The 72,089-nt window shown below is 42.8% G+C and overlaps 1 protein-coding gene across 1 annotated transcript; it reads left to right on the forward strand.

Annotated features, from left to right (window-relative positions):
• Positions 1-202: 202 nt before the first annotated feature.
• Positions 203-18,290, forward strand: LOC140906169 (uncharacterized). Its single transcript, XM_073329668.1, has 5 exons — positions 203-249; positions 3,531-3,560; positions 3,643-3,662; positions 5,858-6,687; positions 18,201-18,290. Exons 1-5 carry the CDS (start codon positions 203-205, stop codon positions 18,288-18,290), a joined length of 1,017 nt encoding a protein of 338 aa, XP_073185769.1.
• The last annotated feature ends 53,799 nt before the right edge of the window (positions 18,291-72,089 follow it).

Genomic DNA, 72,089 nt, shown 5'->3' on the forward strand with positions numbered 1-72,089 from the left:
TTAGAGAGAATCCACCATTTATTCTAGATCAAATGAGCAAGTGACCAGTGTCCCACTCTGCAGAGCAAGGCAACTCTCCCCGCCATCCCCCTAGGGTCTCTGCCAATCTGACCTGGGAAAAAATTCCTTCCTGAGCTCAAATACGGTGATCGGTTAGATCCTGAGCCTTGGTGAGACCCACGATTCAGACACTTGCGAAAGAATGGTCGTGTTTCAGAATAGTTGGAGGATGAGTTTACGGCAGGACTGGTAAGAGAAATCACAGACAAGGTTTCTGTTCCAAAATACTGGCAGTTTTTTGTTTAAGAGAAACGGCAATTTTTTTCCAGGCCTTATCTCTCTATAACCCCTAGATCAAATGACCCCAAATTTGGGTTACTAACCTTACCCTGCCCTCTCTTGAGGCACACCATATTTCAAGGAATCCGACTAAGCATGTCTATTTTCGAGGACTTTAGAAGGTTGACCTTTAAACAGAAGTTGTGATACAACCTTTACTATAATGGTGCTGCCATGCATGCCACCGTAATACTGAAAAATCTGCTTTGATGGAAAGCTACCTTAAGGCACATTAAAAGCTATCTCCCTTCATCTAAAGATTCCAACAATGTAGTGAGGTCACATTTCTGTTAAAAACATAATTAGATTTATGTTGGGCACTTTTTATTAATTCAGATGTCTACTTTGGCTCAAAATATTTCTTGACACAGAAAAAAATGTGCTTATAGGCTGAAGTAACAGGTTTTAATGTGAAATGATGAATTGCTTAGAAGCAGCCAAGAGGTTGTTAGTGGACTGTAGTAGTAAATCTTGCCATTTTCTATTGCATATAATATTGAGTGACACATGCCATACAATACAATATTTTATGGGTATGTTGGTACCTGGCTTCTTCGTGAGCCAGAATGGTGTTAACCCTTCCAAGTTCAGTTTCGAAAGGGTTGAGAATTTTTGCATAAGATCTGTTTCCTGAAGTGATTGTATGCTTTGTAGTTAAAAAGAATGGATCCAACTTCCCCAGTGCCTGTGTGAACTCATAAACTGTGGCAGGGTTCTCTGGTTTACCAGAAGTAGGACTAAGCCTTATCTGAGATGCACAAAGCAGAGCTGTGATCTCAGGGAAACAAATGTCCCTTGCTCATTAAAAAACGTGCTCATTAGGATATGAGCAAAAATATAAAACAATGAGAGAATTCATATTAACAGGAAATTGCAGCAGGCCATAATGGTATAAAGCTTAACTTTGGTACCCAGAAAGTTAATGGAGTAAATAAACAATCAATTTGTAAGCTCCTAGAAGATAAAAAGGTGATAAGTAACAGTCAACATGGATTTGTCAAGAACAAATCAAGTCAAACCAGCCTAACAGCCTTCTTCGACAGGGTAACAAGCCTTGTAGATGTGGGGAAGCAACAGATGTGATATATCTTGACTTTAGTAAGGCTTTTGATGCTATCTCATATGACCTTTTCTTAAGCAAACTTGGGAAATATAGCTAGATGCAGTGGGCTAGAACGGCTTTTTGGAGTGGGGGTGCTGAGCTGCACCCCTCTTACCCCCGTCCGTGCCCTTCACTGCCCCCTACAGCTGGGGCTGGGATCAGAGCCGTGGCTTCAGGAGGAGGGGGGACGCAGACAGGGGTAAGGCGGTGGATGCTGGGGCCACAGCTAGGGGTGGGTGCAGACTGCGGGACTGGGGCAGGTGGGCAGACGTGACCCCGAGCCAGAGGCCAGGACCCTGCATGCGGGCTGGCTAGGACCGGCAGCAGAGCCCCCGGACATGGGCAGCGGAGCATTGGCCTCAGCTCCACTCCACCCTCAGTCCTGGCCTCAGCCCAGCTCTGTCCTCATTCCCACTCCACAACCAGGCCAACTCTGCCTCTAGCCCCAGCTGCTCCCCAATCCCAAGTTCTACCCCCAGATGTTTCACTTTTGTCAATTTTTTTAGTGGAGACCTGGGGAAAGGGCTATCTGCACTAGTTAGGCAGAAGGGCTGGTAGAAGATCCCAGGAGTAAAAAAAGGCCAGGCAGGAAGCCTGGCTTTGAGAGGACTGTGAAACCCAGTTGGAAGATTTGTGGTGAGTAGAGTAGAACGGTTCTGTTTTTTTTTTAAATAGACCAGACTCCAAGAACAGGATGTTATTGAAACAGGTGAGCTTACACGCATTTTTGGGGAGCTGAGGAAGCAGTCATGACCAGATGACCCTGTAATAGTGTCACTTAGAGATTAAAGGTCAAATTGCATTCTCAATTAAACCGGTGAAGGGGAGAGTTATTCTGGGTTGTTACTGCAGCAATTTAGAGCAGAATCAGGCAAACAACCTGAGGTGTCTGAATTAGGCTGTTTTGGCAAAAATTTCCCACTGTTGCTAGCATCTGGGTCCAGGTGGCTGCCAGAATTTTAAGGAGGTCTATGTAATGTGGTTTGTAGGGCTTTGTTCTACACTACTGCTCCCATAGCTGCTATTACTAGTGAAGCTGAAGTGGTGGTTTCTGATGAAAGTGTTTTGCCAGAAAACCCTACTATAGAGATGGTTGATGTGCTAAAATGTCTGCCACACACGGATAATTTAAAATGATACCAATCACCCAGTGAGTTATTTTTTTTGCATCCAAAAAGAAAATGTGGGTAATGATGATATGTGAATATGTGGGGAACATAATCAGAAATATAATGTTCCCATTAAAATAATCACTGCTGTTCCAAAGGTGGATAAAAAGCCTTCATTTCCTTGTTCATTTTAAATGAACAAATACTAAATTTAGAAAAAATGATTAAGATATTATCTTAATGTTAACAAGCTTGATTTTTGCCAATAAATGTAATTACTTTGGTAGTGATTTCTTGCACATAGTCTGTTTAAAAATTCAGACTTTTTTGGCATAGGATTTTTTTGTGTTTAATTAGACTGTTTGCTTCCTGCTAAAAAAGAGAGTCTGATTTTACAAGCCTTACTCACAGTGAGTGGTATTTACACAAGATCCATAAGACCAACTTGAGTGTTTACTCATGCAATTAAATGACTTGCATGCTCCTCTCCCACTGCTGAGCCTCCGCCTAACTGAAGGCCAGAAATCTACTAGTACTTTGACCTATTCTACCTCATCTACATGGAGTATTTCCTCCAACACGCAACATTTTGGCCTGTGAGCCACCAATCAAGCACTGTTTTGTCCACAGCTCTGGCTCTATTGTCCACCATCTCCTATAGGCTAAGACACCACTATTTTGTACCTTGCCTCTAATATACAGGCTAGACTAGAGACTTGTCTTTCCTTCCAATGTAGAGATCTGATATGGATTATTTATGCTTGTCTAAATCATATGTCTTTTGTATTCAGAAGAATTAGGCAGAAGCTAATTTTACAGCTTGTATATTGCAGGTGTCTTCCTATGAATGGTTTCCTCTGGGTAATCTGATCTCAGAAGGATTGAAAGTAACACAGTTTTGATGGCATTCTATGAGATAAACATGTTTTAAGACTGGGATCAGAGCAATTAACTAACATCTGTTAATGTCTTTCATACAGGTCATCTTTCTTTAATCTCTTTAATACAAGGTATAGCACAGAGGTATTTTCTCACACACTGTGGGCTGCATGTTCTTTTGTTATTTACAGGGTGAAAAATCATCGGATGGAGAACAAACAGGAAAAGGCATGGTAAGTGTGAAGCTTAACCCCCTTTGGTAAGTATGAGGGGAAAAGCCAGTGGAATAACAGTGTAGTTGTGCAAATAAGAATTCCCCCCACTAGTCTTTCCAGGGATTTTTTAGAATACAATGGCAGTTCAGTACAGTTGTACTGTGCATATATCTGAGTACTGCATACTGGCTGTCAAGATTCTTTTCAGACAAAGCCTTATTGTTTTGTTAAAATATTTCAAAAGCCCTTACTGTGAGAATAACAAATCTCTCTCTCCTCCAGAGTCCAATACTGTTCAGGGTACGACTGGGAATGCATATCCTTGTCAATGTTAACTACAGAATAATTTCCCTGTAGCCTGTGCTAAAAATCCATTTGAATTGAATGTCTCCTTCTCAAACTTCAAATGACCTGTGTTGTCTTGTGTCAAAATAAAAGCGGACACTGACTCTCTGTTCTGGCCAAGCCATACTCAGTCTGTGAATGGTGGGGAAATGGAGACAAAAGTAACTTTAAGCCACTTTTCCACTTTCACTGAACAGGGTGGAGTAGCCTTAGGGAGGCTCTAATTCACACTCAGTTGTAATGACTCTAGAAGCGGTTGTGGCAGCCCTAAGCATAGGTGCTGGAACTAGGTATGCTGGGGGTGCTACCATAACCCCAGGCTTGAAGGGGTTTCAGGATTTTACAGGCTTTACAGTTTGGTTCAATGGCTCTCAGCAGCCCCACTATACAAATTGTTCCAGCATCCCAGGCCCTGAGTAACTGTAGCAGAGTGACACATACTGTCTTCCAACCATGATCCTGTTTGTCTTCTGTGCTTGGGACTGAGAAGGGTAGCATAAAGCCATTACACCAGGTCTCTGTCATGGGATTCCACCCATTTTATGCTGCCAGAGTGGGAAAAAGGGGCTGCAGCATAACAGAGTTGGGACCAGTAATCTCCAAATTACAATCCTTTTTGTACAGATTTGTCATGTCACCAGTCTACAGTTTAAACCAGTGAGATTATTTACCTGCAGCTTTTCAAAGTTATATTTCTGTATATTAGTTATTACTTATGAGCTGGACAACCACATACAGTATGAATGCACCAGGTAGAGGACTTTAGGCAAATCTGAACTATCGCCATTAATTTTGTGCAAGCAATAATGTGAGAGCATCCATTTGCATATGCAAAACACATATTTGTATGTGCAGATTTGGTAATTAGATGTATAATTTCCTGACTGTCAGGGTTAAAAGCCTGTGTGCATGGGCAAGTGTGGTTTACTCATATGTACATTTAGTTTGCACAGATTTAGAGGCCAGACTGAGAGTGGCAAAAAATGTTGCTTTATATTGATGATTGCTACACAATAACTAGCTGTTGCCCCAATCCAAAGGCATTTGACTCTAATGAGCTTTGGATCTGGCTTTGTGTAACTAACCCAGGGATCTGGACACAGTAAGTAGTTCTCATGTTATTGAGGCATATCAGCAACTTCTTGAAGATAGTCCAGAATATTTTCCAGAAAATAGACGGGCAAGGAGCTCATTCATCTTAGTTTCAGACAGTTTCACTATATTTAAGACAGATTATGTTTTCTTTAAGAAAACAATTTCTATTCATGCTTCAACTATTTTTCAGTGTTTTCTGATCACTTCCAATTCTGTGAATATCTAGAGCCATATCATTCTTTGTTGTACAACAAATAGTTTATTGTGGAACGGAAAAACCATTCTGCTAAAGATAACATAATTTTTACTCTTTATTTTCAAGTAGAAAAAATAAATTAATCAAACTAGATAAAACCTCTTAATAACCCATATTGCATTTTTAGCATAAAGTTTAAACAAAAAGACATAGCACATAATGACAAAGGTCGGAAAACAAAGTGTATCTAGGATAAATATTCAAAACAAAATGAATGGTTTTGCCCTTTCTCCTAAAAAGAACATAAACATAAATCAGGGTTGTTTTTCTGAAAAACCACAAATCTAGTGCAACCACTTTCCAAAACAACCCTTGTGGTGAAGAGCCCAAAATAAACAAAGATTGCCCACAAAAAGAGTTTCTGGACCATCTATGCGTTTTCCATATCTCTTCAAAATGACAGCTCAGGATAACTTTCAAGTGCATGGGTACGTACAACATATCCCAACAGGACTGGGGTGTGTATCCTATCCAAATGTGAATATAATAACCTGAGCTCTCTCGGTTCATTTGACAGGACTACATGGCAAATGTTCATCGAAATATGAACAAGAGGCTGCTCGGCAGCTCTCCAACACGAGTTTCTACAAGCCATTACCCTCTAATCCCACTGAGAGTTACCAAAAGCAACTACAGCATTTGCTCAAGAAACTTCCTGAAAAAGCACAAGATCAAATCCGCACAGACACACCCCTGGAACCCCGACCTGGGATATTCTATCTACTACCCAAGATCCATAAACCTGGAAATCCTGGGCGCCCCATCATCTCAGGCATTGGCACCCTGACAGCAGGATTGTCTGGCTATGTAGACTCCCTCCTCAGGCCCTACGCTACTAGCACTCCCAGCTACCTTCGAGACACCACTGACTTCCTGAGGAAACTTCAATCCATCGGTGATCTTCCTGATAACACCATCCTGGCAACTATGGATGTAGAAGCCCTCTACACCAACATTCCACACAAAGATGGACTACAAGCCGTCAAGAACACTATCCCCGATAATGTCACGGCTAACCTGGTAGCTGAACTTTGTGACTTTGTCCTTACCCATAACTACTTCACATTTGGGGACAATGTATACCTTCAGATCAGCGGCACTGCTATGGGTACCCGCATGGCCCCACAGTATGCCAACATTTTTATGGCTGATTTAGAACAACGCTTCCTCAGCTCTCGTCCCCTAAAGCCCCTACTCTACTTGCGCTATATTGATGACATCTTCATTATCTGGACCCATGGAAAAGAAGCCCTTGAGGAATTCCACCATGATTTCAACAATTTCCATCCCACCACCAACCTCAGCCTGGTCCAGTCCACACAAGAGATCCACTTCCTGGACACTACAGTGCTAATAAACAATGGTCACATAAACACCACCCTATACCGGAAACCTACTGACTGCTATTCCTACCTGCATGCCTCCAGCATTCACCCTGACCACACCACACGATCCATCGTCTACAGCCAAGCTCTGCGATACAACCGCATTTGCTCCAACCCCTCAGACAGAGACAAACACCTACAAGATCTCTGTCAAGCTTTCTTACAACTACAATACCCACCTGCAGAAGTAAAGAAACAGATTGATAGAGCCAGAAGAGTTCCCAGAAGTTACCTACTACAGGACAGGCCTAACAAAGAAAATAACAGAACGCCGCTAGCCGTCACCTTCAGCCCCCAACTAAAACCCCTCCAACGCATTATTAAGGATCTACAACCTATCCTAAAGGATGACCCAACACTCTCACAAATCTTGGGAGACAGGCCAGTCCTTGCCTACAGACAGCCCCGCAACCTGAAGCAAATACTCACCAACAACCACATACCACACAACAGAACCACTAACCCAGGAACTTATCCTTGCAACAAAGCCCGTTGCCAATTGTGCCCACATATCTATTCAGGGGACACCATCACAGGGCCTAATAACATCAGCCACACTATCAGAGGCTCGTTCACCTGCACATCCACCAATGTGATATATGCCATCATGTGCCAGCAATGCCCCTCTGCCATGTACATTGGTCAAACTGGACAGTCTCTACGTAAAAGAATAAATGGACACAAATCAGATGTCAAGAATTATAACATTCATAAACCAGTCGGAGAACACTTCAATCTCTCTGGTCACGCAATCACAGACATGAAGGTCGCTATCTTAAAACAAAAAAACTTCAAATCCAGACTCCAGCGAGAAACTGCTGAATTGGAATTCATTTGCAAATTGGATACTATTAATTTAGGCTTAAATAGAGACTGGGAGTGGCTAAGTCATTATGCAAGGTAGCCTGTTTCCTCTTGGTTTTCCCTACCCCCCCCCCCCCCCCAGATGTTCTGGTTTAACTTGGATTTAAACTTGAAGAGTGGTCAGTTTGGATGAGCTATTACCAGCAGGAGAGTGAGTTTGTGTGTGTATGGGGGTGGGGGGGGATGTGAGAAAACCTGGATTTGTGCAGGAAATAGCCCAACTTGATTGTCATGCACATTGTGTAAAGAGTTGTCACTTTGGATGGGCTATCACCAGCAGGAGAGTGAATTTGTGTGGGGGGGTGGAGGGTGAGAAAACCTGGATTTATGCTGGAAATGGCCCACCTGATGATCACTTTAGATAAGCTATTACCAGCAGGACAGTGGGGTGGGAGGAGGTATTGTTTCATATTCTCTGTGTATATATAAAGCCTGCTGCAGTTTCCACGATATGCATCTGAGGAAGTGAGCTGTAGCTCACGAAAGCTTATGCTCTAATAAATTGGTTAGTCTCTAAGGTGCCACAAGTACTCCTTTTCTTTAATCTAAAGTTTGACACATCTCAATGTGGCTTAGTTACTGCCAATGTAAAACTCTCTGTCCTACCATTTCAGTGAACATGTGAGAGGCTGCTTGCTACAGAGAGAAACACATTGTTCTTAGGTTTCAGAGTAACAGCCGTGTTAGTCTGTATTCGCAAAAAGAAAAGGAGTACTTGTGGCACCTTAGAGACTAACCAATTTATTTGAGCATGAGCTTTCGGGAGCTACAGCTCACTTCATCGGATGCATTGTTCTTAATCTACCTAATTGTTAATTGCCACGGGGCAAAAGTGGATATCAATTCAAAGCTAACATTCTTGGTTTTGTAAATTGTACCCATGTGAACATTAGGTATCTTTCCTTTGTATACCAAGTGTTAGTGCCTATTCATTTAAACTATGTGTCTTTCTCAAAATGCTTTCAGTTACATGTCTTAGCCACAGAGCTCACCCAATTTCCTCTCCTCAAGCCCATGAAGGCAGGAGAGGGGGATGTAGTAATCTTAATAGGGGCCAAGAGTTTTTCTTTTCCCTTCTGGCCCTTCTGGCTGGGCATTGTAGTATCTTGAAGTTGTTTAATAAAACACTGCAGCTTTGTTTTTTGTGTTCTAGTCACACAAACCCCACCACAAGTGAATCCCATTAGTACAGCCTCACAGGAATCTCAGGCTTCTGTACAGTATATCCAGATGGACTTGGGGCCTCTAACATTCAGTTCTTGTATTTTGCTCTCTAAAGGGAAACAAAATTTAAACCATCATTTAAAATTCCCCATAGCCCTAATAGGATAACTGGTGTTGTTTTCAAAAGCAAATAATCTTTAACAAGCAAATGAAACTTCCTCTAGATTAGATCTGTGTAAATGTGGTAAAAAAAAAAATGTTCCCATGGCATTTTTACAAAGACTCACCACGTTTGGAGGTAATTTTGCAACTGTGAAAAATGTAGCAGTAGTCGTAGTTATAAATTGTATCAATTTATTTTGATTTCAGTCTAAAAGAAGCTCCTCTCCAAAGGGTGCCACTGAAACCCTTGACTTGCATTTTGAAATATAGTAACATAGGAATTCCACTCACAACACCAGACAAAAACTCAGCTCTCTTCCCTCCCTCCCTCCCACATATTGTTGCATCCAAATTAAGGGATCCATGTCGTTTAAAACCCCACTGCTCTTCCCCACCAGACAGCAATCTCCCCCTCTCCTCCAATGCCCACTCAAACAGATGGGCTTTGCAGCCTACTTGGAAGGTCAATAAACTGAGATTTGTTGGGGAGAGCCTTCCAAAGGAGAGTGGCCCTTTGGGGAAAAGCTCTGCCAGCAGCCCCTTGCCTTATACCCCTATAATAAATAATCATTGTTTTGGTGTACTGGATTTTTCATAGGGAAGGGGAAGAGAGCCTGGTGTGAGGTACAGATGATCTGTGTTCTTTGACACTATAGAAACGTATTCATAATTTGTCTGTATCCTTCTGCCCACTCAATCCATGCCATCATAGAGCTCAGTCCTGCAAACGTGGACTTCCACTAATGCAATGAGAGTGAGTTTGTTCCCAGCCTAATTTATCAAAATTGGTTAAAGGAGAGGCAGTGTAGTCTAACAGACAGGGCACTGGATTGGTCATCAAGTGACTTCAGTGCCATTCCTGGCTCTCTCGCTGACCAGCCGTATGACTTTGGGCAAGTAACTTACCTCTCTGTTTCCTCTCCCACCCCTTGTCTATTTAGATTGTAAATTTGTTGGGGCAGGGATTGTCTGTGTTGCTGAACTCTGTGCCTGTACCATGCCTAGCACACTAAGGCCTCAATATCATTTGAGACTTCAGTAATCAGTTGTGGATTATCCAGTGGGCCTAAGGGGCCCATGCCCGGGGCTCCCGGAAAATGGGCACCTCAGCAGCCCAGAGTCCTGGCAGAAGCCGTGGGGTGGCCCAGCGCCCCAATGTTGGTTCCCGGCAGCAGCGCCCGGTGGGGGAAACTCCAGCACCCGGACTACGGTCCCTAGCAACAGAGTCAGGGCTAGAGGAGCTCTCACTCCCCACTGCGGGGACGTGGCTGGGGGGACAGAGTTTCTCCGGTCCTGGGGCTGCACTGGGAGGGAGAGGGGACAGAAATAAGGGAACAAGGGGTGGGGGGCAAGGGGCAGGGCTGCGTGGGAAGGGGTGGAATGGGGGCAGGGTTGTGGGTGGAAGGGCCATAGGTTCTGGCACAGGGGGGCCCCCAAACTTGATCTGGCCCAGAAGACCTTAATCTATCTCTGGGCTTAATACAAGTAGATAATAAATGAGAGGGAAATCTCCTGACCACCAGTGCTCGTAGGAAAAAGTGTGAAAAATTCCTACATTTGAAATCACAGAATTACTGTACTCATGTACTCTAGTTATTTGCTGGGCAACACATACAGCCAAATAGGTATCAAATAGGTTTGTAATGGGCCTGATCCTGAGAACTCCCACTGATATCAATGGGAGCTGTGGATGCTCAGCACCTTGTACGATCAAGCCTATTTAGAGAAGCCAGATTTGGGTCTGGTCCTGTGAGATGCTCAGTGGTTTCTGCCAGGTGTGGAGCACTCAGGGCTCCTACTGAAGATGATGAGGTCCCAGGGCCTCAGAATAATGTAATATCTGGCATTTAATGTGTAATTCTGCTTCTCCTTAAGTCAATAGCAAACTCCCAGTGATTTCAATAGTGCAAGATCAGGCTGATAGATTTGCCAGATTTTTATGAGAAGGAATCTGTCTGCCACTACATTTTGTAACAGATTGGTGACCATATATAAAGGACTGGTAATTATAATATTTAATCTGTCTTAAGTAAGAACTGAGCAGCATCTCAGAATCACTTTCTTTGAGCTGAAGTCTGTGCAGTGTAGTCTCACCTACAGAACTATAGGAAGGGGATTAAAGAACACTGTAAATATTTACCACAAGTTTATCAGTGCTTAAACTTTGCAGCACTGTTGTTCCTTTGCTGAGCAGTAGCAGATTTTGTGGCCTAACTCATCAATTTCTCATCAGAAATCAGTGATGCAGAGTATGGATATTGTCTTAATTGTAATTTGTTTTATTTACATGGTATGCACCAGTCCTTGGACAGAGGTGCTCAAACAGCACGGAGGGATTCCTTTCTTTTAGCAATCTCAGCTCAAATACCAATGCCTGGTTCCTAGGGTGCAATTCTGCCTCAAGAATCAGATAGTACTTAGACTAACTCAGAGGAGAAACACTCCTTCTGCTTGTGTCCCCAAAGCTCTGGCATCACAAGACTAGCAACAATGAAGTACCTGAAAGACTGAATGAGGCTCATAAGCTAAGAAACAAAATTTGTAGAACTATGTTTAATTTGGGATTGGTCCTGCTTTTGAGCAGGGGGTTGGACTAGATGACCTCCTGAGGTCCCTTTCAACCCTGATATTCTGTGATTCTATGATTCTATGTTTAACGGCACCATTTGGTGACTATTGCCACACTGGTACTGTATTGCTCCAGTCACAGCAGCTCCCAAAATAATATAATATGGTATTGTGAAAGATAAATAGTTGCTGTCATATTGATGTATAACAAGTTACTTAGGTCAAAGATATACTATGGGGGAAATCCCCTGCTGTAGCTTCCTTGAGTGAACTGGAGTTACTAAGTGGTGTTTCATGAGATGTCACCAGGTCACAGAATCAGGTCTGCTGTGTGGTGGCTGATGTTATGACCGGGGAGCAAATGCCAGAAAGAAATCAGACTGTACCTCGACCTTCTGTGCAAAAGCAGAGGAGGGTAAAGAGCTTCCTCCAACCTTTGCCGACCATTCCATACAGACCAGCATTTCAGTCTGGTCTCTCTCCTAAGCACAGGAACTGATCCCTGCTAGCATCCTCGGAGGCACTAACTACCCCAATAGGATGAGGATGGCTGAGGAGACTGCAGGGCCGTGTCTGCCCTAACCAATGGAGCAGGGTGACTGTGGAGGGGAAAACATGCTGCACCCACCTGATACATGGTGCAGTAGACATGCTCATAGTGCTCCTCTAGGGATCTTAGGGTATGTCTACACTACGGAATAAGGTTGAATTTATAGAAGTCGGTTTTTTAGAAATCGGTTTTATATATTTGAGTGTGTGTGTCCCCACAGAAAATGCTCTAAGTGCATTAACTCGGCAGAGCGCTTCCACAGTACCGAGGCTAGAGTCGACTTCCGGAGCGTTGCACTGTGGGTAGCTATCTCACAGTTCCCGCAGTCTCCGCTGCCCAGTGGAATTCTGGGTTGAGATCCCAATGCCTGATGGGGCTAAAACATTGTTGCGGGTGGTTCTGGGTCCATATTGTCAGGCCCATGTTCCCTCCCTCCCTCTGTGAAAGCAAGGGCAGACAATCGTTTCGCGCCTTTTTTCCTGAGTTACCTGTGCAGACGCCATACCATGGCAAGCATGGAGCCCGCTCAGGTAACCGTCACTGTATGTCTCCTGGGTGCTGGCAGACGCGGTTTGGCATTGCTACACAGTAGCAGCAACCCATTGCCTTCTGGCAGCTGATGGTGCAAAAGGACTGGTAGCCGTCATCGTCGTGTCCGAGGTGTTCCTGGCCACGTCATCTGGGAGCGCCTGGGCAGACATGGGCGCAGGGACTAAATTTGGAGTGACTTGACCAGGTCATTCTCTTTAGTCCTGCACTCAGTCCTATTGAACCGTCTTATGGTGAACAGGCAGACGATACGGATTGCTAGCAATCCTATTGCACCATCTTCTGCCGAGCAGCCATGAGATGTGGATGGCATGCAGTCGTTCTGCACCGTCTGCTGCCAGCCAAAGATGTAAAAGATAGATGGAGTGGATCAAAACAAGAAATAGACCATATTTGTTTTGTACTCATTTGCCTCCTACCCCGTCTAGGGGACTCATTCCTCTAGGTCACACTGCAGTCACTCACAGGGAAGGTGCAGTGAGGTAAATCTAGCCATGTATCAATCAGAGGCCAGACTAACCTCCTTGTTCCAATAAGAACAATAACTTAGGTGCACCATTTCTTATTGGAACCCTCCGTGAAGTCCTGCCTGGAATACTCCTTGATGTGAAGCCACCCCCTTTGTTGATTTTAGCTCCCTGAAGCCAACCCTGTAAGCCATGTCGTCAGTCGCCCCTCCCTCCGTCAGAGCAATGGCAGACAATCGTTCCGCGCCTTTTTTCTGTGCGGACACCATACCAAGGCAAGCATGGAGGCCGCTCAGCTCACTTTGGCAATTAGGAGCACATTAAACACCACACGCATTATCCAGCAGTATATGCAGCACCAGAACCTGGCAAAGCGATACCGGGCGAGGAGGCGACGTCAGCGCGGTCACATGAGTGATTAGGACATGGACACAGATTTCTCTGAAAGCATGGGCCCTGCCAATGCATGCATCATGGTGCTAATGGGGCAGGTTCATGCTGTGGAATGCAGATTCTGGGCTCAGGAAACAAGCACAGACTGGTGGGAACGCATAGTGTTGCAGGTCTGGGACGATTCCCAGCAGCTGCGAAACTTTCGGATGCGTAAGGGCACTTTCATGGAACTTTGTGACTTGCTTTCCCCTGCCCTGAAGCACATGAATACCAAGATGAGAGCAGCCCTCACAGTTGAGAAGCGAGTGGTGATAGCCCTATGGAAGCTTGCAACGCCAGACAGCTACCGGTCAGTTGGGAATCAATTTGGAGTGGGCAAATCTACTGTGGGGGCTGCTGTGATGCAAGTAGCCCACGCAATCAAAGATCTGCTGATATCAAGGGTAGTGACCCTGGGAAATGTGCAGGTCATAGTGCACAGCTTTGCTGCAATGGGATTCCCTAACTGCGGTGGGGCCATAGACGGAACCCATAGTCCTATCTTGGCACCGGAGCACCAAGCCGCCGAGTACATAAACCGCAAGGGGTACTTTTCAATAGTGCTGCAAGCTCTGGTGGATCACAAGGGACGTTTCACCAACATCAATGTGGGATGGCTGGGAAAGGTACATGACGCTTGCATCTTCATGAACTCTGGTCTGTTTCAAAAGCTGCAGGAAGGGACTTTATTCCCGGACCAGAAAATAACAGTTGGGGATGTTGAAATGCCTATATGTATCCTTGGGGACCCAGCCTACCCCTGAATGCCATGGCTCATGAAGTCGTACATAGGTAGCCTGGACAGTAGTCAGGAGCTGTTCAACTACAGGCTGAGCAAGTGCAGAATGGTGGTAGAATGTGCATTTGGACGTTTAAAGGCACGCTGGCGCAGTTTACTGACTCGCTTAGACCTCAGCGAAACCAATATTCCCACTGTTATTACTGCTTGCTGTGTGCTCCACAATATCTGTGAGAGTAAGGGGGAGATGTTGATGGTGGGGTGGGAGGTTGAGGCAAATTGCCTGGCTGCTGGTTACGCGCAGCCCGACACCAGGGCGGTTAGAAGAGCACAGGAGGGTGCGGTACGCATCAGAGAAGCTTTAAAAACCAGTTTCATGACTGGCCAGGCTACGGTGTGAAAGTTCTGTTTGTTTCTCCTTGATGAAACCCCCCCGCCCCTTGGTTCACTCTACTTCCCTGTAAGCTAACCACCCTCCCCTCCTCCCTTCGATCACCTCTTGCAGAGGCAATAAAGTCATTGTTGCTTCACATTCATGCATTCTTTATTCATTCATCACACAAATAGGGGGATGACTACCAAGGTAGCCCAGGAGGGGTGGTGGAGGAGGGAAGGAAAATGCCACACAGCACTTTAAAAGTTTACAACTTTAAAATTTATTGAATGACAGTCTTCTTTTTTTGGGGCAATCCTCTGTGGCGGAGTGGCTGGTTGGCTGGTGGCCCCCCCACCGTGTTCTTGGGCTTCTGGGTGTGGAGGCTATGGAACTTGGGGAGGAGAGCAGTTGGTTACACAGGGGCTGTAGTGGCAGTCTGTGCTCCAGCTGCCTTTGCTGCTGCTCAACCATACACTGGAGCATACTGGTTTGGTCCTCCAGCAGCCTCAGCATTGAATCCTGCCTCCTCTCATCACGCTGCCACCACATTTGAGCTTCAGCCCTCTCTTCAGCCCGCCACTTACTCTCTTCAGCCCGCCACCTCTCCTCCCAGTCATTCTGTGCTTTCCTGCACTCTGACATTATTTGTCTCCATGCATTCGTCTGTGCTCTGTCAGTGCGGGAGGACAGCATGAGCTCGGAGAACATTTCATCTCGATTGCGTTTTTTTTTCTTTCTAATCTTCACTAGCTTCTGGGAAGGAGAAGATCCTGTGATCATTGAAACACATGCAGCTGGTGGAGAAAAAAAAGGGACAGCGGTATTTAAAAAGACACATTTTATAAAACAGTGGCTACACTCTTTCAGGTGTACTCTTTCTAACACACTTGCTGTTAACATTACATACATAGCACATGTGCTTTTGTTACAAGGTCGCATTTTGCCTCCCCCCACCACGTGGCTACCCCCTCAACCCTTCCCCCCCTCCCTGTGGCTAACAGTGGGGAACATTTCTGTTTAGCCACAGGCAAACAGCCCAGCAGGAACGGGCTCCTCTGAGTGTACCCTGAAGAAAAGCACTCTATTTCAACCAGGTGACCATGAATTTTATCTCACTCTCCTGAGGATAACACAGAGAGATAAAGAACGGATGTTGTTTGAACGCCAGCAAACATACACTGCAATGCTTTGTTGTACAATGATTCCCGAGTACGTGTTACTGGCCTGGAGTGGTAAAGTGTCCTACCATGAAGGACGCAATAAGGCTGCCCTCCCCAGAAACCTTTTGCAAAGGCTTTGGGAGTACATCCAGGAGAGCCGCGAATGCCAGGGCAAAGTAATCCTTTCACATGCTTGCTTTTAAACTATGTATGGTATTTTAAAAGGTACACTCACCGGAGGTCCCTTCTCCGCCTGCTAGGTCCAGGAAGCAGCCTTGGGTGGGTTCAGGGGGTACTGGCTCCAGGTCCAGGGTGAGAAACAGTTCCTGGCTGTTGGGAAAATCGGTTTCTCCGCTTGCTTGCTGTGAGCTATCTACAACCTCCTCCTCCTCATCATCATCTTCTTCGTCCCCAAAACCTGCTTCCGTGTTGCCTCCATCTCCATTGAAGGAGTCAAACAACATGGCTGGGGTAGTGGTGGCTGAACCCCCTAAAATGGCATGCAGCTCATCATAGAAGCGGCATGTTTGGGGCTCTGACCCGGAGCGGCCGTTCGCCTCTCTGGTTTTCTGGTAGGCTTGCCTCAGCTCCTTAAGTTTCACGCGGCACTGCTTCGGGTCCCTGTTATGGCCTCTGTCCTTCATGCCCTGGGAGATTTTGACAAAGGTTTTGGCATTTCAAAAACTGGAACGGAGTTCTAAGAGCACGGATTCCTCTCCCCAAACAGCGATCAGATCCCGTACCTCCTGTTTGGTCCATGCTGGAGCTCTTTTGCGATTCTGGGACTCTATCATGGTCACCTCTGCTGATGAACTCTGCATGGTCACCTGCAGCTTGCCACGCTGGCCAAACAGGAAATGAGATTCAAAAGTTTGCGGTTCTTTTCCTGTCTACCTGGCCAGTGCATCTGAGTTGAGAGTGCTGTCCAGAGCGGTCACAATGGAGCACTCTGGGATAGCTCTCGGAGGCCAATACCGTCGAATTGTGTCCACAGTACCCCAAATTTGAGCCGGCAAGGCCGATTTAAGCGCTAATCCACTTGTCAGGGGTGGAGTAAGGAAATCGATTTTAAGAGCCCTTTAAGTCGAAATAAAGGGCTTCATCGTGTGGACGGGTGCAGGTTTACATCGATTTAATGCTGCTAAATTCGACCTAAAGTCCTAGTATAGACCAGGGCTTAGTGAGTTGTTATGCTTCCCTTTGGCACAATTCTTCCCAGAACTTCTCCTTGGGTGGTGTGCTTTCCCACTCACCCAAACACAGGTCAGTAGCCATCTGCACAATCTGGGGTAAAATGTACATGTGTTTAGCTTGCAGACTGATGCTTGTTTCAAAAATAATGCAGTTAACGTCCTACCCATTCCTCACATTTGTTTCAACAATTTATCTGAAAGTATCTGAAATGCTTCATCCATGATCCCTTTTGTCTGAACACATTTGGGCCCAAACCCACAGACCTTTACTCATGTGAATATTCCTTGTCCATGCAAGTATTCCCACTGAACACAAGGTGTTTCCGCAGGCGTAAATCTTCGATAGTTAAAACTTTGCAGGATGGATGATTTTTTATTAATGCCTCCTGACCAGAATGATGATAAAAAGTTTATCTTTTGTTTGCTGGCTAAATCCCACCTCCTCTGTCAAATGTACTGTTTTTCATCCTTTACACAATTGATCCCAGTAGCCACTGCTAGTACTCATGTCCTCAAGTCTTTTTTGGCTCGTGATATTAAAGATCAACAGCACTGGGTCAACACTTAAAGGAAGAGTCATTATTTATTATCCTGTTTAGTCAAAGGTTCCAAATTGCAATGCAATGACAGCTGTGAGGATATCCAAATGCTATTTTCTCTCCTTTTGTTTAGTTGAGGACATTTATTTAGGTTGTCTTGAAACTACAGGTTTAGTGTTGCAACACTTTGCTACAAAACTGGTTGTTTAATAAAAAGAAAATTATTTAAGATTTTCCCTGGAGATTCTTTTCTTAGCATCTGACTTGAGAAAGTCTGGTTATAAAATGCTTATATGAAAGGAGAAGTTAGCCTGTTTGAAAAGAGAACTGGAGAGCAGGTTACATGTTATAACGATCACTTCTGCCTGAAAAGTGCCGGTCCACTTTCACTAGTTTTAGCCTTCAGCGGCTGAAGCAGCAACCATAAGTTCATGATTCACTTGCTTTTTAGGGAGTTGCACAATGTAGATAATCAAAGAAATGAGCGTATGTCTTGTATTAGCTGGTAAAAAGAGAAGGACTTGCATCTACCCCTCCCCCTACCTCCCTCATGTTGCAGTGCTAATGCTGACTGTGGACAGAGCAAATATTTCCTTGTAAAATGAGACAATACAGGAAGTGTTCAAAAGAATAAATTCATTGGCTTACTGTAATGTCCATCACTGGAAATGTTTAAATCATAATTGGATGTTTTTCTGAAATTTTCAAACAGGAATTAATTCAGCAAACTCCTATGGCCTGCGTTATACAGGAGGTCAGACAAGATGATCACGTTGGTCCTTTCTGTCCTTATAATGCATAGCTATGTAGAATAGTGTGAGAGAGGGGGAGAAATCCTGTTAAAGCTGGCATCATAGTTTTTACTGTAGGTCTCCAGTAGCAAATCAATGACATTATTGTATTCTGTTTTGTGTACTGGTGTGGAAAATTGAAAGGAAGAAAAGAAGAAATGTTAATTATTTCATGGACAAGAACATGCACATTTTTTGAAAGAGGAGGATGGGCTGCATAGTATCTTACCCATGCATGACAAAAATGTTCTAGAATACAACACTGCAATTTAAAGTATCCTAGGTTAACCCTACTTACACGGGATGGCTTTTTTGTCCTCCTTTAGTGGTTGCACCACAGATGTTTGAGTTGCTGGCTTTGAGCTAACAGCTGAATCTTTTAGCTCAATCAGCAGAGGTTCATGCTTTCATATCTGGAAATCCCAGGTCCAAATCCTCCTGCCAATGGCCCATCCAGGGGTGTTGCATTAAACTAGCCTGTTTACATCCTAGCAGGGGTTTGGTGACAGCCTACAGACAGGTTTATCCAGCACAGGTTAGCAGTAACCAAAAATCTTTATTGTGACTGTTTTGGTGGCTTATATAACATGAGTTAATGATCTCTATTTAATTCTTGATCAGCAGGTGTCAGCACATATTGACCATCAGCACTTTTGCTGGTAGTCTCAGGAGAAAGGCTAAGGACCGAATGGCTGGGGAGTCACAGAGAATCTGTAATAGTGTTCCTGATTAAAAAATGCGATACAGGCTAGGGAACATGCACTTCCTGTGCTTATTATACCTCTTCTGTGAAAGGAGGGGATTTGGTGCTGTCAATATAGCTTCTTTCACGTTGATTTAGATTAGAAGAGTGTGTGGCACCCTCTAAAAATAAAAAACCCAGGTGAGCAGTCTACAGTGTCACCGCTCAAACTTTTCATGTGGATTATTGGAACGTGAAATTAATTTTCCAGGCACCTGTATTTATTTTACAGCAAATCAGCATCATTAGGAAGCTGCTTCTAGACGGTACAGGAAAGAACAACGGAACAATCTATTGACAATATCTGAGGAACTGACAGCAGCATCTGGGGACTGCATGTTTGGAAAGCCGCTTTGCACATGGCCAGTAAAGTTTCCAAGGTGTGAGGTTTTATTTCAGGAATCAGAGACTATCTGATTAAAATCAAGTGTAACCCTTGAGGAGGAGTGGTGTTTTTGTGGCCTTGGCTGCCAGAGTGGGCTCCTTTACAGCATAGCTGCTACTGCTGGGTCCTGCAGCTATACATCTCGAAGCAGCTTTTTTCGGTGAGCCTGATGACTTCCTACAATTAATTCACCCTTTAAAAAAAAATTCCCCTCAGTCTTTTTTTTCCCTTTTCTTCTGCCCCCTCCCCCCCCCTTTTGAAAAACCTGAGCAACAATACCATCTTCAAAAGAGTGGCTTCATTTGCACCACAGTTGAATTACAGGCAGAACTCTGATTACTTGGCATCTGAAAGAACATGATTGTGGCAAATTAGGTTGCTAACATAATTTAGGACTAGGTCAGCAATTCATTTTTAAGATATAAATTGTTCCTGTATAATGACCCCAGTTGTGTTAGCAATTTTACAACCCAGAACCTTCAGTGCTAAAAGCATGACCCTTTACTGCTAGCGCTAAAGGAGTAATTCCTTTACCTGGTACCTGTAGTCGACTCTTACAATCCCCCACACCCCACCAACCCAATGTGGACTATTCACTTGAAAGGTATAAAGATCCAAGTTTCCTACTGTGGGTTACATCTGTGTAAAGAGAGGCTGGGCCTTAATCCTTTGGAATGTTTCCCATTATATAATGCTCTCTTTCACACTTGTGCTGATTTTAAAAAACATAGTGGAAGCAAGATGTATGTTACTGATCTAACACTCAGAAGGTGGTTGGCTGAATAAATGAAGCTGTCAAAGATAGTTTATGAAAGCTAATTAAAGATTATTCAGTGCAGAGTGAAGTAGGATGAATCAAAAACACTACTGCAATAGGGTTTGCTTCTGCTACTATTAAAATTCAGTGTCAAAACTCACGCTGTTTTTCAATGGGACTAGGATGAACTTTCTTGGGCCTGATTTGGCTCACATTGAAGATCATGGAAGTGGAGGTGGTTGAAATGTTTTAATCAAAAATAGCTTTTTTGGTTAAAAATATTTTGTTTTGCTGGTGGGAAAAACCTCTACTCTCTTGAACTAAAAAAAGGGGGGGATTTTTTTTCCCACTGAAACAAAATTGTTTATTGAAAAATAATTTTAAAAAATCATGAAACATTTCAAATGAAATAAAGAATACATTTCTTTCAACATTTTTCACAAAATATACTTACCGTTTTTTCACCAGTCAGCTCTACATGGGAATTTTGCCATTGACTTAATAGGAAAAAAATAAGTCCCCTTCTCTGGTCTTGCACAGAAAGGCAAGATTCTCTCCTCCTCCACAGTTCTGCTCAACCCAGGGTGCAGAATGTCAGGGAACTGATCCTAACTCCCTATTTCTGAGGGTCAGTCCCAGCTACAACAGCAGTAGGCCTTGTCTATATTAACAGGGTTTTGCTGATATAGGTAAATTAATGTAGTTAAACTGGTAAAACCTTCCTAATGTGGATGCAGTTATAGTATAAAAGTGCTTACTTATGCCAGTATATTTTATGCTGGTTCAGGGAACTGGCATCAGATATGGTGGTATAATTACAGTTGTACTGACATAACTACATCTACACTAGAGCTTTTACCGGCTTAGCTATGTCAGTTATCCTTAAGTAACTGCACCACTGACATATGGCCCTTAATGAACCCCATGCCAATGGAGGATTTGTGGAGTGGAACTCCATCACATTTCCTTCTCACTCCTACCGTTTCCCCACCCTACTCCCAACAAGCCTACTATGCCGAGAGTGGGATGGGAATGAAGAGCCACAGAGTGGGATATAGCTCAGCATTGCCCAGCAGAGTGTTCCCTACACCAGTGAATTTTCTGCTGGTCATTTGCAGCCATATTATGTCCCCATGTTGCCACATGAATAATGTAAAGGGATTATAAATTCACCAGAGAATATGACCCAAAATGTTTTACTATTGGATAGATTCCATGAGGTGAACTTTCTGTTCTACCACTAATTAATACACACAATTTTGTGTTCTTCAAACTTTTCTGCTCTCTTTTCTCCTCCACCTCCCCAGCCCTGTGCTTCTCTTCAGGAAATCTGGTCTTGTTTATTTTTACATTATTATCTAACAGGCATTAATTATAGCTCCGCATCACTTGGTATATCTTTAGGGAGCGCCTGCAAGTTGTAGAAGCCAGCAGCAAGATGAAAAACACAAGTTCTCTTCAAAGAAAGCAGCCATTTCATTTTATGACCTCTACATATCTGATGGGGGGCTATATTATTTAATTAGTTATTTATTTAATTTGTTTTTACAGCTTGGCATTAGAAGGACCCGTTCAAAGAACAAACATTTAAATGTCCCCACAGTCATTCTGGAGTTAGTTTAAAGGACAGTTAGAACACTAACATTCAGTAGAAAAGCTGAAAGTATTTAACAGTAAAGGCTTCTTTGCCAAAATGAATTTTCAATCAAATAAATATCTACTTATCTTACCTGTAGTTGCTGATGAAAAACTGGTATTGTAAGACTAAATGAGAAGATCACTGAATAAGTGTTTGGACTTGGAGAGTCAACATGACAGCACTTAAAAAAGAGATTGGAAACAGGAAAAGAAAACAATCAATACATCCAAGTAATCTTCCTGAAATTTGTGGAAAGTGGTGAACAAAAAGAAAACCCTGTCTATATTCAGTATTTTATTCAGATGTGTACAGCTTCAGCTCCTGTACTGGAGAATCTAGGCTCACCTGAGTGTGATGCTCAATCACAGATACTAAGATGTCCCTCAGTATCAGAGATCCATATCTGGCCTGATTTCTAAGGGCTTGTCTATACAGCGACAATCAGGGGAAAATTCGTCCAAATTAATTGTTAAAGTGGATTAGTTAAACTGCATTAAATCTCTGCATGGATGCACTCATTCAGAATTAAAGTGGCCTTACCTTGGTTTAGATAAACTGAAGTAAGGCCACTTTACTTCTGAATAAGAGCATCCACACAGGGGTTTAATACAGTTTAATGAGCCGCTGATGGTATGGTTGGTGTGGGGATGAGAGCTGAGGATGCGTTGTTCTAAGTCAGCCATAAAAATGTTGGCATACTGTGGGGCCATATGGGTACCCATATCCCGAACCTGAAGCAAATACTAACCAGCAACTACACACCACAGAAACACTAACCCAGGAACCAATCCCTGTAACAAACCCCACTGACTTCTCTGTCCCCATATCTACTCTAGCGACATCATCAAAGGACCAAACCACACCAACTGCACCATCAGAGTCTCATTCACCTGCACATCTACTAATGTGATATGTGCCAGCATTACCCCTCTGCCATGTACAGTTTCTATGTGAAAGGCTAAATGGTCATAAATCAGACATCAGGAATAGTAACATACAAAAGCCAGTTGGAGAACACTTCAATCTTCCTGGGCACTCAATAACAGATTTAAAAATAGCCATTCTTCAACAATAACAACTTCAAAAACAGACTTCAAAGAGAAACTGCTGAGCTACAATTCATTTGCAAACTTAACACCATCAATTTGGTCTTGAATAGGGACTGGGAGTGGTTGGCTCAAAGCAATTTCCCCTCTCTTGATATTGACACCACCTCATCAATTATCGGGAGTGGACCACATCCACCATGACTAAATTGGCCTTCAGCATTGGTTCTCCACTTGTAAGGTAACTCCCTTCTCTTCATGTGCCAATATATATTTATGCCTGTATCTGTAATTTGCACTCCATGCATCTGAAGAAGTCAGTTTTTTATCCACAAAAGCTTTTGCTCAAATAAATCTGTTAGTCTTTAAGGTGCCACCGGACTCCTTGTTGCTTTTGTGTCTATTCAGAATCATGTCTGCTCTACAGTGATAATCAGTTACACCTGACAACATTTGAATTGTACAGTTGTCACTGAAGGCATAATCTGAAGCCAGTGGGTTTGCACAGATATACATGAGGGCATACACTGGCCTGCAGAATCTTTATTACTAGTGATGATACATGAGAAATAACCTTTTTATTCTCATATCTTATCTGATTGGCTTTGCAGAGCTCCTAGCTAAACCCCCAAACTCCCCACCGCTTCCACCCTTTTTATATTGCTTGTAACGTGAGCATAGTTGATCTGGAGTCACTGAATGACAATAAACATGGAACCCACTGTGATGCCAATTTTACAATCACTTCTCAGGGTAGAACTGCACTTTAAGGAATAATGATTTATGGAGAGGGTATTGCCTCTCAATTCATGACCAGTAGAAGGAGTTGAGGGCCCCATGTGAACCTCATTGCTCTTAATCCAGATTTTCATTAATGACTAGGAAATACCCAGTCCAGAGGTAATTATTGCTATTATAAAAAATATAATTAGTGAAGAAAAAATTATAAATGTTTACTATTACAGTGCTGGAAAACTAGAGGTTAAATCACACAGTTTCTATGCTTTGGTTTATTGAAAACTATTCAAATTATAAACTTGTCACTTTACATTTCAGAGTTTCCTGGTTCAGCTTGTAGGTCAGGGGGCTCTATAGGGAAGTGGAAGATCTGGGCCTACCAGCAGACAGACAGACACATCACCTAGCATAAGGTGTGGGTGAGTTGTGTCTTTCTGTTTGAGGAAGCAGCCTGCTTGTCTCTCTCTATTTTGGGATTCTTGTGTGTTATCGACCTGAACCCTAACAAATAAAAGCAATGTTATGTTGCAACCTTCTGGCAAAAGTATTTGTTTTTATCTAATGATTCTGTGTGTATGCTATGGACACAACACATACCGATCTTTTCCTTGAAGCTAAAGAATGATACAATAACCAATGGAAAAGTAGAACAGCCTGATGGCTCCAGTTCAGAAAAGAATTCAAGCATATGCGTAACTTTCAGCGTGTACTTCAGTCCCATTGACACCAACACAGGCCGATGAGCTTTGGTGAGTAGGGAAGGACTGCTAAATCAGAGCCTATAAATGTGCCATTAAACTGATAATCTAGACCAAGACTAATAAACATAGAAGATTCATGTTAAAATATCATTGTTCTCTCAGTAAGCCAGAAGCACAAGAGTTCATCCTTAGTTTCTTCTTAGTGGTACTTATAAATCTTGGAAAAATTTACAAGACTCACTTTCCAACATTAACAGACATAGTTCCCCTTTGTCTCAGGTTATGAGTGTCTCATATAAACTTTTAAGCCTTGTGGGTGGGATGCTGGTAACTGCTGCTTCATGGAAAAACATTTTACAATATGTGGTACTATTGTTGCTTTGTGTTATGTATTAAACCATTTTATCCACTCAGCCATAGAAATACAGATTTTTCAAGTCTATGTTCTACTGCTTCAGACCTTTCCCCCTGCTCCTTTGAGCCCTCTTGAATCATTCAGAAGTTGGAAAAGCAGCTTAATGAACAAAATACCATTTTGAACTTGCTTTCATTTCACAGGATTAGAACTGAACATTTTTTACTTTGTTCTCAAAATATTTTTTCTAAAAAATTTGAACCCTCAAAATTTTAATTTCCCCTTCTTTTTGCTCACTCTTGCTTTTCTTTTTTTTTTTAAAGGAAATGTTTTTCTGCCTAAAAATTGCAACCATCGTTATTCAGAATTTTTCTTCAGTGTTTCTCTCTATGCTGCCCCGGCCCTCCACTATTTGGGGGATTCCATTTCCCTCCACCCACAGCTGTTTGGAACATTCCATATCCTTCTTTCCATAGCTAATCATCATCTAAAGAGTCTCCTCTTCAACTGTTCTGGACCTCTCTGATCAACTCTGGCTACTCTGCACTTTTTTCATTCCTCCTTCCCAGACACTGTGGGCTTTTGTAATGTGAAAACTGCACCCACTACAGGCCCATTCAGATGTTCTTTTCAAGTGTTTAGGGCTTTTCTGATCTTCATCTCTCAAAAACTATAATGTAAGGTGAAATCTCAGTTTCTTCAGGCTTCCTCTGCCCTCCTGCAGTAAAATCCTCTTCCAGGGAGGAAGAGGCTGGCTGCCTCTGACTGCCCTTGAACTCTTTAATCTTCTTCCATAACTGTAACATTTCCCTATTCCTGGATCTATTCCTGGATGTATACAATCTCCCCTTAACTGCTATGGGCCATTCCAATTTTAAGCACCTCAGTCTACCTCCTTCCCCTCTAGCCACTCCTGGCAGCCAAACCAAGTTTACTGAGCCTCACTAGGTATATTTAATTGTTAAACAGCTATACAGTCCAGCAATAAATGGGATATCCATGCCAGAAGATCTACAAACAGGATTTACTTGGCTCTTGCAGCAATGAGGTAAGAGGATTAAATGAGTTTGTGGTCACACATAATCAGACCACCATCAGAGACATAAAAGAATGCTTGGCCCATTGTACTAAGGAAAATATTTAGATAGCTCACATTAAGAGAAACATCTCTGGACATTTATAAAAACTGCAGTTTCTGAGTTTTGTTCCTGGAGGTTAACATCTCACTGCCTGTGAGATGATAAATTAAATGTCATTGCAAACCAGCGGGAGAAATCTGTGGGTTGTGTTCTATAGGAGGTTAGACTAGATGATCCTAATATTCTCTTTTGGCCTTAAAATGTATGAATCTATGAATTTCCATACAGCTTTAAAAACTGATTTACCAATAAGCAGAACTTTACTACTTAAGGGCTTCTTATTGAAGTCAGTGTGAGAGGTGAGTTCTCAGCACCTCTCCCAACCAGGCAAAATGATCAATATAATTTCATTTTTGATTTTGAAAGCTTCCTTAAATCAAGATGGAAAGTGCTTTGCATTATTTGACACTGATCTGATAATGGCACTGTCATATGTCATTTTTCAGCAAGAAGCTATAGTCATAATATCAGTGAAGGGCTCTAACTACAACTTTAAGAACTTGAATCAAAGTCAATGAATTCAGTGGAAAGACTCCCCTTACCTTCACCTATTTAACTTTGACTTTAACTGCTTTCTTCACGCAAGAATCTTTGTTGCGGAATGTTATTAACATAATTTAGATAAACCCATGACATCCTGTCTGGAAGCAATGGCTCTTTCTCAATTTTCAAGTGGAGAAATGTATATCAAGGTTTCAGTTTCCATCTTGTAAACAAAGCAGTCTCAAAACTTTTTTTTTTAGCAAAAGTCATTATCACCTTCAGCTCTACTGCCTGCTGATCAAACATTATGAAAGATGCATCACATGCTGAGCTGAAGGCAACTGTGTTTATTGGATGTCCAGGTCAATTATAGCACAGTGATCAGCTGAATCTATAACGAAAGGCAGCTATTGTTAGACCAACTTAACCAAAGTAAATATCTATTTTTAATATGTAAAATTACTGATTTATCACCCCCTAAAACCATGTATAAATAACTGCCTTTGCAAAATAGTTCATTTTAGCATTTGACAGCAATCCACAATGGGGAGAAAGAGTCCTGGAAAAAGTTGCAGAGGATTTCATTCTGCTATAATGTTGAGGGATTGATTGCTTTCTATGGAGTATTCCAATATAGTCCATTTGTGTGTATTGTTTCAATGCTTTTTTCATTCTTTGGAGTATACTGCAGGAAAGGGAATTTCTCAGCAATACGTGCTGTTCCAACTTCACAATCTCTTCCCGCTCCCTGACCCCCGGCCCCCAGCATTCTTTGTTTGCTCTGGTGGGCCTGGATGCCATCAGGAAGAACTCCATAGTCTGGTTTCATGGTCCACATGTAATTTGGTGTAATTTGGGAATGACTCTTTAAACTCAAAATAAATATTGAAATTCCAAAATATTAATTTAATTTGGCAGCATGGTTCTCTTCACCCCTGGCAATACCCATTTGACAGGCATTTAAAAATTGCAGTAATTTTAAAAGTACAGTTATTTGAAAAAACTGCTGGAATTGCAGTTCCTTCAAAAATCAAGGCTAGGCTGTTAAATTGGTCTTAAATTTGAGAATATCCTAGTCCAGGTTTGATTTTGAATGACTAGTAGAAGGGGTCAAAAGGTAGGTCACAAATAATTTCACATAAATGTGAGTTCCCTATATGTGATCCCCTGTTGTTTGTAGTCAACTGCTGGTCTGTTCATAAAAAGTCAGCAAAACCTGAAAGTTGTGAGTTTTATCACAAATGACTACCCAGCTAAACCACATGCTATAGTTCATTGCTTGTTAGTCACTTGTCATTGTTTGTTAATTAGTCATTCTCCTGTTTAAAACAGTTGGCCAGTCAGGAAACAGAACCAACACCATGTGATGTAGGTGACCACTGTGAATAGGGACACAAGAACACAAAAGTCAATCGCAGCCTTATCATTAACTTCCAAGGGAGGAGAATCAAGGTCACTAAACTGTTTGCAAACAACCCGCAGGTTGAAGTTTGATACAGTTGCAAAATACTTAAATAGAGCAACCACGTTCATAGAAATCCAGATCAGTTTTTGAACAATTCACAATCTAAAGAAACCACAAAGTTTGCTGAGTAAGTTGTTCATAATAAATAACGTGCCCAACTCTGCTCAGGAACATAAAATGGAAAATCCTAGCCTGTGGCTACATAACTGTAATCAGATGCCTCATTTTGGCAATAATGCCTATAATCTGTCTTTCCATATCACAGATTTCTTGAAGAAAAAATGGGGCTACACAAGCCAGGCAATCTGAAGTTACTTAGAGGCCAAAAATATGAGATTAGAGTAGACTTCACACATATGGGGAAAAGAGCTCATTGTTAGCAGCAGTCATATTTAGTTTAAGGAAGGGCAAAGGCCACTGCAGTTGGCTTGTGTCTTGTCCTGCCTTGGGGAAAACTCATCTAGCTCTTTGCATTGTAAATTTTGATCTTATCAGTTTGAAAAGTACAACTCTAGGAAAAGTGCTTATGCCTGCTGAAATATTTCCAAATAAATTAACTTGTCCTAGGTGATGGACACAGAGTCAAACCCACCAAATCTAGGCACTCCTTTCACCTTAGGTGCAGGTCACAAAACGGGTGCTTGCTCACATCTCTGGGAAACAGAAAACAAAAAGTTTCCCTTTAGAAGATTAGAAACTAAACTGCCTTGCTCTGTTCAGAGTAAATTTAAACTGTACTAGGAGCAAGGAGGAAAAAAAATACGTACCAGTTAGTTCTAGTCTTGGAATGCTTTCATTGTATGCTCAGGGAGGAAGCCAAACCAAATATTTACATTAATCCTTTTGGGAGCAGCAGAAGAAAGTAAAAGATTGATCCTGCAAACTCTTACTAACATAAGTAGTCTTGGTGCATGTGACCAGCTCCACTGACTTAATAGAACTGCTTGTGTAAGAGGTTGCAAGATCTTGCCCTTAATAGTCAATGAAAGCAGATCATTAAAGGTTAGAATGAATGATGCAGGAGCTCAAACTATGAGGTGTTGAGTATCTCTGGTAACTTGCTGAGCAATGGTGAACTTTGGTGAATCCCCCACGATTTCAAGTGTAAGCGCTTTGGAACAGAGACTCTCTCTTACACTATATCTAAACTACACACCACCTGAGACTGGGAGTAGGACTCTCTCGTCCTGACTGAGCCCTCAGAAGCCTTTATTATGCCCAGGTGTTCCTTAACTAATTAATGGCTCCCTAGCCACTGAGGTAATTAACTACTCTCAGTGGATCTGAATTTGCTCATTTTCCTTAGCGGAGTCTGGTCGCTGAGCCCCCACAAATGGTCAGCCCGCATAACAAGAGTCACACCCAACTGATCCTTTTCTAACTCCTTCCTCACTTAAATGAATTGTCCATAAATGTTAAAATATCAAATGATAGGGACCAGCCCCCGCCCCAGATATAGGAATCTGTGTGACATCTTACATAACATGTCATATTTCTACTGATTTCTCCTCCCAGATATTGGGTTTTTTCCTAGGGTGTCCGTTGCCATCGTATCTAAGCACTAAGATGCATATTGTGCCAGACCAGCCACTGCACATCTTTATTTTGTACTTTCTTTTCTCCATCCATCTTGCCCCAGTCTTGTACTCCAGGTAGTGTCTTGTCCTTGAAACCCTAACACGGGCACATAGCTTTACTGAATGTGCGCTTAGTGGGACTACTCCCATGAGCAGAGTTCCTCATATGCATGTGTTACAGACCTGGCTGAGTCCCCCTACCTGATGATCACCAGTCTGTTGTAAATGGACCCAACCTTTGGATCCCACGTGCTTCCAAGCCAGCTTGGTCTGGGCAGATTCTAGTCACTGTTTCTAGCTCTGGGCAGCTAAGGGTACGTCTACACAGCAATTGAACATCCGCAGCTGGCCCGACTCAGCTGACTCGGGCTTGCAGTACACGGGCTGCCAGCCTGTAAAATTGCTGCATAGACATTTGGGCTTGGGCTGGAGCCTAAAGGCTGGGACCTCATAATGGGGCTGGTCCAGCCTAAGGCCAAATGTCTACACAGCAATTTTTAGCCCTGCCGCCTGAGCCCAAGTCAGCTGATCTGGGTCAGTTGCAGCTGTGCTATGGATCTTTTATTCCTGCATAGAGGTACCCATAATACACTCCTGGGTGCAAACTCCTTGTCTAGCACCTTTCCTAGGGATGTGGGACTCTGCAATCCAACTGCCCTTTGCTCTGAAACCCGTGCCGAGACCCCACAACCTCCCCACTTGCCTATGTGCACTGGTTTATAGTTTAACTCTTTGCTGACCACATGGCAGATAAAAAGGAGGAACACAGGATTTGCACAGGAGTTTCTTAACCACAATAAATGTTACCCTGAAAACATACCAGAATCACAGATCTTTGGGCAAAACAACAAAAGTCTTATGCTGTCTCCCCAAGTCTATGCTCATCCTTGAGAATCCTAGGCCAGTTGGTGTGTCAGGTAGCTAGGCCCCTCCTTCAGTTCTTCTGTATCAGGCCATGGTTACCTAGCAAGAGCGAGGGAGAGTTCTGGTCAAGTGACTAGCTGGGTAGTCCCAGGCTTCTTGGAGTCCAGACTGGGAAAACTAGTTCTCTTCAGCCTGGCTCTTCTCTTTAGAAAAACTGTTCTAGGAGTGGGCCCCCTTGACTGAAAGATAAGCACAGTGATGGCTCTTCTGTCAGTCCTTCAGGTTGTTACTAGGCATTACGATAAACTGGTCTTGGTCTGTCCTTTACATCTCTAAGCAGTTACAGCTACATTCTCAATGTGTAGGTCAAATTCTTCAAAACAGTGGTTACAATGTCAATTGAAGATCACAGTTTGGTACAGACATGTACATACACATACCAGTCCATCACAGCATGTATCCAGGATTGGGTCGTTCATTTGTAAGCTTCTTGGGGTAGCGAGCATGTCTCAGTTACTCTGTGTAAAGCCCATGTTAGTAGATTTGCAATGCCTATAGTCCCCCCTGGTAGATTCTGGCCCTCAAGAAGGCTTTGCATTTGTGTCCCAGCATATTATTTTGCCTCTGTTTTGGGCTTCATTTAATATTTGCTATCTGAAATGATGACAAGCAGCAAGAACAAACTCAACAAAAACAATAGTCTCACTTACTGGGTTGTTCAAGGGATCTTATAGTGTTATGTCACTTTTCACAAGATGGGGGTAAAAATACAGGTGCTAATGTCATCTTGATCTTTCAAAAAACAGGGAGAAGTGAAGGAAATAAATTACCCCCCTGCAACTGTTTATTTTTAAAGTACTTTACAGTTTGTGTAAGGTTTGCTTTCTTATGTGTATGCTCCATGGCTAGCTGGTTCCTATCACTTCATGCAGGGGATGCACAATTCAGTCTTTTGTGTTGTGAAAGTAGAATGAATTATATTGAAATTATAATTCATTAAAGAAATGCTACTTGAAGGGTTTGTTGAAATTTAGTTGTCAGGAAGAGAAACATTAAGGAGTGTGAGACAATGGGTCCTCAAACTAATTAACTTAGAGCTCCTACTGAGCAAGGAGATTGGTAAACATTAGTATGCAAATAAGATATGTATGTGTATTTGTCAGTTTCTGCTTCCTTTTGTCTCTTATGTTAAATTGGCTTTGGCTTACCTGTATAAATAAGTTATCTTGAGCCTCAGAAAGGGGCTCACATCTGGGTGCATTGGCAAAGCGCTTTGCTAATAAACAGAGTGGTCTGACAAATTAAGTGAGTCCTGAATCTGACTTTGACCATTTGGAGGTTCCACCAAGATGGCAACCGTCTTCACTGGGGCCGTGTGACTCCTGACCATCCTTAGGACTGCCGTGGCAAGCCGGCACCTGGGTATTTGGCCCAAGTGGTCCTCCGCCAGAACGGAAGGGTGCATGACCACAGTGAAGTCTACGCCATCGAACCTGTTGGTTCCCACTCTGTTCTGGTCTGACATCAGGAATCTGGTCAGGTAATTATTTCTGTGTTTTGTCCGGACTGAGGACTTTCTTGTCTCTGTGTCTATCCATCCTCCCTGTGATGTGTTTGAGTCTGGGCGCCGTCTCTGTCTGGGGATCGGCTGACCAAAGGGTTCCTGTCCCCATGGTCTGAGTGAGTGAAATCTGCACAATCGCAGCCGCACCGTGCCTTGGGTGAAACCCTTTGTGTGAAAACAAGGGCGATTGAGGCAGTAGCCTGTGGGCTCCTTTTGTGTGTTGCACCGGGCATCGCTCTGATGAACCCGACCTTCCTTCTGGTGTGATTGGTGTGTAAAGCCCTCCTGTATGGGTAACTAGACGTCTAAGTCGGGACAGTTCCCTAAAGGAACGCCGGCTCAGTTTATGTATTTTAGGAAGGGTCCAGACTCCTGTAAATTTCTGAAAAAATGGTCTAGGCTAAGGGGGTCAGGTAGAGTGGCTACTACCACCATTACACTTCTGTCCCCAGAAGCCTTTACAGCTATTCTGAGGGAAAATGGGCCCTTTTCCCACAGAAATGGTCTATACAGGACTGCTGCAGGCAGAGAGAGAATTTGATCAAAATTATTTGACTATTGGGTTATGTCATCAAAATCACTAAAGGATGTAAGGGGTTTCTATTGGAACTTAACTTGGCTGCTCCTGGTTGTGTCTAGTTATATAAGATGGAAGTGTAATCGGGGTACAGTTGTGTAAAAGAGTAATCACAGTGCAAGGAATGTTAGGCAAAAGAGAATTTTGTGTGTGTGTATAGTGCTAAAATCTGAAGCTGTGTCTCAGCTATTACCTGAGAATAAACTTAAAGGTTGGTACAGCAGAGAAACTATTGCAAACATGGTCTGTTGCACAAGAGGGGAAACTGAGGTACACCACCTCATGAATTTCATAAATGACCAGTGAGTGGGGTAATTCACCAGCCTAACTATAGAACAAAATAGGTACAGCCTGGAGGTAATTCTTCTGTTTTTCCTGCAATTAGCAAGGAAATTTGTAAAAGAAAGTGGTATTATTATTAAGCAATAATCTGTCCCCACCAGGGGGTGGAAATTGTTTTTTGTTTTTAGACTCTACAAGCAAGCTGGCGCCAGCAGAAGAATAACTCAGAATACCATGGATCTATGTTTTGTGGTGTTTGTCTTGTTGCTAGCATTGTTGTGTTTTAATGAACAGAAAACCTCATGACATGGGTGGGGGATGGCTTCAAAAGGCTGACCTGGGGAGAGGGGGGGAGATGTGTATGGGAATGCAAAAGTCTAACTCAGGAGAATCCCAAAATTCAGTGGCCGCTGTTAGGATCTTGGGACAAAGACTGAGAAGATGTCTTAAAAGACAAACTCGGCCAACCTAAAACTAAATTGGCAAAAGCAGAGGTTGATTGTTTCATGCAGTGGTGGGAAGAGGCAAATCATAGGTGGACAGAATCAAAACTTGCCTCTCTCAAAGATTCTGGCTTCTATCCCACCAGATGCAACTCATTTTACTGTTGTTGATTTCTGCTCTGCTTTCTTTTCTGTCCCAGTTCACCCTGACTCCCAGTTCCTGTTTACCTTTTCTTACAAGGGGCAACAGAACACATGGACCACACTGCCCCAAGGGTATACTGAAAGCCCATCATATTTTTCCCAAGCATTAGCCCGAGACCTTGCTGACCTTGTTTTCCCGTCCAGGTCCACATTAGTCCAATATGTAGATGATCTACTCCTCTGTTCTCCTTCATTGTCTGCCTCTGAAACTGACTCTTTAGTGCTCCTTACTGCCCTAGCAAATAAGGGTCACAAAGCTTCTTGCTCTAAACTACAACTCTGTCAAGCTTCTGTCACATACCTTGGCTTTCCCCTCTCCCAGGGTTCCCGTGCACTTTTTCCCACCCGCGTCCAAGCTATCCTTAGCTTTCCCCGACCCTGCTCCCCACGCCAGGTCCGGAAGTTTTTAGGCATGGCTGGATTTTGCAGACAGTGGATTCCCCAGTATGCCTCCCTTGCAAAACCTTTCCAGGAACTCACTTGATTCTCTGTGCCTGACCCCATGCCGTGGCCCCCTGAGGCCAATTCTGCCTTTGTTTCCCTCAAACAGGGTTTGGCTTCTGCCCCTGCCTTAGGGCTGCCTGACTATTCTAAGCCTTTTACCCTTTTCTGCCACAAACAACCTGGGTGTGCACTTGGAGTTCTCACTCAGATGCACGGAGAAAAGAACCGCCCAGTGGCTTATTTCTCTGCCACTTTAGACCCTGTTGCCCAAGGCTTACCCCCCTGCCTACGTGCTATGGCTGCTGCAGCGCGCCTAGTCGAAATGTCTGATTCCCTTGTTCTCCGCTGTCCTCTTACCCTCCTGGTCCCTCACTGACCTCACCCTGCTCCAAGACTCTGCCCTAGAAACCGAGAAAGAATCTTTGGTTGCCCAAGGTTGCTCTCTACATCCCGATTCTCTTTGGCGCTCGCCTACTGGCGCCTTTGTAGCCCCCTTTTCATTCTACTAGTCTCTGGCCGCCCTGCTACACGGTGTTTCACATGTCGGAAAGGAGGGGATGGTCTCTGCTGTAACTAAGACAGGATGGTGGGCCCCCCATTTTAGCTCTTTTGCAGCCCGCCACTGTGCAGCCTGTACCATTTGCCAAAGCCATAATATTGGTAAACCTGTAAAAGCGGCCCAGGGGTTCCGGGGCCTGCCTCAAGCACCGGTCTTGCACAAATGCCTAAGTGTCAACAATATGAATTTATATTGGTTATGGTATGTTTATTCTCTGGTTGGATTGAAGCCTTTCCTTGTCGCAAGGCTGACTCACTGTCTGTTGCCAAATGTTTGTTAAATCATATTATGCCTGCCAAGGGAATTCCTGTTGCTCTGTCCAGTGATCGGGGTACACATTTTACTGGACAACTTGTTCAACAGCTGGACCGTATATTGCAACATATATCAAACACCTGTTGCACTGTCCCTACCACCCACAGAGTGCAGGTGCAGTTGAAAGACGAAATGGTGTACTTAAAAATAAGCTTGCTAAAATTTGTGACTGTACAGGATTAAGCTGGCCAGTAGCCTTACCATTAGCCCTTATGGACATGAGATCCACTCCATCCCAAAGGCATAAATTAAGTCCCTTTGAAATTGTTATGGGACGCCCTATGCGAGCTATGACTACCATTACTCCCGTTCCAGATTTGAACCTGACTCACAGTGCGCTCCTTCAGTATTACAAGGGACTAATGCAAGCTGTAAGTCACTTCCATTCACAGGTTCGAGTTGCCTGGCCCATGGAACCCACCTCCGACGCTTGCCACAGCCTCGAGCCAGGTGATTGGGTCTACGTACGGCGCCATCATCGAAAGCACGCCTTGGAGCCCCAGTGGAAGGGTCCTCATCAGGTACTGCTTACTACACAGATGGCTGTTAAACTATCTGGCATCGCAGCGTGGATACATGCTTCACAGTGTAAGAAGGCACCATCCCCAGAGAACCAATCATCACCTCAGGACAACGCAGAGTCAATTTTGACTCCAGAAGAAGACGTAGAGGAAAAGTCTGCAATACCTTACAGTCTACGCTCTCGTAAGGGTTGCCAGAAGCAGACGCTGTTCCTTGGCTGCTGGTATCTTACGGTCTGGGGAGACCACGATGACAATTCTTTTATCCAGCAGCAGGTGTGGATAGCTCAGACCCTTAATATTTCTAATTGCTGGGTCTGCAGCCACATCCCAGCCCACTCTAAAACTGGTGTTCCTGTCCTGGCTATCCCACTCAAGTCCCCAGACCTCACTGGAGGGCCTCGTCCGTTTAACAAAATATGGAACAGCAATGACACTTGGGAAGCGGTGGGAATAAATGCATCTAAATGGATAAGTGTGTTGGAGGGAAAAGGTCATTGGTGTTGGGTGTGTAATGGGACAGGGCTGGATCTGGGGAAAAGCCGTTGCCTTCAGCATATTGTGGCTAATGGTGTATGGGATTATTCAAACAAAACTAAGAAGTGGCGGGCTGGGTATGGAGATATGAATTTTTTTCTCAACCTGGGATCAAACAGAGAAATCAATCTCATGTTCCCCCTACAGTAACCTTAGTGAAAACAATACAATCTTTCAATGTCATGCAAATAACACCACTCCTCGTAAGGAGAATTACCCTGTACCCTTTGGGGGATACTACTCCTTTGCAAACACCTATATGACAAATGGGTACAACCTACCCTTCCCGGCCTTAATAGGCCATCACTGGGTGTGTGGGACCAGAGCTTATACCGCACTGCCAGCTAATTGGTCAGGAATCTGTGATCCCGCCCGACTCTTCCCACAATTCCAAGTGCTGGGAACCTTCCCTCGAGAATGCCTCTGCAATTTCAGGCGAAAAAGAAGGGACTTAACAGATGCCCAATGGTATGTAAATAACATAAGCCTCTTAACCTGGGAAGAGGCCATTGGCGGTTCCTTCATACCATTAGGGGGAGTAATACACCATGCAAAAAGGCTCCTAAGGTTACAAGCAGTAGTTGAAATAATGGCAAATGAAACCGGAGAAAGTTTAAGAGCCCTGGCCAAAGAAATAGGGGCAATCTGACAGATGGCCCTCCAAAACCGTCAGGCATTGGATATAGTGCTGGCGGCAAAAGGAGGGACTTGTGCTCTCATTGGAAAAGACTGCTGTGTGTATATAACAGACAACACCAATGAGGTAATAGCATGTGCTAGCCACTTAGAACAAATCGCATATCTTCTCCATGAAGAGCCAAGTTCTTTATGGAAGTGGCTAAGTAACCTTTTCAATTTCTCTGGCATAGGAAACTGGTTGTTTCAGGGAGCCCTAACTCTTCTGTTTGGAATCCTAATAATTTTTGTATGTTTTCAGTTACTTTTATGTTTTATCCAAAATTGTGTCAGGCATGCTACACAGATAGCTGCCCCAAACCAGAGTGCTAATTTGGTGATTTTAAATATCACTGATGAACAAAGAGATAAAGAACGATTGATATGTGGAACCCAGTCATTGTTGGTCATTGCGTAGCTTGACCAAAAGGAGGGATTGTGAAAGTAGAATGAATTATATTGAAATTATAATTCATTAAAGAAATGCTACTTGAAGGGTTTGTTGAAATCTAATTAACTTAGAGCTCCTACTGAGTTAGGAGATTGGTAAACATTAGTATGCAAATAAGATATGTATGTGTATTTGTCAGTTTCTGTTTCCTTTTGTCTCTTATGTTAAATTAGCTTTGGCTTACCTGTATAAATAAGTTATCTTGAGCCTCAGAGAGGGGCTCACATCTGGGTGCATTGGCAAAGCGTTTTGCAAATAAACAGAGTGGTCTGACAAATTATGTGAGTCCTGAATCTGACTTTGACAGTGTCAACGACAAGCTGTGTGGACAGTCATGACAATTTTTCTACACTACGGGGTGCCTCTGTTCTTTGTCTGCCTTAATTGATGTTAGGTAATTTGCCCAAGTCCTCTCATGTAATAGAGTAAACATGATCCCATTGCATAGCCTTTGATTGATATTACATATAGCAATTGACCACTTTTGCATTCCTATAGTATATAGCTGTCTCACGTGCAAGAGATGTAGAATAGATGTACGCAAAAGTAAGACCAGCATCCCTCTGGTCTGTGCCATTTAGTTCTCAGATTTTGAGGCTGGCCTTCCTTTTCCAGGGGAGAGCAAATTAAAACAGCTTTATGGAAAAAGAAAAGAGGAATATTTTTCCTTCTTTGTTGGATTATTTTCCCGTGGGGCTCAGCAGAAGGAACAGTGTACTGCATACTGCACACGCAGTAGATGGTTCTGCTATTGCTAAACCACAGCAAGTTGTTGATAGGCTGCCATGTGTTTAAAACAATCTTCGAAAAAGCATATTAAAAAAACCCAAATATATTCCAGCAGATGGCTGAGGGAAAGATTCTTTTTATGGTCCAGTTCAAACACCATTGAAACCAGTGGGAATCTTTCCACTGAAGTCAATGGGCGTTGGATCAGACCTTTAAAGAGTTATTCTTGAGTACTGCACTGGGGCTACCCAAACCATGGCAGAGCGGGATTTGTGGCAAATCCAAATATAACTAGGGCATCTGGTTTTTGGTGAGTATAACAGAACCCAATAAATACCCACTGGATTCTGTTTGAAGACATTCATATATAAGAACTGTAAAAAAGCTAAGGTTGCTTTGTTTTTCTGCCTCAGAGGTTTGCTAGCCCTTTTGCTGACCGTCCTACTCAAATTATGTCTGTGGCATCTTTGCTCCAGCTTCTCTTTAGGCAGTCTCTTCAATGCCAGCCACTTCATAGCCCCTGTACTCCTACTTTCTCTGTTGTGTTAACTTCTTTGCTGCTTTTTGAACTCCTTCAGGCATAGTGGTGCCAGCCCCACAGACCTCTGTTCCTTCTTCCTGTGATCTCTGAGGTGCCAAACCCTCCTCTGAGTCCTCTTCCTCAATTATCTCTGTCGTCAGCCCTCCCTGCTCTCCTCAGTTTCTTCCTGTGATCCCTGTAGTGCCAGTCTGTTCACATCTCTGGTTCCAAAGGTGCCAGCTTCTTCGCTATTCCTATATTCTCTCTTACTCCCGTAGTCATGTTTCTGATCCTTTACCTTAAAAAAAATTCCTTTACCTTCCTGCTGATATTTGCAGACAACAAAAGTGCTAGATATAATTAACTAAATATAATCCAACCAGACATGGAGCTTAAAAGTTGTTTGGTTCAATATTATATTATTTTCTTCCTCTATTATTAAAATGAAAGGCTCATACATAAATGATACCAGAGCTATCCCTAGGGTACGGTGAATTGGAGCAACTGCCCTGGGCCCCGCGCTTTGGGGGGCCCCCACAGGAGACGGGCAGGGAGGTGGGCAGGCGGAGTGAGGTGGTGAATGGGGAGGGGAGCGGCAGGCGGGCGGGACAGAGCAAGGTTCCTCCCTACCAGAACCTCTCACTCCCCCAGTGCCTCCTGCCCGCAGGTGGGCCCCGCTGATCAGCGCCTCCCTCTCAGTGCCTACCGCGGAACAGATGTTTCATCCACGGTGTCAGGAGGCGCTGGGGAGGATGGGAGAGGAGCGAGGACGCAGCACGCTTGGGGGAGGGGGCGGAATTGGGTGCGGAAGAGGCGGGGCAGGGGTAGGAAAAAGCAGGGTGGGGGTGGGGCCTTGGAGGAAGGGGTGGAGCTCAGGTGGGGCCTGGGCGGAGCCAGGGGAGCACCCCGGCAGATTAGAAACTTGGCACCTATGTCCCAGCCTAAGGATGGCCCTGGATGATACAATAATTTAGTATTCAAGGTTTAATAAAAGGAACATTCAAGGAACATCCCTACGTAAGGACATTTTTGCATCCTGCACACACCATGCATGTGTGATTCTGACACTTGTGCTGGCATGGGTATGTTTGTTCTCTATATTATCATATCAGTGTAATCAGTTATCAGGGGCGGTATGGATCAGCGTTCATGTCACACTCCCCATCGGTACCCTGCCCGGGCTGGGGAAGATAATGATCCAACCAGCAGACCAAATTCAGTGATGCATCCTGGTCATGTGCCACCTGACGCATACTGCGCATATGCTCAGAAGAAGTGTGGTGGAACTGATGCTTAATTATGAACATATAAACATACCATATTCTAATATATCAGAGAATAACACTGTTTGATAAAAACATACTCTAAGGCCTGGTGTACACTAAGAATTTACATCACCATAGCTACGTCTCTTGGGGGTGTGAAAAATCCATACCCCTGAGAGACGTAGCTGTACCAACCTAACCTCTGGTGTAGACAGTGCTAGATTCTTCCAAGACTTCTTCCATCGACCTAACTACCGCCTCTCCTGAGGGAGTGGGAGCGGGTGGATTACCTATGCCGACAGGAGAATCCCTCCTGTCGGCATAGGTAATGTCTATACTGAAGTGCTACCGCTGTACCACTGTCGCGTATTAAGGGTCTATCAGTGAAAGTGGAGCCCAAGGTAGCAGGTGAGAAGACTGAACACCTCCATCCACCTTCTTGCTACATGATAGGGCCATATTTCAAAGGGCCTAAGTCTGAGATGGTTCTCGACAGGGGGATCTTAGGAGACCAGGTCACTCAGAAAAATATATTAAAGTAAAACACAGTTCACCTGGAATCTGTGTGTCATGTAGAGCACTTAATTTAACAGTGTAAGTGTTGTCTGAATTCCACATAAAAATTGCACTTTGGGACATCTGTTACTGTACACCATCTTATGCTAAGTGCGCATTTCAGCCGTGCCAGTCCTAGCCACAGCAAAACATCAAGCACTGAACTGAACAGCCTGTCAGACACAGCAGAAGGCTGAAAAGCACTTTCAAAGATGCGTTTGCTAACTAAGAAACAGCAAAGTAGTTTTGACACAGTCACCAATGATCTCCATTTTGTGCATGTAAACTTCACTCACTCATTCTGAAAACTGGACTCTCTATTTCTTTTAATTGGCTCCCTAACAACTGCAATGGATGATCTTTGCATATTGTGTGCAGAAGAAAAGGAACAAAACTGGAAAGGCAGATTTGATGTAGAGCCACCAGCAGCATGCCACATTTTTACCACTGACTTCAATGGGGCCAGGATTTCACTCCTGGCATTGCACTCATGGTGACGTTTGGGTGCTTTTAGAATGCCCAGAAAATTGGAAGGCTTTTAATAGTGGGCACATTTGAAATATGTCACTATATGTTTTTGTAGGTCTATTCTATAGATTGTTCTGCCATGTGAAAGCTGATCACAGGAATAGGTTATTTAGTATCTTTCCCCATAGACAAATAAAACTGATTTATTCTTAACTATTCTAACTTGTTTTAGAGAATAATTTTTAATCTTTGATGTACACTTCCAGCATGCTAGCAAAAAGAAAATTCTTGTGGTACAAAAATAAAATGCAGTGAGGTTTTTTTTTTTTTTCATATGGATGCAATAAAGAATATTTCTGGTGGCCCAGCCATTACACACATGAATAGTTTTTGACAGGGAAAATAATCACAGATTAGGCTGGGTTTTGGCAATAATCCAGTAACTGAAACCTTTTTACAAGGAAGTTGCTTTAATGCATATTTTTCCACAGAAATTGCCATTTAAATTATGTTAATTTTTTTGTTTGAATATACTGATTGCTTTCTCATTTCTGCATTATTTATTGGATTGATTATGCTGGCATTTTCTCATGATATTTTTTGGTGGGAATGGGAAGAATGCATTTGTCATAATGAAATAACAATAGTCATAGAATTGTGGAACAATAATGAAAATTCAAAACTTTTAATGAAATCAGATGTACTTTAAAAAGTCATTTAATCTGTTTTTTTAAATTTACTTTATTTTTTTTCCCATTCCAATGTTATTTGAAATAAGTGTTAAATATTATGTAAGAGTATGCGGAAGCTACTGTAGCTCTGCATGTCTAGTCTAAGGGATTTATATAGCCTCTATTGCCATAGCATATGAATGCCTTGCTATTGTTAATGTATTAGCCTGTTAATGCCCTTGTCTGGTAAGGAAGTATCATCCGCAATCCACAGATGGGAAACTGAGGCACAGAGTGAGTAAATGACTTGCCCAAAGTCAAACAGGAAGTTTGTGTTGAAGTAGGGCACTGAACCCAGGGCTAGCCTTATGCTCGTGCCCTAACGGCAGGTCCTTACTTCCTCTCCTGATCCAAATCGCATTGATTGGATTTTGGATCAGGCCCCACACAGAGGCTTGCTTCTGCAACTTTTACCTATGTGAAATGTTCTTTCACAGGTGAGCACTCCCACTAGCTTCCATGCAAGAGCTGTAGGGTGATATCTTAACATGCCATAACAACTGACTCAGACAGAATCCTTTATTGGATAAAGCATAAAGAATAGACTGCAAGGTGAAAACCAACATCTCTGGTATCCCAGATCATTTGAGAAACCAAGGAGGCATTCAGATGATGCTATGTTCAAGGAGGAGTCTGTCTACAGAGAGCTTTATTTGACAAAGAACTGCTAATAATAGTAACCCCAAGATTAAGAATGGGATCACCAAAAAATGATGTGACAGCTCCAAAGGATTTTTGATAAAAGATTATATTCTGCAAAGTTTTCTCCAAGTTGGGAGCACTTCCTGAAAGCAAGATATTGAAAGATTACATCTTTCTCAAACACAGTAGGAAAAATTCACCTTGACTGCAGCTCTGCTTATTTCATTGGAGTCATTGCCAGGATGAATTGATCTGAATGAACCTATCAGTGGAAAACAATTATGCTTTATTCCTCTCATGGAATAATGCAATTTTAAAGTTACATTTTAAAACAGAGCATGGGGAGCATGCAGAATGGTTGATTTAGAGTTCTAGCTATATCAGATGAAAAGCAGGACACCAAATATAGGTCAATGGAATAGTGCTATCCTCTATATGATTCTGCTTCAAGACACACATTGAGTCCCATCTTCTAATGTGAGACTGAAGATCAAGGGTAGACTGAAGCCAGGACAAAAGAATTTTGAGCCTTGGGGACAGTGTTTTGGTTCTTATTAACTGTAACCTAATTAAAATGCATTAGCCATTCACAAATTTTCTTCTCAACTGTAACACAAATGACTCTGGCTTCAGCAGTATTTAGGCTCCTCATTTCCATTGAAATCAATGAAAGTTAGGGAGCCTAAATACCTTTGAGTATCTGGGCCTCTGTGTTTTGGACAATTATAGGGTACTTGGAAGGCCAAAAGAGGAAACATCTGCTCACTGATACAGTACTTCTGCTTAAGTAACCTGCCATTTCTGAAGCTGTAGATCTGCCATTATGCTGAATAGTCTTCCCCTGTAATACAGCCTTTGCCTTCACCACACTGTATCTGTTTTACTTTATCTTATCCTATTAACATTGTCTCCAAAGTCAAAAATGGAAACATTTTGAAATAATCTGTTGTGTATGCAATGAAATCAACAAATCCAAAATTCTGACTAGTAAATAGTTGGAATAGAGCTTTCAAGGTTTCCTATAATGCAATTCTGTATCTTAATTACAAAGTAATGGATCAGTCATCTGTAATCTCAACAGTCAGTTTTGATAGCAGGTTTGTTTCCTGACATATATTAAAATTAAGTCATTACCATTGTTGACGTAATAAATGTCAGAGTCAGGTAAATATGAACGAAGTGTCGGGAGAATTTAGGGAATGACTTAGAAAATGCTATATATATTCTGTTGCTTTTTTAAAAAAAATCTCTGTAATAGCTAGACAATTGAAAGGTCTCTACTTTTCATGGTTTTATACTATAAAAATAAGAATGGTTTTGATAAAACCAGACAGTGTAAAATAAGAACCCACCTGAAATCCTGGTTTTGTAATTTGAATAAGTTTGTTAGACTTTTAAATGATTTCAGATGTTATATATCATGCCCATACCACAAAAAACAAACAAACAAACAGTAATTGTTTTTTATCTTGAAATGGTGGAGAAGCTACATTTCCTGAGCAGAGATACGAGGTTTCTGACTCATTTGTAAAATTCTTTTGTACAGTGGAGTGGAAAATGAGAGGCAGAAATTTCACTAATATGTATCTCCATTTTAAGATGAATTTTTGTTTCTGTCAGTATTTTTGAACGAGCAAATGGGAGCTGCTCAGGCCGTGCCTGTGTGTGGAGGCAGCCTGCGGCCCCACCTAGGAGCAGCAGGGACATGTCACTGTTTGTGGGGAGCTGCCTGAGGTGAGCACCACCCAGGTCCAGCATCCCACACCCGAACCACCTCCTGCACCCAACACCCCTCCCTCTTAGTTAACCAGAATTTTTGATTTACCGGCAAACCCCCCCTCCCCCCATTCACCCAACCTGCCAGATAACAAAGCTTTTACTGTACAAGGCTTATCCTTTGCTCTAGGGGCTGTTTGGTTCATTTAAGAAAATACAGTTATAAAAACAGTAACCTGCCTTTGCCCAACAATTAACACATGTTGCAATGTAGCAGCTAAGATATTTGAAATCTTTACAATCTCCCACCAGAGTTCTCTTAATACTCCAAGCTAGGGAAAACAAATGGGACTTGCTGTGTGCCCTGCAGATCACCAGTTTAAGACAATTTTAGACCTGGAGGCAGGAGGGAGAAATTAACCCATACCAAAGAACAGGTATTATTCCATCTAGGCAAAATTCACTGTCGAAGGCAGGACACTTGTTGCAGCAGTGGGCAGTTGTAGAGTGGGCATGCAATGGGACTCTTTATCATGGATCATGGAGATGTTCTCTGTCACTTCTTCACAGGAAAGAGAACATGGAGGAAGGGCAGTGATGAATTTCTGGCCCTATTGTAGTCAATGGCAAAGCCACCACTGACTTCGGCAGGGCCAACATTTCACCCTGGATTTACAATTACAAGGATCTGTGGCCACAAAACTCCCTAATTTGGCTGTGCCCCCATTTGAGTTAATGCAAAAATAGCCACAACCCATTAACATGGATTGCAAGCACTTTAAGATGAGGGTTGTCATTTTCTACATGTTTGCATAGTGAAATAGTTTTTCCTATCCAACCTAGACCTCCCCCACTGCAACTTGATGTAATAAACTGTAAAACCAACATCCCTGTTAAGTCCATGGTATTTTTGTGTTTAGCGGAATTATGAATTTAAGTTCACAGGCTTGCCTTTTTGAAGGTTTTTTGCAGGTTTCCTTTAAGGATGTGTATTGAAAGATCAGACGTGGAGTGATCAGACAATTATTCAGGAGAGAATTGGTTTTATCACAACAACGTTGTGGTACAATTATATGAAGAATTGTAATTTGTTAGCGAGAGCAATTTGTTTAGGTTTTCATGGAGGAAACTGTGTTCTCAGGCTGAAACAGCACTTGTCTAAATTCATACATTCTCAGGGACAGACAAAAATATGCACTTCCTGGCTTATGCATAGGAAAAGTTGCAAAATAAAGTGATTTTTCACAAATGTAATAGTAATGTCCCTTAGGGTATTCAAATTGCTGTTTCTGAGGCAAATAGCATTTGAGAAGTATGTAGCTAAGGCCAATTTACACATCCAGGTATGGTCTGTATGCTAGCAAATTTTATGAGGGTTAAAGGGATGAAATACTCCCTCACTATCTCCCTGCTCCTCTTCTGAAGCATCAACTGAGGTACCATAGCTTCTATACAATAACCACCTCCATCTGCTTTATTCCCTTCTGTATCTAACCCCACATTCCATAGAAGAAGCCCCTGTGGAACAGTGTTGCAACACATATGGGATGAAATCCTAGGCCCACTGAAGTCAGTGGTAAAATATGCATTGTCTTTACTGGATCCCAAGGTTCAGACACGCTCTGGATGCTGTGTAGCTTCCACTGCATTCAGTGCACAGGGAGGGTGAGGTGCAGCATATAACTTCTCCCCCCACAGCATGTAACCCAAACATGTAAGAATGGCCATGATGTTTCTTTGATTTTGCATTCAGGGCTTCAGCTTTTGCTCTCCATGTTTTCCAACAATTAGATTTCCAGCAGCCACTTTTTTTCCGTGAAGCCAAGTCAGAACTTTTCCAAAAGGTGAACGAAACAGTCCATTGAAAATGCATCCGTCAGAAGCCAGAGTGTAATTTTATTTTTTTGATCCTGGCTCAGAATTTACTTGATTGACATATGGCAAACTGTTAAATGAACTGGAACAAAAGTGCTTGAAATAAATTTTCCTTTGACCTGATTTCCACTTGACTGAATTTGTTGTAGTAAACTGGTGACACATAGTGGATAAACAGTAACACATGTCTGCATTTGAAAACAGAGAACAGATGGTAACCATACTGATATAAGAACTGTTATACAAGAGCATTCTGTATTATTCAGAAAGGTCAAATCCCCTGAAAGCTGAAACAAGTTTGATAAGGGAAAGGGACTCGAGTTGATATGTCTACCTGCAATTTAAAGAGCTGTAGACAACCCAGGCATCCTGCCCATCTTCTTCTCTTTTAAACCAGCCCTATGAGTGTGATCATTTTCAGTGGTGCTGGTTCTGAAAGGGCTGTTGCCAGAAAGGACATCCTCACCTCCCTGGTTGGCTGATTCTGTGTCGTCATTCCAAAAAGTGCTGCTGGTGGCATAACGACGAGTTGTATCTGGTGCAGCACACTTCTGGGCTTTACTGAAATGCCCCTTAGTCCTACTGGGCCATGGATTCCCCCGTTTGACCTATCCGCTCTCACTGGTTAAACAGCATCCTACTGGCTTGCTGTTAGCACTGCATACAGTGCCTTAGAGAGGAAGGATCGGAAAGGTGTCCATCTATTGAGAAAGCATATTCTGCCTTTGATTAGTAAAAGGAAAGGAGGAGAGCTCACTGTGGCTGATGGAAAGGGAGGGCTCATTAACCAAGGAACCAATCAACCAAAATATAACAAGTATGTTGAAAGGAAATGCTGTGTGTATTATGAATAATTTTCTCAGGTAAAGCCTGTGATTTATCTCGTAGTAGAGTTCAAAAAGTCTTAACTGAGCTGGCTCAGAAATGTACCAAAATACATCTGAAAAGTGAGACAAAATAAGAAGTAATCTAGCAGAAAATGTGCATTTGCTCAGAGTATAAAGAGTTTAGTTTTCAATGATTCCGTTATTAAAATGTAAACCATGATATAACAGTAATTTTCTTTTAAAGCTGAGTTCTACAGTTAAAACATACACCTGGAAAAAGTATTGTTCATGCACCATGTTTTTTCAATCAGTTCTTGGCAGCAGGCTTCAAATTTTAAATTGAAGTTGCTCCGTTAAAGGACCCCCAGAAAACAGAAATGGAGTGAACAATGAGGTGCTGAAGCCAAGCATGTTGAATGCTCAGTGCGCTATCTGTGCCACAGTCATTTCACTTGTGACTTATTTAACAGCTGTCTGCAACTGGAGATCTGAATTTAGTCTCTTATCAGAACTTTTCTCTGGGGGCCACTCATTCCCTTAAAACAAAAATGGATCCAGGCCAAAAGCTTTTTCAGACCACATGGGATTGTTTCTCTATGATGGGGATTTCGATGCAGTGGAGAACACTTCTCCCTGCACTAGGGACAATGAGCCAAATTCTGCTTAGTTACCATCCTAAGTTACTTAGTTACTGCTTAGATATAACCAATGTGGAAAACTCTTCTAAAGAAAACAGAGTCCCAGACCCTCCCCTCAGATGGGGTAGGTAGGAGAGAGGTGGCCTGGGGAGGGGTCTCGGAGAAAATGCCATTCTTGTTCTAGTGTTCCTTCCAGTCAGTCTATAACAGCCATGGATCCTGCACACAGGTGGATCTCTCTGCCTCCGCATTGGCACTGGCATCCAGTGGGCCCTCCCCTACTATGTCCTTAGCTGTGGTTGTTCTTGGAACCCCTGGAGGAAGCTGCAGAGTCTCCATGAAAACTATAATAGCTCCAGACTCTATTATCTTTCCAGGGATAGATAGACACAGGGTGGGGGGGGGAGAAGAGGGTGAAAGGGGTGATGTTTAACCCATCCAGGTCCTCCCTTGACATGCTCACTCCTCCTCCTCACCTGCCTACTTTCTACTCCCTCTCCTGTGCAGATTCTGTCATGCAGGATCCTGTAGAGAAAGGGCAGTGGAGAAGGGAGATTCACTTGTAGAAGATTCTCCTAGCATGTGGATATAAGGGGTAGGATTACCAGGGCCATGCCTACAATATGGCCCTTTGTCCCCAGATTCACCTTTCAGTCACTTGTGGATGGCTACTTCCTTGTATTTTTATTGCTCCATACTCTTATTTATATTTTGCCTGAAATGTTGAACTATGTTCTCCCTCACTTGTCTTCATTCAATATTCCAGTCTGCTATTTTTTTGCAACTATAAGAAAGTTAGTTCCTGTGTCCTGGCCAAAATCTGGGTTGAGTAATTATATACAATCTGAGTTCAGTTTCAGTGGGAGATAGAGTATATGGTAGTATGTTTTTGCTGTTGTAAATGACTGGGTAGTGTTGCTGTGGTTTGTTACAAGGCTGCAACATTCTACTCCAGGAGTGGCTGCGTTTCAGTGATGGATGAGGTGATTTATTTTGTATCAAGATGATAGAATGATATTTCTCAAATAATGTATTCAGTTAATATTTTCCCCCTTATTCACCAGGTTTTAGTCAGTCAAAAACTCATTTTTCATGATTTCCCTCGTTCTGCTTTTATAGGGCTCAGTCCAACTCCCACAAAAGTCAACAGAAAGACTCCTATGATGTCAATGAGATTCCCCTGCTGAACGAACAAGGTGCGAGTACTAACCTTAGGGTGAGTGAGTTTGTCTGGCTGTTTTTTCTTTCAGGTTATTTCAGTTACTGGGTCAGTTGGGATTGTGTGTGTGGGGACAGTTTGAGCCTTTGTTACCTTGATCATCCTTGTGATCACCCTCCCCGCCCCATGCGATTAATGAGGGGGTAGGGCTGACCTAGGAGGGAAGGCCTTAAAAGCCAGAGGCTAAGCGACCAAGGGACCACAGAGAGGGAGTCATAATATAATCGTTATGGTTAGGAAGAGCCGCAATGCCAATGCCAACACTGCTCCTGTCTCCTCCACCTGCATCCAGACAGAGAACCTAACCATGGATGCTTCTACCCAGATTCTGGTGTGGATTTGCAGAGACTGTGGCATTTCCCGCTCACAGAAAGCCAGGCTGGGGGGACTATCCAGTGTGAGAGGTGCCTGCTGGTGGAAGCTCTCAGGAAGCAGGTGGGTGAGCTACAGGAGGAGGTGGCTAGGCTGAGGAACATCTGTGCACATGAGGAATTAATTGACAGTATTCATATGGAGACTTCCAAGGCTGAGAACACTATCCAGCTACAGACGCCTGCTGTCATGCCACCGGGGAAAGAGGATATGGCTCTATCACAGGGAGGACACTTGTAGCTGGTTACTTCTGGCAGCAGATAGTGCTCCACCCCTACTCCCAACCCACCCACCATGGTGATGGAGAACTGTTATGCTGCCGTGGCAACAAGTGATGAGGAATCACCCCCAAAGGTTGAAGAGGAGAAACCATGTACCCCCAAGGCTGGGAGGATTGCAGCCACCACTCCCAGGAGGAAACATAGGATAGTGGTGGTTGGAGAGACTCTTCTAAAGCTTATCAAGCTTTTCTTTTCATATAGTTGTAAACAGTGGTGAGCCAGAGCCGGTTCGCTAGAACCGGTTGTTAAATTTAGAAGCCCTTTTAGAACTGGTTGTTGCGTGAGGGACAACCAGTTCTAAAAGGGCTTCTAAATTTAACCGGCCAAAGTGGCGCCTTAGGCGCCGACTCCATGGGTGCTTCAGCCCTGGAGCACCCAAGGGGAAAATTTGGTGGGTGCAGAGCACCCCACCAGCAGCTCCCCGCCCCGGCCCCAACTTACCTCCGCTCTGCCTCCTCCCCTGAACATGGCGCCCCGCTTTGCTTCTCCGACCCCCAGGCTTCCTGCAAATCAGCTGTTTGCGCGGGAAGCCGGGGCACACTGAGAAGCAAGCGGCGGCTTCCCGCTCAGGCCTAGGGAGGCTGGGAGGGGGCACGTGAGGAGGGCCGCCCGCGCTGCAGCAGGTACCCCGGGGGAGGGTGACGGTGCAGGGGAACTGCTCCCTGCCCCAGCTCACCTCCGCCACCCTTGGTCTGAGCGCGAAGCTGCGGCCTGCTTCTCAGTCCTCCCTGGCTTCCTGCCGAACAGCTGATTCGTGGTAAGCGAGGCGGGGGGGGGGCGCGGAGTAGCAGAGCGGGGCAATGGGTTCAGGGGAGGAGGCAGAGGCGAGCTGGGGCTGGGAGCGGTTCTGCACCCACCAATTTTCCCCATGGGTGCTCCAGCCCCAGAGCACCCAGGGAGTCGGCGCCTAAGGTGCCACTTTTGGTGTGATCAGTGGGGGAGTGGCCACTCCCCCCGAGCTATGCTCTCCCGCCCCTAGGAGCCAGAGGGACCTGCCGGATGCTTCCTGGGAGCTGCCCCGGTAAGCACCGCCGGGACTCCCCACCTTGCCCCCTGGCAGGTGCCTCTGGCTCTTAGGGGTGGGATGGGCACCCACTACGGTGGCCTACAAGACCCTCCTGCCCGGTTCTGGGCGCAGTCAGGGGAGGGCAACGACCCCCTTGTGGGGTGAGGAGGGAACCCATTAAGATTTTGACAGCTCATCACTGGTTGTAAAGCTCTCATCTTGCCAGATTTCTAAAGCTGGATGAGTGGCTACTTTGGGCTTTGATTCAGGATTATTAATGACAGAATTTAAGCATGAGCTTAAAGTACTGTACCAAAAAGTCCATGGCATATAAACATGTGCTAAAACTTTGGTACATGCTTAATGGCTTTCCTGAACTGGGGGACCTTAAAGATTAGGAAAGTAGTTTCTGCAGCCACATATAATGTGGTTAGTGTTTATTACAATTGTATAAACAATTATAATATAACATAATAGTATTAATATAGTAATTTGTGAAAGTTTGGAATTTGGGATCTCTACATGAAATGACATTCTAAAGAAAGGATCACAGATGATATCCTGAGAGTTGCTCTTTCAGAACTATTTATTCATTCTCTCTAAAGGTCCCCGAACCTCAGTAAAGTTTTTGAGTTTGCTCTCTGCTTGTAACAAAAACTATGCACCTTGTTTCTTATTAAAAGGAGGATATTTTTAGGCTTCTAACTTTTAAAACATGGCCAGGCAAGATATGGGGTTTCAAGACTGGCATGTGTTTAACAGAGGTTTAGCTATTCCATGAGATCAATAAGGGATATACTATTGTAGGACTATACATCTTCCATTAAGCTCTGCTGTCCTCCACCAGAAATGCCATTCTCTATGGCTAGATTGAATTAATCATTTTAAGTTTACAAAAGGAAGCATTACAGAATTCATGCTCAGTCTCAATGAATTTTTTCCTTCTGCCACTATCTCAATCCAACGTGCGTTGATTAGTAGTAAAGCCAATCCAACAGGGGCACAAAGAGGAGGGAGATCTGTGAAATGCAGCGTTGGGAGGACATGTAGTAATAACTGGCATACCAGAACAATGGTATGCTATCTATCTCAGTGTCACAAATGAAACAATGCAGGAGGCTTCAGATGAAAATTAAAAAAGAAAAGAAAAAAAAATAATCAGGCTCCAAGTTCTGAGCTGTGGCCAAAGAACATCTGGGGTACCTCTGAAGTCAAGGTGCATAAGGGGCCTTAAATAGTCTTTGTATTCCTCTGATCCAGGATTTATCTGCACTGAGCAATTTAGAGCAGCCAAAACTGCTCTACATAACACCAGCTGCCTATGGTTGCAAGTGACTGTTTTAGTACTTGGAAACTGCTTGGGTGAAAGATTCATAGATACTAAGGTCAGAAGGGACCATTATGATCATCTAGTCTGACCTCCTGCACAACGCAGGCCACAGAATCTCACTCACCCACTCCTGTAACAAACCCCTGACCTATGTCTGAGCTACTGAAGATCCTCAGATAACTCAGATCCTACCCCATCTAACATCCCATCTCAGGCCATTGGGCCTATTTACCATGAATATTTAAAGTTCAATTAATTACCAAAATCATGTTATCCCATCATACCATCAAGATTAATCTTAAAGCCAGATAGATCTTTTACCCCCACTGCTTCCCTTGGAAGGCTATTCCAAAACTTCACTCCTCTGATGGTTAGAAACTTTCGTCTAATTTCAAGTCTAAACTTCCTGGTGGCCAGTTTATATCCATTGGTTCTTGTGTCCACATTGGTACTGAGCTTAAATAATTCCTCTCTCTCTCTCCAGTATTTATCCCTCTGATATATTTATAGAGAGCAATCATATCTCCCCTCAACCTTCTTTTAGTTAGGAGAAACAAGCCAAGCTCCTTGAGTCTCCTTTCATAAGACAAGTTTTCCATTCCTCGTATCATCCTAGTAGCCCTTCTCTGGACCTGTTCCAATTTGAATTCATCCTTCTGAAACATGGGAGGCCAGAACTGATATAGCCTGCTTGGGCCGTGTTGTGTGAGGCTGGTGTGGGAACAGTGATGATGGCTGCACATCACCACAAGGGCCTCCTACACATAGGAGGCCCTCTGGAGCCAGGTAAGGCAAACTTGGACTAGTGAAGCAGCTAGCACAGTTGAGAAGGTGGTAAATTTATGCCTTAAAGCATATGAATTGCTATTCCCTGTAATGTTATGTTACTCCTGGTAGCTGTAAATACTGCATTTAATAATGCAAAAGAATGAAAATGTTGTACACAAGCTATTCTCCTTATGCATTAATCTATTACCGAGGGATGTATCTGCAGCACGAGTTTACAGCAGCTGAGGATCTGGTCCAGGTGTCTACAGTACAGAGCTGCCACTACAGTATGTGCTCCCAGGGAGCCTCAGAAAGAGCTCTGGATGGTAACTCAGCCCCTCTGCACCTCTTACCCTAAAGCAGGACATAGCTGTGCAAAATTTACTAAGGTTCAACTACTGTATGACACGTGTATGTCAGGAAAGGGCTGAGTACAGGTAACACCTTCAATAATGCCTCTAGCCTCCCACCCAGCACCTCCTCAAGGTCCTTGATACATAATATCAGTGTATGCCTAGCCTGAAAGGCCTAATCCTAAAAGCATTAGATACCCACCCCCCGCAGTGAACATCAACAGTTGAGTATTTGCCTCAGTTAAATCCCTTTGAAAATCTCAGTCACCAATCTCATCTGCCCTTACTTGATAAGTATTAGAGACAAATGCATTCTGAGACAGAAGGGAACACACTTCTATCCAGGTTTTTCATCTCTCTCTCTCTCTCTCACACACACAACCATTGCCCTAGTGTCGGAGCACCTTCCTGAAGTGCATTAAGCTGTGTGACTAGCATTTATTACCCCGCTTTTTATCTTCTTTCTCCCCAAGGGAAAATTGTGTGAGGGATTTTAAGTCTGCTGTGCCCTGTGTGTTTGTTATGGAAAAACAGGTCAAAGAAAAGCACCTTGAACTTGGAACGGAAAGTGGTGAGATTGGAGGCAGTTCATAGATCCTGTAGGAACTAATTTCACAGCCCCTGACTGCCCTGATAAAACTTTGTCTCCTTCACAGACAAACTTAACATTTGCATAATCACCAGTGTGCTACATGTAAGCTGGTGTAGAACACCACATATAAATACCTGATATTTAAACAAACCAAAAACAAGTGCTAAAGTCACCAGACTGTCATCCTCTGACTTGACCCATGGAAAGTTGTTACTGCATTATATTCTCTTTTCAAGTAAGACTTTAAAATCTATTGGGGCTGAACTGCTCTTTGTTCCATATTCTACAGAGATCCCACTCTAGAACATCTATGGCTTTCAAGAACTGAAGCAGATCAGGTCATGTACACAAAAGCAGTTTATGGCATATCTGATACTACTACATGCAGAACATATACTGCCAGCAAACACATTATAGTCAGTATATTTCAGGAGCTTTTCTGCAGCGATTGCTGTATGGCCTGCCTGAGTTTATCATCTCTGGAACTATAGCCTCAGACCATGGTGCTATTATAATTCAACCTATAAAAGTGATGGCCATAAACATATACTATGCCTGTATCACAAAAGTGTATCAGAATGCATCAGTAACTTCATGCATTAAACCCAAACCATTGCATGCACTATGAGGTCAGTGTTTATGATGGGTATGTCACAAAAGCATGTAGAGTTTTGCATGACATCTACTGCAGGTCTCCAATAATCAGAAAACATCATTTCTCCCATTCATAGATTTTAAGGCTAAAAGGGCCCATTGTGATTGTCTAGTCTGACCTCCTACATAATACAGGCCATATGACTTCCTTGTATTAATTCCTGCTTCAAGTCCAGTAGTTGTAATTGATGAACTAAAGCAATATATTTTAGAAGAACATCCAATCTTGATGTAAAAGTTTCCAGAGGTGTAGAAACCACCACAACTCTTGGTACATTGTTCTCATTGTTAATTACCCTCCTGGTTAAATGTACACCTTATTTCCAGTCTGAATTGGTCTAGCTTCAATTTCCAGTTATTAGTTCTTCTACCTTTGTCTGCTAGACTGAAGAGCTCTCTGTTATCATGTTTCTGTTCCCTGTGTATACTTATTCATTGTGATCAAATAACCTTCTTTGTTAAGCTAAATAGATTGTGCTCCTTAAATCTTTCACTGTAAGGCATGTTTTCCAATCCTTTAATCATTGTTCCCATTGGAAGTAAAGGCATCCTTTGAGCGGTTTTCTGCATTTTCACCCAGTATAATACTATGAGATGGAATGGCTCCTGAGGTATAGGCTGAGGGCTATGAGACTTTTAGCAGAATGTTTTCTTGTTAAAGGCAATCATTTGGTGACAGACTTTGGAGAGGATTTTGCTGTGAAATGGGGAGAGATGTCAGGGATTCAGCCCCTCCAAGTGCAAGTGTCAAATGAGCATTGGTGGTAAGTAACATAGGCAATGGCAGATATAGCAATACAGACAAGTCCAAGCTCAGTAAAGTATATGTGGCTTTGATCTCTACTCCTACGCTCATCCATCCAGGGTAGTTATTTGTTTCTGTAAAATGAACTTGTGTATAAAGTAATTTTTTAAGTCAGCCTCTGCTGTTTATCAGTGCACTGGAGTAATAGGACATCAATCTCCAGGGCAGTAACAGAACTGGAGAGCATGTCCCAGGCATTGCACACTATGGCTTTTAAAAGACCATTAGCCATTTGTATTGCATAGGAATACAATGCTAGGAAGTGTGAGAAGAGGTCTTTCACTAGCATTTATGTCAAACTTCGAAGGGGTATCCCCTAACTTAAGTTGACAGAAAGCTAGTGTCTGAGAATTCAGGGTCCCATTTTATCTAGCTGCAAAAATTATATAGTTGGCTTCAGAGAGAATGGACTGCAGTGAATTTACTACCATTCTAAATGAGCTCTCTTTTTGGAGATTTAAAAGATGCCCTGGATATTTAATTTACCTGCTTTGAAAAATGTCTAAATTCCACAGCTTTCACAAATATATTCTCATCATGAGGAGAGGTAATCTTGAACAGTGCTTTTCCATGGTATCCATGATCCTATATATTAAGAGTCATAGGGATCTGATCTTGCATATCAAAAAACCCCCACTGAACCATGAGGGCCTTGATTCTCTGCAACAACTATGCTCCATTTATGCAGTGCAAAGTGACTTCAGTGGGTTGGAGACTCCAGCCCAGGGAATTCTGTATCTAGACCTGTAATTGTAAAGTGGTAGTGTTCTGACTGGTTCACAAGGTTTCTCTACAGTGCTTCCAATAAACTCTGGTTATTTGGGGCTCACTGCTATAGCCCATTGCCAAGTATGCCATCTTTGTCATCTCCTCTGACAAACTCAGTACCCTGAATACTATTGAGTTTTTCCACTTCGTGGACTGTATTTTATCTTGTGTAGCATTTGGAAAATAAAAAATTTAAACAGAGTGAGACCAAAGCTTGACTGTCCTTGATGTCCTTACTCAGTGGGGGGAGCCTAGTACAGCAGGAAAAGGAGAAAAACATTAACTAGGTTTGAAAGTTATTTGGACAGATTTGGGAAAGATTTATTGCAACACTACATAAAAAGCCTAAAAATCATGTCTGCAGGAAATTAGCTATGCATTCCAAGAGACTTTTATTGTGGAAATCTGGGACTTGCTCTTTGGTCTATTCCATGACAATACAATTGTAGAGAAACTTCCCGTCCTGTCTCCAATTCTTTTAAAAAACCTGGAATCTTGACAGAGATGATCTTACCTTTAATCTTCACCTGCAATGAAAGTGTGGTAAACGACAATGTGAAATAATTAGCATGGTGCGATTGCCAAGTTTAGAAGAAAACAGGTAAAGTGATATGTACGTGTCTGAAGAGATGAGGAGGAGTTTGGCATAACTCACCATGGTTTCTTCCTGTACCTTATGATACTTGCACTGGACTGTGGGTGGGTCTTGCATGTTTATGCAAGACAGACATTGCTTGGCCCCAGTTGATTCCTTAGAGCATAAGGACTGCTTCTAGAAAGGGAAGGATAAAGGTGCTCAGGATTATAGTTTTGAGCGTGAAAATTTGTTACTGTTTAGTAAAAGATCAGGGATTTTAGAGAAGGAACAAAATAGAATTGGGGGAAGAAAAAGGCTGGTGGGAAGGAAAGGGGGCACTGTGGAGAAGAACGCGATAGAGAAGGGGACTTTACAGTTCTTCAAACCTGTAAACACCTGATTTTTTGTGGACTACACAAGCCTACAGTATTCAGGTTTCCCCATGCTAATGGAAGGCAGTTGTGAATAATTGCCTTGGTTGGGCTGTTTGACTACAAGTGAAACAAGACCTTCAAGTCAGTGTTACTGTAATTATGGTGTCCAATTGAGTAACAACAAATGGCAATGGATTAAGTCTGTTTATTGGAATGCAGCTACTTTCTACTACATTCATGCTAACTAGTTCCCCCAGCTTAACATTCCTCTACGGCTCAAGCCCCTACTAGTGCATCCTGCAGTAGTGTAACAGAGATCAGAATCTGGCAAGCAGCGTGCAAAGATAAAGCAAAAGCACTCTGTTGGATTCTTCACTTCCCTCAACAAAAATCTCTGGAAAACATCTTTGCCGAGCAAATGGTTTCTAGTTTTATTTCCATTCTCCTCATGCATGTCCAACATTTTTTCCAGGTTCTCTAGGTGATACTTAAAATTGCAGCACAGAAAGGACCCACTTACCTTCCCTTTTCAGAATTTCTTTATCAGTTCCTTGTATAATATCAATTATGACATACAACCATCAGCAGTTACCTAAAAATCAGCTATTGGAGCAGAAGTGAACCAGTAGTGAATCCTGATTGTTAAGATACAATAAGATCAACAGTTATGTGAGCAGTGTTCCTTCCCCACCCTCCCCACCAATTCAGAGTCCACTTCCCTGGGTCATACTGCTTAGAAGTACCACATTATAGCCTTCAAGAAAGAATTGCAATGATCTTACATTTCTACATAGCATCTTTCATAGGCACCGACTCTGTGCCTATGAAAAAAAAAAAGTGGTGCTCAGCACCCACTGACAACTCCATGGATCAGCACCTCCCCATCCCTCTTGGGTCTCCCACCTGCTGGTGGCCCTGCCAATCAGCTTTTCCCCTTCCTGCCCAGCACCTCCCGTCTGCTGTCGCTTAGCTGCTTAGCAGCATGCAGGAGTGAGGGTGGCGAATGCTCGGGGGAGGGGGTGGAGTGGAACAGAGGTCGAGGAACCCCCCCCCAGCAACTCATACGATGCACCCTATGTCACCTTTAGGGAAATACATAAACTGTAGGCAGCTACTCCCTTCACCATAGCAACACAAGAGAAAACATCAATTGTTTAACAGCACACTGTAAACACAGTGCAGTTTAAGACAGTCACATCCACTTGAAACAAGGGAAATTTTAGACTGGCAAAATGGGGTAAATTTCGATTCCCAGTACAATATCCCCAGCATCATGCTGGGGAACGGATACAAAGCTGACTCATTAGTAGGTGTCACTTTGCTCAAATCCTCAGCACCAATGCCACTTCCTTCCAACCATCTATCTATCTTTGTTACAGTTGCACACAGATGCCCTAGTTTTGATTGGGCTTTCTTTGCCATATGCTGACTGTTTGATCCAATCCTCCCCCTCCCTCACAGCCCCTTCATCTCAGCGTCACTCTACACTTGCCCCCCTCACTCTACACTCACCCTGCTTCCCTTCCATATCCCTTTCCCTTGGAGTAGGGGGAAAATAATCATGGAACTACCAAGAAGTTTGCTGCCACCACCACATTGTTCATTCTGCTTCTGTGATATACCTCTTCCCCACCCTGTGTCTGTCCTTCTGTTTAGATTATAAACCCTTTGGGGGGGGCAGATCCTCTTTTTGGTCTGAGTTTGTACAGCACCTTGCACAATTGGGTCCTGGCCCCTCCTAGGCGCTATGATAATACAAATAATAAGTAACAGTATAGGCCTTGCCAAAGACTGCTTAATACATGTGAGCTGACAAGATCACAAGACAAGGTAGTTTAGATAATCTCTAATACCATTCTTAAATGGTCTTTGAACAAGGGTGTAGTGGATTTAGCATAGAATCTTTGGAATTTTAGGAGACAGGATACAGTATAACTAATAAAAAAAATTGCCATGTATTAATGCATTAAGTGTTAAACTTCCATGCCTAGAAATGGACTTTAGTGTTTGGGTTTGTAATGCCATAGAATCCTAAACAAATTTCAGGTTTTAACATCTAAAAGGATGATGGTGGTTGCTGCAGTTTGACTCACATGCATTTGTTTATGATCTATTGAGAAACTCATCCAGTAAAGGTATGTTGAAGGCAGGCAGACTTTTGGGGCATCTGTTCATCTGGCAGAATGCAACATTTGTTTCTTCTTCAAAGATGAAAAGTAGGTAACCAGGTTGCAGCCTGCCTTTTCTGGCATTAGCGAGTTACTTTGATTCTGTGGCATGGCAGGTTGATTAACAGCACTGTCACTGTCAAAGTATTTGTCTCTGTTAACTTACCCCCACATAAAAGTTAAGCTTTGTTAGAATTATTTGCTAAACAGGGAGCATAGAGGTGGTCATCATAGGACTTTGATATTGTCCAAATGGATATGGAAAAGAGAAATACCTAGCTTTTCTGCTCACCTGGCAGACAGACTACCTCAACAAAACAGACAACGTCTACAGTAATGAGCAGATGCAATGAAGCAAGCTCCTAAATCAATCGTGAGAACTAAGAGAGCTCTGCTAATTGGTTGTCAACTTAGTTTCATACATCAGTTGGCAGACCCAGTGCTTGCGTTACATATCACAGGAGCTCAAACAGAAGTTATGTGGTTGATGCTGGAATTACTGGGTGAGGTTCCGGGACCTTTGTTATGCAAGAGGTCAGACTAAATAATCATAATAGGCCCTGTTGGCCTTAAAATGTCTGAAAAAGATATCCTAGTTTTCCATAAACTTTGATGTTTTGAGCACAGCTACTCCATAGCATGCCATTTTTAGCTTACAATGAAAAGGCAGAGACCTATGGAGAGAAATAAAAGTGTTCAATACTGTCTTTGGAAAATGATAGAGGAATAATCTTGACAGATTCCATGCATAAAATTCTCTGTGAGCCCATATATTGAAAATAGTTTTCTTAATTAAACGGATTAAAATTAAACTGTACTCCTCACAGTCCCACTTTAAAACAAAAGTCAAAACCCGCACAAATACAGGGCTATATTAACTCAGAGTAAACTGTACTCTTGTGCACAGACTAGTCTAGTAGTAGCAATATGATAGTTATTCCTGGAGTGCAACACAGGTCAGGGCCCCATTGGTCTCAGCATTGTACAGACACACTATTTGTAAGTGTAAGAGAGACTGTGCACTCGAGCACTTAGATGCTCTAAATACATAAAGATAAAGAAATGGCAGGTGGGGAAAGACAGGCACAAAGACATGAATGAGGGGACTTGATTTGTCCAAGGTCACATAGCCACTTGCAGAACCAGGAACAGAACCCAGGTTTCCAGACAGTGCTCTGACATCCCATACTCTTCAAATAAATCCTAGCATTGCAAGGAACAGCAGCCTGATGTGGTCTCATATAGGACAATTTTAGACCAAGGACGAAAATGTGATAACAATGAAAGATCTTTGTCAGAGTGGACAATCCATTTCCAAGGATGGTAAATGGCTCTATAAAATATGAAATTCCTGAGGTTCCTTAAAAAAAAAGCCAATGGCCATACTAGGTTGACTAGAGGTCCATCCAGCTCAGTATCCTGTCTTCCAACAATGGCAATGCCAGATACCCCAGAGGGAATGAAAAGAACAGGTAATTACCAAGTGATCTGTCCCCTGTTACCCATTCCCAGCTTCAAGGACATCATTTTTCAGGGTAAAAAAAGCCATACTACTCTGTTTGGTTTCTATACTCAAATTTCTGACCCTTGCTCTTTTCACCCCTCTATTAGGATTTTGTTCATAGCCTAATGAAAGCTAATAAAATGCCAATGAACACAATTACATTAGGAGTTGGCTTGGAGGACTGCCACCCGACCACCCCTTCATGGACAGGAGTGCCTCCACAGGGCCTTGCCTCTGTTTCCCCCTTCTTTGGGGCTCCTTAAACAAAAAACTCTATACAATCTTGCTCACCCACTCACAGCCCTTCCTGGGGGTCTGGCTTCTTTATTAATATGAAGTTTCAAAAACAAATATTCCACCCCACCTTGATCTGGGCCCAGCCCTTCCTCCTGAGGTGCTATCCCTTTCTGCTGTCTGAACAGCTGGAGAAGATGCAAGGCCTGACTTGCCTTCTCCCAAAGGGGAACAAAAATTTCAGCTGGATCTTCTTATCCAGCCACAACTCCCCTCTTCAGGAACCATTGCCTTTCTCCCTGCAGCTTTAGTCTGCAGTACCTCTTGCTCTACCCTCACTGAACTCCTGCTGAGGGTTTATAGCCCAGGTGCAGCCCCACCCCTTTAATTGGCTCAACTGGGAGCTGCTCCTCAGGCACTGATCCTATTTCAATCACTGGGCCAGCCACCCTGTGACAAGGACTCTATAATAAACTTGATGCAACTGCCTTTGCATACTAGTAGCTGGGGGGAAAAATGTGTCTATAGCTACAATAAAATGTAAAGAAACAGCATAAAACTCCATACAGATTACTCTCAGGGGTGCCTCAGTACTGTGCCTCGTCACCACTGGTCAGTGTGCCTTAGCCCAGCTTTCTTCAGACACCAAAGTTGTATGTGTCTGGTACTGTGTCCCTAGTCTTTCTCCATAATTTCAGAGTATTAGGCCAGAGGGGACCATCATTATCTAGTCTGACTTCCTGTCTAGCATGGGCCATTACATTTCACCCATATATTCCTATATTAAGCTCAAAGTCTTTAGTTAGACCAAAACATTTCTGTCCTCAGGAAACTAAACTGTGCACTACAGGCGGACAACAAGTGCTATAAGACAGGTTGGCTCTAGGGTCAATGTTCTACTTACTACAGGACATTATTTAGATAGTGGCAGTTGCGTGTGAGATGCTTGGCAGGCAAACTGTTCATTTTATTATTCGTGGTCTGTTTTGTGCAGCTCTTGCATGCTCTCTGCCATGTAGCTAGTTCCTACCATAGAATTCTTGTGGGGCTCACAATCTCCCCTTATTTTTTAATTTTGAAGTTTGTGTTTGCTATGAGGCCCTGACGATTGATTAAAGATTCTAAACACTAACAATACAAATTAATAATAAAGAGATTCCCTGCCCCTATGAACTTATAATGTAACCAGACATACATACAGTCAGACCGACACTTATGGAAAAAGTATCCACACTGTATCCCAGGACACAGCCAAAGTCATAAAGCTGCAATGCTAAGGCAGTAATTCTTCTGCCAGCTCACAGAGAGGCAGCCAAGCCGGTCTGTGGTTACTTCTACACCCTCAGGACCCTATTGTACTCAGTCAAAATCCAAGGCCCCAGGTATTTATCCATGGTAGTTCTGTTCTTGCTTCCTTGTGCTAATTAAAATAGAATTTAAAGCTACAGTTCTAAGGATAGTTTTTTCCGCTTCTTTTGGCACTCCTGGTCCCTGACATTTGTGTTTGCACGTAACCCTAGCCTGACTAGCGATATATGTAAAGAAAGGGGTAAGAACTGGGTGAATTACTAGCAAATAATTGACTCAGCAAATTTAACCCCAGGTTCTGTCTGTGAATTATCCACTGTTCCTTGATTGGATGGCTCCCAAATCTACAAAGCCACTATCTACCTCTGGCATGAACGATTCTGTGAATACATAATCAGGACACCTTCTCTTTCCACAAATATTCTTGCAAACAAGAATTCACACAGATGAACCGTCACAGGAAAGGAACACACTTATTATGACTAAATATTACAATGCATGTTTTGAAACCATTGTTCAGTGTGGTTCTTTGAATTTTAAAATACAAAGGCTAGTGTCAAAACCAGTTGCCTTTACTTTGTAAAGTGGTATTTGATAGTGTGGGGAATAATTTAAAGAAACCACCAGGCTCATCACAGCAGAAGCTTTTGCTGCTAGGTTCAGCTGAGTTCCCCAGTTTTATTTCTCACCTCATATAGTACAATATGTTAACTGTGCTTTCAGGATATTGGGCTAGCTTGGAGCTGAGACCAGGACATCTGGCATCCAGAACTGCTGCAATGTGATTGTTCCCTTCTCCTCCTCTCTCTCTGTGCCTACCCCCACTCCCCATTCTCCACAAAAATTGGCAATGAAGGAGAAGGGGAGGTGGGGTAGGCAAGCAATAATAAATGGCAACAGCTGAGCTTAACTACCAGCGGTTGATCTGAAATGTTTTGTTCTCAGAAAACAATGGAGAAGTAGGAAACTCCAGTGTATCTGTTGTTACTAGCTGCCTCCATTTATTAGATTTTGTTTGGGAAAGAACAAAGGCTGCTAGAAACCCAAATGTATGGTACCTTACAATAATAGGAAATCCAACATAAAATGAAATATGTAATTCAAGTCAACCATTAATATTTCACATTCTTCCTGAATATTTTCAGCTAGTAGATCTTTGCAAATATATTACATTTAGCCACTCTGGAATCTGAGGACTGGCTGTTATCAGGCACACAAGCCATATCCCACATAAACATATCATTCAACTTTCATAGAATCATAGATGAGGGCAGACCCTTTGTTTGTGTTTGAATTGGTTTAAATGATTTAATCTTGAGACACTTATGTAGATTACTTAGTTGCTGTTGCCAATGAATACCCATTTCAGCTCTCAAGTGGAGGCTGGTGTAAACTTTGTATTTCTCCAGTCCTTAGTTGACTCTGCACTGGTCTGATGACCAGTGGAAGTTAGAGCAGCCAAAAGGTTTCTCTTACTTAACCAGCAGTCAGTGTGAACTCTGTTAGGGTTAGAATTTTAATCTCCTTCCCATGAGTCATGCAAAAACTCTGCTGCAGTGTTAGGGTAGCTTTAGGTGGGCAGGGTTTGGACACACAGCTGCATAGACTGTGAATCAAAGTTCATATTGACAAATGAGTTTTAATTTTGCCAGCCATCCCCTTCATGTTGTGGGGTATTCCATAGGCTCAGGACCACTGCACAGAAGTATCACTCTGATAGGCAATTATCCTAAAAATGTGTTGGTTTATGTGCATGTCTAGCATGCCTGTGTAAGAAGATCCTGAATGCACCTCTCTATATGGCACTGCTGAGACCATACGTAGGTAAAAACCATGTGATCACAGTGATGGCTCAAGGTGCAGGAAGGCTAACACTACTCAGAAAATTCAATGAGTTTACATTATAGAGTGATACATTCAGGGACATGAGATTTGCCTCCTAGTGGAGTTTACATGACCTGACAAACCCATGATCCACAAGGAAATATCACAAAGAAGCTGGGCTCATCTAAACAACATACATTTTCATACAGCCACATACAGGGGCATCTAGGAGCTGGAACAAAGAATGTAGGTCACACTTACAGAATGGGGAACTATATGCTGGAAAGCCATGACTTTGAGAAGGACTTGCAGATCATGGTCAATAAATAGCTGAATATGAGCTCCAGCTGTAATGCTGTGGGTAAGAGAGCAAATGCAGCCCTGTAACAGGGTCACACTCATCTCTTGCAAGCACCCCCTGGCAGGGTGCACATGCCTACACTCTCTGTTTGTGGTGGTCTTTGGTCAGCCCTCCGGTCAAGCCAGACACAGTCTGTCTGTGAGACAGAGGCATTAGAGGGCACCATGAGAGGCCCCTCACAGTCTGTCCCTACTCCAGAATAGAGTATTGCCCCAGGGCTCCTTCCCTGGAGGCAGTGTCTTCACCCTCTCAGTGCCTTTCTGGCCTCACCTCTTCAGCTGGGCCAATACAGTTCAGTTCCCCTTCTGGGGTGCCTCAAAGTCCAGGCCACTTCCCAGTGGCTGGTGATGGAAGCCCCAGGCCCACCATCTACTCCAGCTCCCAGCCAGGGACCCTATAGATAGGAGCCAGCTGCAATGTCCCTTTAAATAAATTGTGTTGCTGCTATAATTCCCTGGGCCACTTCCCTGTGGCTCCTGAACATTCTTCACCCTTACCTCAGGGCCTTGGCCTCATGGAGTCCCAGCAACCAGCCTGGATCACTATCCATTCTCCTCTAGCAAGAAACTGAACTTGCTCAGGCCCTGCAGCTCTTCTTATACTGACCTGCTGGGCCCAGATTGGCTGCTTTCCACACAGCCACTCCAGGCAGCTTGGAGGACCTCTCTACTTCCCTAGTCTGGGGTGGGGAGTGGTAGAGCCAAAACGCTTCAGGGCCTAGTCCACCCCGTCACGAGTCCGTAGATATATACATCAGGAAATGTTGAGTGGAAGGTATACTATGTCCATTTCTGGTGTCCACATATTAAAAAGGATGTGAAAAATTGCAGAGTTCAGAAAAGAGCTACAGAATTCATCTGATGTCTGGAAAATCCAGTCTTATAGACTCTAACTGATCAATCTATTTAGTTCATCCAAGAAAACTTTAAGTGACTTGGTCTATAAGATCTACAGGTGGAGAAGTTTTCTGACAGTAAAGTACTCTTTGATTTAACACACAAAAGATTAACAAATCAATGGCTGGAAGTTAAAGCTAGACCATTTCCGACTAGAAACGCGGTGTAAATTTTTAACAGTGCAGGTATTAGCACAACCATTGACCTCTGGCATATTTCATCTACAGATATGGCAAAATCTCCATCCCTTGCAGTCTTTAAATCAAGTCTGGATTTCATTCGGGGGGCTTTTCTACATGGGGGTGTGATGTTATTGACAGGAACTGTGACAGTATAGATCATTGTTGCACCTGGTCTTGTACAGCAGAAGCCAAGTGGGGTGTTTATGGAAAAGTTGTAGTTTGCCGGTTATAATTATGCTGTCTGTAGGTCCGTATCATTTTTGTATTCAAAGTTATGAATATTGGCTATCTACTTGTTTGACTTTAAGTAGCCTCAGTGAAGCATTTGGTCAGCTTCTTGAGAAAAGACTATTCTCAGTAAGTGCCCAATCAAGAAAAACTTAAGCTGACAATGGACTTTGAGAGACACTGATCCACATCTGAGCTTTCCTGGGAATGTTCAAACTAACGTGTAAGTCATGGCATCGACCTCTAAAGGACTGAGTCATGCATGGACATGTGACTTGCCCATGTGACTCAGAACTCCATCTTGTAGCTGTGATGCTGCATAGGAAAACACAAGGGGATTCTACCCACAATATAAGGCCTGGGGAAACCCCTCCATTTGGTCTTCAGCTGTCTTAAGAGATAGCCTCTCCATCCTAAAGACATGCCTGAAAGAAACTGGAACAAAGGACAGTAACTACAGGGGTGTGAGTGATTGCTGGACCCAGACTAGGAGGAAGCCTAGTCTGTGAAAGAAGCTTACTGGAACATCTCTGAGGTTGAGATTTACCTGCATTTAGTTTCTTACTGTATTAGGCTTAGACTTGTGTGTTTTATTTTATTTTGCTTGGTAATTCACTTTGTTCTGTCTGTCATTACTTGGAACCACTTAAATCCTACTTTTTATATTTAATAAAATCACTTTTTACTTGTTAATTAACCCAGAGCAAGTATTAATACCTGGGGGAGCAAACAGCTGTGCATCTCTCTCTATCAGTGTTATAGAGGGTGAACAACGTATGAGTTTACCCTGTATAAGCTTTATACAGAGTAAAACGGATTTGTTTGGGGTTTGGACTCCTTTGGGAGTTGGGTATCTGAGTGCAGGAGACAGGAGCACTTCTTAGGCTGTTTTCAGTTAAGCCTGCAGCTTTTGGGGCGTGTGGTTCAGACCTGGGTCTGTGTTTGTAGCAGGCTAGCATGTCTGGTACAAGCAGGCAGGGCACTGAAGTCCTAAGCTGCCAGGGAAAACAGGCATAGAGGTAGTCCCAGCACATCAGGTGGCACTCCCGGGGGCGGGGGTGGGGGGGACTGTGACCAACCCGTCACAGGGGGTCACTATGTGCTAACTTCAGTTTGTGCTCATTGTAATGGCCTACATACACATGAAGCAAACACTTAAAGCATAGGTTTCAGAGTAGCATAGTAACTCTGTAGAAACTGCACAGCTTGTGCTATGCTTCTGCCTGGCTTCTGCTATGTATCCCACAATACACAGCAAGAAAGTCCCAGAATGTATACAGCTCAGCAGCAAAGCTAGGGACCATGGGATACCCATCAGAATGCTGTGGACTTACTCTGCAGAATGTCTCTGTTGTATGTATGCAGTGATACAGATTGAAACCGAAAACAGCTGTCCATGTATACACTATCACTGCGGCTTATTTAATGTTTATGAGCCAGGGAGTTACAACTCAATGTGCAGTAAACACTGTGTGTAGACAAGGCCTGATCTGCTACAGCTCATCCAAAAGTTATAAGATACTGAGAGAATTGTGTATTATTCAGGAGGACAGACTAGATGATCACAATGGTCCCTTCTGACCTTAAAATAATGAAAGATCTCAGGTCATTCACAGGGGACTTTGCACAGAAAACTATACTGTACCTTCTCCTTTCCTTCTCTCCTCCTTGCAGCATGACTGATTGCAGTTGAAATCATCTTGCTCTTCTGCTGCTTCCACTACGTTTCCCATCTCCTTGACTCCCTTTACTGGCTCCCTGTCTCATTTATTATCTAATTCAAACTTTGTGCTCTCAACTTCAAGGTTCTGTGTTGGTCTTCCCTTACCTATTGTATACTTCAGCTCTGATTTTTCCAATGGCTCTTTTGTTTGCTACACTTTTCCACATGTGCTCCCTTTGTCTTTCACTCTTGACACCTCCCTCCTTTGTGCAACACACTTACCTCAAATCCCTAACTGTGTTTTTACTTTCTCGCTATCACTAATTTCAGTTCTCCGGCTCTCACACACTATTTGATTGGGATGAAAACACAAAACAAAACTCTGAGCTGAAACAATGTCTTGAATTTCCCATACAGAATGCGGTCCCAAGTACAATTCTCCCTTTTGTTCTTTTGTTCCCTGATTTATCCACCTTAAGCTCAGCTATGCAAGGTGAGACGTATGACTATCAGATCAGGCTGATCCACTTTCCTCATAGCATATCTTTGGATGCTGTTTCATAAATCCGGTTACGTTTATCAATATAACATAATTCCGAAGAACAGAATTAAGAAACAAAGTCTAATTAATGGAATTTGAATCATGTTTTGTAACTTCATTGACACAAATGATGATTGTGCAAATTAAGCCTTCCAGGATGTACATGCCCTTTCCATTTTCCCTTTTGCTTCTGTTGAGACCCAGAGAATTTCTGTTCCTTGCAAACTTTCAACTCCGGCTCTCACCATTACAAAAAGCCAATGGACATTACAGCAAGCATGAACTGATGGGGCTACTGCTAACTATGCTTTGCTTCCTGGCTAACCCAGTACAACGTGGTAAAGAGTTATTATCGTGATTGCCAATTACTGCACACTGTGGTAACTACACCGTAATCCCACTGGACATAAGGGTACATACATACAGTAACTCACATTACTATTAATACATGTTCTATTCTGAATAATGATGTAAACTACTTGTGACGCTGCTATACACTGAGCTACTGATACAGTTCTAGGTATCAGCAAAGACACACACCCTATCCTTGTCTGCAAAGGCCTCTACTCTGAGAATGTAGGTGTATTCTTATCACTTGGCTAGTTATAGAGGTATAAAAGAGAGAATCAAAATCACTGTCTGCCAGTGTAAGGGCCTTCTCTTACTGTGACAGTCTGAGGCCCTGTTCTCAGGCTAAGGCCTTTGGCTAAGCAGCAGAGGCAGCCATAAGCTGGGAAGCGACCGGTCACATCCTCACATTCCAAACTAGTCACATTGAAATAAGGTGCTATTGGGCTGTTAGGAATACAATCCTGTCCTGATAGTGCCTATCGCCTCCAGAGAAAGGGAAGTGCCTAGAAAATGTAAAAGGAAACTTAGTTTGATAGCATCCTGTCTGGCAAGAACTCACTTATCAATAGCTGGGATGTGAAATCCTCATTTCTGTGTTTGTTCTACCACTGTAGTCCCCATTTCCCCATTGTTTGTCTGTATAATCTCCGTCTGGTTCTGTGATTGTTTCTGTCTGCTGTATAATTAATTTTGCTGGGTGTAAACTAATAAAGGTGGTGGGATATAATTGGTTACATAATCATGTTACAATATGTTAGGATTGGTTAGTTAAATTTCAGGAGAATGATTGGTTAAGGTATAGCTAAGCAGAACTCAAGTTTTACTATATAATCTGTAGTCAATGAGGAAGTGACTGGGTGTGGGTGGGGGTGGGCATGTGGGCGTGTGAGATGGGAACAGGGAATGGGGGTAAGAAAATTGGAATCATGTTTTGCTAAAGGGGGAGATGGGAACAGGGAATGGGGGTAAGAAAATTGGAATCATGTTTTGCTAAAGGGGGAAATGGGAATGGGAGTAAGGAAGTTGGAATCATGTTTGGCTAAGGGTAGGAATGGGAACAGGGACACAGGTGTAAGGCTCTGTGGTGTCAGAGCTGGGAAGGAGGATACTAAGGAAGGAAACTGGAATCATGCTTGCTGGAAGTTCACCCCAATAAACTTCGAATTGTTTGCACCTTTGGACTTCGGGTATTGTTGCTCTCTGTTCATGTGAGAAGGACCAGGGAAGTAAGTGGGTGAAGGAATAAGCCCTCTAACAGTGACGCTGGTGAACTGTCCTCTACTGTCACTGCACAAACTAGAAACTAAAAATTAAAAAAAATACCCAATGTGCCTGTCCTAAATTAGGTAGAAAAATTAATTGCTAGGGAGCTATAAAATATTATTATGGTTCTCAATTTAAGTAGCAATGATGTTATCATTGAATTGAGAAGTTATTAATTATTCATCCCACCTATAAACATGGTTGATTCAGAGCTGTCAAAAACTAAGGTTATAAATTACCAGAAAAAATCTGTTGTTTTACTGTAACAAATGTTTACATCTAGCTACATGAATGGTGTTAAGATGGTCACCATTGAAATAGCATGTTAGATGTACCTAAGACTTTTCATAGAGACCTGAGAAAGATGTCCACTCTGTTTAACTGAAGTCTCTTGGCTCCTAAAACTTTGCTCATGTCATTGCTTTTCTCATGTTGCTACCTAGCTGTAGTTCAACAAATAATATTTTGCTCCACCAGGAGGCAAGAGGACAATTATTGAAATCTTGTGGTGTAATAAACTTTAATGGATTTGTAGCTTTAACATTTATTGCTTGTGAGAAGGATTGGGGAGGGCTTCCTAATAGTGACTTATTTTCTAGTTTGTAAAAGGTTTTCTTTAAAATCAGCAGTAAGTGTAGATACTTTTCTCTGTTTATTTTATTGTAATATTATATAGTCTGCATTTTGATCAGCAAATGGCACTAGTGAGCATGTCCAATGAATGGCACTAGTGAAAAGAGCAGCTGTCCTTTTTTATTTTTGAGGAGGGGTGGAGGCAGTCTTCCTTGGGATTTGGTGATAAGGTAGTCAGAGCTGTCTCCATTTTGGGAGTGTCAGTGTGCAAATTTTGCAGAGGGAGAGAGCAAGAGTGAGAGAGAGCGCACGTATCTTGGAAAATATTCCTAAAAAATTCAGACATTTGGATGTAACTATTTTTTTTATAACAGTTGCATATGAAATAAGTGAGGGCACATTTTAGCCCAAAGTCTTTCTCTGAGGTATAAAATTTAGTATCATAGCTTGTCCAGATTCCACTTTGTAATAATTAGAGCTGCAAAGCATCTACCGGAGATTCACATTCACTGACAAATAAAAAGACGTATCAGGAGTGACTAGGAGTTAACTAATATTAGGAATCCAGACACAACAGAGTACTAACTAGTTAGGGGTTTTTTTTGTCACCCTCATTCACATTGACTAGGACTTTACTCCATGAGTATTCCTAATTAAATCAGTGCATCTACCTGCAGAGTAGGGAACCACTGAATATCAATTAGGATGGCAGAATTCGTCCCTTATGCAGCAAAAGGTGAGATGAAATGGTTTTGAGAATTGTGATTGGGAAATGATCATGTGCAGTGGAGGGGATAACCTGCTTTGGGCTTTTGTTTATTTGTTCAGTAATACTGATGCAGGTTTTTTAAATGCATTAATCACAGGTGGGCACAAACCAAAGGTAAGGATCTGAACACCCTCTGAAGCGCATGAATGTTTGGATACAGATTTAAATTTTGTAGATGGTCTTTATAGCTATAAACCATGGCTCTGAACACTCCCAGACTTTGGTTTCTCTAACTTTTATTTGCACTGAGCCTGATTCTGATCTATACCTGTAAGCTATGACAGGTTTCAGAGTAACAGCCGTGTTAGTCTGTATTCGCAAAAAGAAAAGGAGTACTTGTGGCACCTTAGAGACTAACCAATTTATTTGAGCATGAGCTTTCGTGAGCTACAGCTCACTTCATCGGATGCATACCGTGGAAACTGCAGCAGACTTTATATACACACAGAGAATATGAAACAATACCTCCTCCCACCCCACTGTCCTGCTGGTAATAGCTTATCTAAAGTGATCATCAAGTTGGGCCATTTCCAGCACAAATCCAGGTTTTCTTGCCCTCCACCCTGCCACACAAATTCACTCTCCTGCTGGTGATAGCCCATCCAAAGTGACAACTCTCCACACAATGTGGTTTAACTTGGATTTAAACTTTGAGAGTGGTCAGTTTGGATGAGCTATTGCCAGCAGGAAAGTGAGTTTGTGTGTGTATGGAGGTTGGGGGGGTGAGAAGGCCTGGATTTGTGCTGGGGGTGGCCCACCTTGATTATCATGCGCATTGTGGGGAGAGTGGTCACTTTGGATGAGCTATTGCCAGCGGGATAGTGAGTTTGTGTGTGTGTTTTTTGGAAGGGGGTGGGGGGGTGAGAGAACCTGGATTTGTGCAGGAAATGGCCCAACTTGATTGTCATGCACATTGTGTGGAGAGTTGTCACTTTGGATGGGCTATCACCAGCAGGAGAGTGAATTTGTGTGGGGGGGTGGAGGGCGAGAAAACCTGGATTTGTGCTGGAAATGGCCCAACTTGATGATCACTTTAGATAAGCTATTACCAGCAGGACAGTGGGGTGGGAGGAGGTATTGTTTCATATTCTCTGTGTGTATATAAAGTCTGCTGCAGTTTCCACGGTATGCATCCGATGAAGTGAGCTGTAGCTCACGAAAGCTCATGCTCAAATAAATTGGTTAGTCTCTAAGGTGCCACAAGTACTCCTTTTCTTTTTGTAAGCTATGAGTAATTCAACTGGAGTCAATAGAATTACACCAGTATGAGATCAAAATCAAGTTAGCACACACCTGAATGCATATGTGCGTGTGTGTGTGAGAGAGAGAAGAAATATGAGCAAATGATCAAATAATTTATTGTGAATAATATTAGTTAAAAACTTATCCCTTTGTCCCATTTGTGAATCATTCAGAAGCCACTTTGATTTTGTAAGATAAGTTAAAAGAAAAGGAGTACTTGTGGCACCTTAGAGACTAACAAATTTATTTGAGCATAAGCTTTCGTGAGCTACAGCTCACTTCATTGGATGCATTCAGTGAAAGCTTATGCTCAAATAAATTTGTTAGTCTTGCTAAGGTGCCACAAGTACTCCTTTTCTTTTTTGCGAATACAGACTAACACGACTGCTACTCTGAAACCTGTAAGATAAGTTGAGTGTCTTAACTGCAAATGCTTTGATTTCTTGTAAATTTCCTGACTTTTAATGGTTGCTTTTTGTTCATTTGCAATTTTCTTGTAAGGATGTTTACCCTTAGTTTACTGAACTAGACTTCCAACCTTAACTTCACCTCAACTAAGTTTTGTGTTTGGGAATAGTTAAAAATAGGTAGAAACACATCTGACACTATGTGTCAATATACGCCTGGTATACCTACCCAGAACCAATACAATGCATTAACCCTTTGACAATATAGTGTTAAAATACTGTATACATATTTCATGGTCCAATGATAGAGAAATTATTTTGGGGATGTTATCTGGCAGAGTTATTCTCACAAAAATACCAAAAAAAACACAACAACCCTCCCTGACAGAGTTTAAAGAGTAGCTTTTTACATTGAAGTTGTTTCTTCTGCTTATTTTTTCCATATGTCTTCATTGATTGTGTCTTCATTGATTGTGATCAAAAGTAAAATACATTCAAAGCTGACTAAGGAAAATGCTGGAACAAAGAGCCTATATATTACACCGGTCAATGCAGAATAGTGTTTTAAAAGTTAGTAATGATGATGAACTGTCTTTGCTTTAGCTTATTACAATATTACTAAGACATAATTTGTGATGCTAAATTCATTCAAGAACTAAAATGCACTACATGATTTCAATGGCCACTTTTTTCTGCATTCCTCAAAAATGTTAATAACTCATTCTTTATTACAGGAAACATTTATTTCTATGTCTAAAATATTATGCA

Source organism: Lepidochelys kempii, chromosome 2 (assembly GCF_965140265.1).
Source record: "Lepidochelys kempii isolate rLepKem1 chromosome 2, rLepKem1.hap2, whole genome shotgun sequence".
NCBI classification, from domain to species: Eukaryota; Metazoa; Chordata; order Testudines; family Cheloniidae; genus Lepidochelys; species Lepidochelys kempii.

Coding starts and splice junctions, on each gene's coding strand:
- LOC140906169 (XM_073329668.1), top strand. CDS start 203: ATGGTCGTGTTTCAGAATAGTTGGAGGATGAGTTTACGGCAGGACTG. Junction 250..3,530: donor ATGAGTTTACGGCAGGACTG/GTAAGAGAAATC, acceptor TCTTTCATACAG/GTCATCTTTCTTTAATCTCT. Junction 3,663..5,857: donor AACAAACAGGAAAAGGCATG/GTAAGTGTGAAG, acceptor TTCATTTGACAG/GACTACATGGCAAATGTTCA.